General features: G+C 36.9%; 2 protein-coding genes and 1 long non-coding RNA gene across 3 annotated transcripts; all 3 read left to right on the top strand.

Moving 5' to 3' along the window:
* Positions 1-13,414: 13,414 nt before the first annotated feature.
* On the top strand, positions 13,415-22,525 carry LOC100373960 (uncharacterized). The gene is made up of 5 exons (XM_002733695.3): positions 13,415-13,462; positions 17,500-17,664; positions 20,804-20,896; positions 21,741-21,798; positions 22,383-22,525. The coding sequence occupies exons 2-5, from the start codon at positions 17,535-17,537 to the stop codon at positions 22,438-22,440; spliced, it is 339 nt and encodes a 112-aa protein (XP_002733741.1). The 5' UTR covers positions 13,415-13,462; positions 17,500-17,534; the 3' UTR covers positions 22,441-22,525.
* A 7,260-nt stretch (positions 22,526-29,785) lies between these two features.
* LOC144349981 (uncharacterized) lies at positions 29,786-34,854 on the top strand. The gene is made up of 3 exons (XR_013420118.2): positions 29,786-29,964; positions 33,684-33,866; positions 34,697-34,854. It is a non-coding gene; the product is annotated as an uncharacterized LOC144349981 (long non-coding RNA).
* Positions 34,855-55,445: 20,591 nt separating this feature from the next.
* Positions 55,446-56,243, top strand: LOC146734381 (uncharacterized). The gene has a single exon (XM_085508225.1). The coding sequence runs from the start codon at positions 55,446-55,448 to the stop codon at positions 56,241-56,243; it is 798 nt and encodes a 265-aa protein (XP_085364351.1).
* The last annotated feature ends 15,846 nt before the right edge of the window (positions 56,244-72,089 follow it).

Here is a 72,089-nt window from a genome sequence, read left to right as displayed (position 1 = left end):
AACATATTTAGAACATATTTAGTAAGATTGTCAGCATGGAACAATATTGTCGCGACCGGTAAATGCAACAGTATAATTTGCTGAGGTAAAATTAAAATACTAAATATTGCATAATTATTGGAATCATTATATTGTGGTGCAGTACCTAGATAACAATATTATGAACCTAATACAATATTATGTTAATTATATAAGATCAATATATGACAATCTATAAATAAAATTGACAATCTATTAACCTTCAACTATATCCTACATACGTATGCAAACATTTCACATTTTAAAAACTATGTTTGTTGCGTACATAAATATAAAGTGCTAGTGCATGTAACATTTTCGTTGCACCCTTGCACCTGTCTTGGGAAAAGCAGCAATGCACCCTGTATTCAATCTAACCAGTATTATAATGGACGCTTCACACCTAGTTGGAAAACTACCTTTACCCCATGGGACTCGTGATGGTCTTTAACATATATATAAGGGGCACAAATACCAACAAAGTGTAGAACTTAAAGGAGAAAACCTTGGAGGAAGGGTTACCCAGAAAAGAGTCAGTAAGTATAATTTTATTCTTTCAATACTAGATGCGTCGTTTCTACAAACATGTTTGATCAACCAGTGTATTTTGCATTCCATTTCAAATCTATTTTAGCGTAGAATTATTCGAAGTTTAAGGCATTTTCACAAGTTTTCCACTAGTGGTCACGCAAAGCAAATTATCTGGAATGTCAGTTCTATCATTCTATTAATATGTAAACAAGGTCAAACTCTTGTGTAAATTCTTTCTTGATGTTTGTATACAAGATATAGTTATTTATAACATATTATAGGACATTTATTATTTAAAAATGTCAAACAATATTCATAATTCTTGAAGTGGAACTTAGCATTACTTACTTGCTAAGTGTCTGCAAACTATTTTTTACTGTATTGTTAATAGGTGAAAATTTAATTTTATTTTATTTTATTTTATTTTATTTTATTTTATTTTATTTTATTTTATTTTATTTTATTTTATTTTTACATATGTATCATTGTAAAGTGGATACAAGTCCACTAAGCCTGAATACAAACGTGAACATATTATTCGATCTTATTAATAATTACAGCCAATAAATAAATTCAGCAATTATAAAAAATCTTGGGATCATTCAAACATTGTACGATTACTTCAATTTGGTCTGACGACTCAGGTTTCGCTTTTATCATCGTGATGTAATATGAGTATGCAAAACAATATTCACATGCGGGAGTGTGAGTGGTGTTTAGGCGTTACACTTGCTATAAAACCACATCGACGACGGCGCCACTATTCAGTACTCTAACACTTATGTTTCACCACGAGATTCGTTGTGTGCACCAATTTATAGTTAACACTGTAGTAGGAATATGTTGGTGAACCGACTTCAGACAAGTGTGCTTGAGTACGACAATGACTTTGACATTTCAAATGCTGAATTTAATAATCCAATTTGAATTCGGTAGCAATCAGTAAACGGGATTTAGTTCGAATCGTGTGAATATTAAGACCACATATAGGGCGCTGTCAAGTTATTTTTGCTGGTACAGAACATTGCTGTACTTTTCAAAGCTATTAAACGCATTTCAACACATTTGTAACAAATTATATTTGCTATATATAAAAAATATTGGGCCATCGGACGTATTAAATAAACAACTGATCAGAATTCATGTTCGTATCTAAAATTCAAAGACTTTCGACTGAAACTTAATCGTTTTGGTCGTTACATTTTTTACTCGGACACGCAAGATTAGTAATACTATATTTTGAAGGACACTAGTCGTTTTGATGATTAGACAGGTTTTTTTATTGCGATATCTCTGTATATCTGAAACATACACAGTTTTTCATTTCTAGGCTATTATCGACGATTTTTCGTCGCCGGAGTGATTTACATCACACATGTTGGTTCCCCGGAGGTCTCTTATAAATAACCTATCTAGCAGCTGTACTGAATTAATGATATTACCAACAAATCATAAAAGATTGGACAAGAAATCGGGTGTTTTTGACGTCGACGTTTTTTCGCTTGAAACCCAGGGGCGAAAAGACTCGACTTTCAAGGTCGTTGCGATCAGTTTTTTTTTTCGAGTTTGTCGTGAGTCTAAAAACATAGCAACGTTGTTTGTTAGTGAATATAGAACCAGTTCCAATAAAGGATTTTTCATATGCCAATCGAACAATTTTTGCAATTTCTTACAGAAACGTATCCTTGTATAAATAGTCGTCTACACTCCAACTCAGCGCGTTGTCATTTTTACATTTTGTACAAAAACACACGAATTCGACAACAATCACATAAGCTGTTTAAGGAATAGATGGGAAAAAACAGTTACCTCACTCATAAAGATTGATGATTCGATTGCAAGCAAGAATAGCTGTATTTATTGTTCATTTCGATGTATGTTTCTACACTTGCGATTCTCAAGTTTTATGTATAAAATCACAATACCTTTATTGACCACAACCTTCCATTTCTGGAGGTATGGGTAAAATAAAAAACATACAGAAAAATACACAGCAACAAAGTATTCTCTAAGATTGTACGATTGATAAAGGCAGTCGATCTTATTAATAATTACAGCCAATAAATAAATTTAGCAATTATAAAAAATCTTGGGATCATACAAACATATACATTGTACGATTACTTCAATTTCGTCTGAAGACTCAGGTTTTGCTTTTATCATCGTGATGTAATATGAGTATGCAAAACAATATTCACATGCGGGAGTGTGAGTGGTGTTTAGGCGTTACACTTGCTATAAAACCACATCGACGACGGCGCCACTATTCAGTACTCTAACACTTATGTTTCACCACGAGATTCGTTGTGTGCACCAATTTATAGTTAACACTGTAGTAGGAATATGTTGGTGAACCGACTTCAGACAAGTGTGCTTGAGTACGACAATGACTTTGACATTTCAAATGCTGAATTTAATAATCCAATTTGAATTCGGTAGCAATCAGTAAACGGGATTTAGTTCGAATCGTGTGTATATTAAGACCACATATAGGGCGCTGTCAAGTTATTTTTGCTATTACAGAACATTGCTGTACTTTTCAAAGCTTTTAAACGCATTTCAACACATTTATAACAAATTATATTTGCTATATATAAAAAAATATTGGGCCATCGGACGTATTAAATAAACAACTGATCAATCGTTTTGGTCCTTACATTTTTTACTCGGACACGCAAGGTTAGTAATACTATATTTTGAAGGACGCTAGTCGTTTTGATGATTAGACAGTGTTTTTGATTGCGATATCTCTGTATATCCGAAACATACATCGTTTTTCATTTCTAGGCTATTATCGACGATTTTTCGTCGCCGGAGTGATTTACATCACACATGTTGGTTCCCCGGGCGTCTCTTATAATTAACCTATCTAACAACTGTACTGAATTAATGATTTTACCAACAAATCATAGAAGATTGGACAAGAAATCGGTTGTTTTTGGCATCGACGTTTCTTCGCTTGAAACCCAGAGGCAACAAGGTCGTTGCGATCGGGCTTTTTTTTCGAGTTTGTCGTTAGTTAGTTTTTCCCTAAGTCATATAGTGACAAATATTCTTTTTTTACACTGGTGAAGCAACATTTTTTTTTAAATTCTGACTCCCCCCCCCCAATCAAATGGTTCAACCCTGATGAAGTTATATATATCTGCGTCTGCTAATCGCCTGGTGAATAAAATAGACAATCAAACTTACACTACACAGTTACAACCACCAGATCTAGAAACTATTTCAGAGTTTGACTAATAATAAACCATAACTATTAAGGCTTTCCCTTCGTGAATGCTTGCCGAATACACTCTGCCATAACAACAATAAATTCTGTATTCTACACATAATGAAGCTTTACGGAAATAATGTGTCCACCTTTATCTTATTAGACAAAATATTAGTTGTCTGAGTATTTATAAATTAAGTAACAGTTGTCAAGTCGATAGACTTTCAGTCTGGCTGTTGTCCAGTCATTTCGATATGCGAATATATCAGCTATTTCAAACGAAGGAAAGTGTAAAGGTTTTCTTGACATTAATCGCCGAGTAAAGTGGCAACTTGCTATAGTAAACAGTCTAGTTTACGGCAAAGATGGACTTGTCCGATCAGCTGAGGTGAAAACTTCCAATGGTCATATGTCCCGCCCTATTCATAAATTGTTCCCGCTAGAAATTGTATCGAAAGAATTGACATCCAGCGATGACACAACGCAACCCACTGCCACAGATGGTATCACTAACATGCATGATGAAATCAACATGTCTACCAGTGGAAGTGCAGATGATGACACACCATTGCCACAACGCAGATCACACCGTGACGCCGCAGCTGCCGCCAATGTCAGACTCAAAGATTTAATCTGAACTTTAGTGAAAATCACACTAGATCAGAAGTTTACAAGTTCAATTTGTGTTCCCCTGAACTTGAAAAAATGAACTAATAATTATTAGTGAACTCTTTTATCAATCGTTATTCGTTTATTCTCATATATATATATTATTCCTGAATGTGTACTTTTTCTCAAAGTCGGGAGAATGTCGGAGATTCATAATATATATTTGTATTCGTTTTATATTGCTATTATTATTATTATTACATGTCATTTCGCTATAGTTAATTCGTTTACCTTTCGCATGAAGGATTCCTCTGAGTAATTCTCGACCAATTAGAATCATTTAATTTCAGCCAATCATTTTACTCTGTATTGTATCTTTTTCTCCCGCGTACTTACATTTTGTATTTCCCGCTTACGTGTTTTCTCTCACGTTCGATACGCACCTATATAAAGGGCTAGTTTCGGAGTTTCGGGGCTCCTTATTCATGTGTTACATGTTTCTATGCCAATTTATCCAGCAATAAACCATACCGTGTTTTGCATCCACGTTGACTGTTTTATTCTGCCATCAAGTTCAACTGAAGCGTATTATTATACCCCACATAACCGTGACGTTTGTTCTACTCTTCAAAGTCTCTTCAAAATGTGAACATTTAACTCGTTTGCAAACTCAACAAGTTCAATAAGTTCAGCTTTATGAACATTGCTGCAAGTTATACCACGATTTGAAGAAATTTGCGGATTTGTTTGATTTTTCAATCCATTGCATAATATACGCATGTAAGAATACAGAACGTCAATAAAACAATTCCACTCAGGCTCGTCATCCGGGTATTTGGATGCGCCCTCTAACGGAACTAACAATTCGAAAATTAGGAATAGAGGGCGTTCTTTATTTCGATTTCGACTTGCCTGAATTATGGTCTCGCTGAATCAAATATTAGTATGCTTGTGATCAGCTGTTATTTCTTGCAAAGCGATGTCTGAGGGCTCACTTCAGTTACGAGTGATGTCACACTGGTGTGTGTCAGTAAGTGACTGAATAAGCTACGATGTTTGGAGGTATCAGGAAATTAAATTAGTTAGTCGCCTGCACTGCAGATACGTTTTTATTTATTCTCCGTTTAGGGCCACGGCTCATCGCACAAATAAAAAATCCCGGTTTTGAAAAATTACAAACAATTCTATTTTGAAACATCATGTGCAAAACACAAGGCAACGATTAGTCAATTATTTCTGGGTGATGTTGGATTTGTTAAAATGGATCTGACTTTTAAAACACTCTAAATTTTCCACATCATGAATTAAAGGTATGCTTTCTGGTCAGCTTTTTATGGAACGTAATATACGATGGCTCACTTCAAGTAAGACTGCTGTGAGGCTGGCGTATGTCACTAACTGAACTGACTACGATGTTTGTAGGTATCGGGGAAATTTAGTCACCTGCGTCTATGACTTTGTGTTGGAAAAAATAGTTTTGTTTTAGAGATTGTCGGATATTTTACCATTAGTTCATAAGGTAGAGACAAACTGTAGGCTGGTGAAATCTGTTAAAGCCACATCTCATTTCCAATGCTTTCATTACTGCACTTGTTGTACAATGACTTCATTTTTGCTCTAGTTGCATGTCCCTGACATGCATATTAATGAGATCTAATATGACCATCTAATATAACAGCCATATTTCTTATCAACTGACATTATCATGCAGCTGGTTGCATTTCCCTTTCTGCATCTGATATATAAGTCATAATAATGAGGTCACATGATCATATATGGTCGTCTTATTTATTAGTCATATTTCTTGTCTTATGCCATCATTATAACACTGATTGCATGTTCATATCTGTATCAGTGCACATGATCTTACAGTTATGCATATTAATGAGGTCACATGACCTTATATGGTCATCTGATTATCATATCATTTGATTCCAGCGTTATGGTACTGGATGCATGTTTCTGTCTGCATCAGTTCATTTTTTGAAGGCATGCATCTATAAATGGGAAAGTTGTTTTCATTCTTAACAAACTAGTGACCAACGCCACCAAATATCGAAGTATAGCGCCACCATCGACACGTAACACGTATTCTAATATAGTGTCACCAACTAAACGTCGCATGGGACCGCCATATAAATCCATATATGGGGGTTTCCATTTTCCATTGTTTCTTGTCTTGCCGTGACGAACTAGTAATTGTATTTATTGAGAATCGTTATACAGAATAAATGGCTGTTTTTCATTGAGGCATTGAAAATAAACACACAATACTAATTTAATACTATATGGTACTACGACGTCTATTTTTGAATATGATTGGCTAACAGTGTTTTGAATGTGTATTCATTTCAAAAGTATTGTAAAATATACCCCTAAACTTGTGAATGAATTGATCAGAACATAAATTATTTGCTCGAACTCCCTTCAAACTCAACTTTTTGTCATCCTTTGCAAAATAAATCTGCATATTATGTTTTTCGAAATATTTCATCATTTGGCTCAATGTTAAAATAGCAATTTTTGAAACTTACAGAAAATTTGCAAAATGTTATATTTTAGCGGAAAAAATCGTACTGTTCAAAAATTTGAACTTGATAATCGACTTGTTTTTGTCTTTTAAACTACAATTACGGGATATATTATTATATTACCAACCACATTGCATTCTCTAGAACAGACATTGATATTAAATACCGACGTTCATCCTGTTTAATCACAATTCCAAAAAACGAGAAATATTAACTGATTCATTGATAAATGTTTTTTTTATTATTATCATTAATCTTACTGGACTGATGTAATGGTAAGCGTATCCGTCCACCATCGAAAGAGTGTAGTATCAATTTCGATGCTGTCCCCCTCACCCTTCTCAGAACACTAGTAACCAAGCACAGTCAATCAGTCAGCACAGAACACTTCTAATTAAGAGAACTGCATCCTGTTGAATGTTTTGGTGGTGGGTGACGTAAAGCGAACCGTTCGCTACTCCGGACACAGTCCCAGGTGTACATAAATTAAAGACAGCAACATTGTCTGGCGCATTCTCAAAAACCGAGCTTTACAGAAGATCCGTATAAGATTACATGCTCTAATTTCCACGAAACTTCGATATATTAGTGAAAACAAGACAAATAAATGCAAATGTCTATATTCGAACTTTTTTCCATGATCAGTCACTTCATTGATTATTGCTTTATTTGTTACTTGGTTTATAGGTTTACAAGTAGAGCAACCCTTGCCCGACTAGGCGTGTAGAATTCCCAGAAGCTGAATCGATATTTTATGCTGAATATATGCCCCTACTTTCTGTTATTTTTATCCAATGAATTTATTTTAATGTCACGAAAAATTAATATACTAAGCAATTAAGGTAATTACTAATCATGTCAAAAGGATATATTACTGCATAATTAATGTTTTATTCAGTTACGCGTTGCAATTTTGAATTGCTAGGATCTACACTGTTGTTAAAACGAATTAAATCGAGTACTGCGGCCGCCAACCTTCACTCAGTCATTCATTTTAGTTATACTAGTTCAAACATTATATTGTGTTCTTTCCTGTAAAGTATTATTTTCAATTTCAGAAGGGAAGACGTTGTCTCATTATTATATTACTTATTAGTTTTAAACTGTATTGGGACAAGCAATATATTCAATATAGTCAATATTCTCAATTTCAAATACTGGAAATAATGTAAAGTAGTTGAAGCAAAATACCCACACGGAAGGAAAGATGTACTCCATAGTCTCGATAAACTGAATCAATAATGTGTATTAATTAGAGAAAAATACCGTCCCAGTTGTCTATTGATTTCCAGTGAGTCCGTGTCGTCAACTCGAATCTCAAGGTGGGTTTGGGTAAACGTCAGCTTTGCCGAATCGATATAATTGTAAGTTACAGCTTGGGGTCGTCGCCTGCACATGCGTCATGTCGCCAGTGTGTCATTGTTTACAAACAAGCGTCTACCCATGATTTTTTGCGTTTTTAGCGTATGTTGTAATCATCATTGCCAGAAATAGACAATAGAATCTGGTCAAGTAGGGATTTCCTGTCTATCCCATTGCAGTGACTATGATTACATGCAAAATTATTCAAGACAACGGATAATGTCATAGGCTTTAAAGGTCTATTGTTTAGCCTAATTGAGAGTCTATTGTTATGTTAAATAGTTCACAGCTTGGGGTTGGAAACAATAGTAAGTGAGGTTTTCTTTTGTCTCCCTTGTTCAGTGCCCACTTGTATTTTTTAGTTGATCATATCATGGAACTATAATATGAAGCCATGTAATAAATGGTGTTGGTTGCCAGAGAACGAGATACCCTTAGGTACACTCATATGATGGCATTGAAGACAGTTACCTGATATACACCTAATACAAAAATATGTGAACAGACTAATCTAGTAAATATCATTGTGGTCGTCAACGGCGATTGGTATGCAAATTACGTTTGTCTGACGCATTACAAAACAAAAGTCGAGAATGTCGTGGAACAATACACAACTCACGGACAGACAGTGTGCTGAAACCCCTCTTTTATAAAGAGGAAAAACGGCCGATACAATATATCGATCTTGTGGTCTGACCTTCAGCATCAAAAGCAGTATGGCGATAGTGGTTTGCGTTGGAAAGTGGGGTGATTAAACATTGAATAACGGACATAAAATAAATCTCGATTCAGGTTACTTCCTGTTGTTAATTGGATTAAAACAGTTATATTTGCTAACAATTGAATCGTACATCTGTGTAAAAAAATGCATGAATTTCAACTCTAATTTGGGCAGCAAATACTGCGTCTACAACTGCGTCAGCTGCGTCGCCGTGTTCATTGAATCAGAGATTATCTAGAACGAAGCAAACAAACTTGAACAGTCGCCTGCGTTACTGAATTTTCTTATTTGTAAAAATAGAGTCTGGCACACAAATACACATCGTCCATTGGTAATACACTGGGCCAGTGTAGCATTTATTATCATGTTTTATGGCAAGTTTGGCATTTAATGGTGGAGTTTTAATGGAAACATCTATAACACATCGAAAGATTGGAACGTCATCTGTCTATTACGAAGCACACATAAGAGAAAAAATTAAAAATATAAACTCAAAATTAAATTTTGTTTGAATATATATTTATGCAATGCATTCCCTATGGCACATTCTGTAATATTTATTTGACTGGGGAACACACTGGCCAGGAAGTCGGCCATCTTGTCCACTCATTTCTGGTGAGGCATCGTTTGGAACTCAATTCCCGCGCGTGCGCAGGTGACGACCCTCCTGCTTTAAAATATGACTGACCGTGAGTGGAGATTTTAATGTACGAGGATACCTCTAAGTATGCACGAAGAAAGTACAGCTGGAGTATAGACCGACGTGCAGCGAAGGTCGATGCGCGGCGTAGTACTGTCTGAGTTCATACTTTGAAGCATCCTCGTAATAAATTACGGCACGCTGTAACTTATTGCGTTATGGTGACAGATGTATAATAATATTATAATATGTTTCGAAGTAAAATACTCAGTCTTGATGAGCGTTGTTGGTCACACATGAGAAAAGCTACCTGATGTACATGCGTGCGCATCGCACGACAAGTGAAATGATGAATAACTGTGAAATAGTTTTTTCTAAAAAAAAACAAAAAAAACAGTTACTTGCAGTATTGAGAATATACCTGACATTTTCGCAATAAACAAGGCACAATATCGATATACAAACATACTATTAAACTTACTTCAGAAGAAAATTGTGAAGCTTTATGTATAAATTTCTCAGTGATACCATACCTCATGGATTAAATTTATACGAGTGGAAAATAATGTAATGTAATGTAATATATTAAAGTGGTATTTTCACCGTATACACATTTGATGATGGTCAATTTTGATGGAGTACGAGTATCTCAACATCATGTTTTCTTCTGAAAATTCAGCATATCTACATTTAACTATAAAAAGAAATTAAGTCAAATCGTGCTATTTTAGCAGTAGACGATCTGTCATTTCACACATATATCAATATAACGAGACGTTTCGAACAAAATATCATTTCTTAGTCATAGATATGAATAATAACTACTACCCTCTGAAAAACCATGATTTATCGATACCAAATATGAACTTCAAAAAATACTGCCATAAATTATCAACTATGCGGTTTTTTTTCTGGAAAAGTAAAAATGAAACATTACTACATAATATGGTTAGCCCTCCTCTGATGAAAATTACCGGACGAAGCACGCAGATAGATTGGAAAAGTTGGAATAGAAAAATGCACTCTGCAGAACCCATCTCTCTCTGTTTTTAAAACCAAGAACCAAAATACATATTCATATTTATAAAGGAATGTGCTGGATCCTTTTTATTAGATTCTTTGGGCCTATTGTCAAAAATATTAAAACAATATAATATGTTATAGATAATTACAAAGGAAGAGCATGGTCTTCTTCTAAAAAAGTAAATTATATAGGTAACATAATGTAAGAATTTTTATTTTCATGATATTGTATCATACAGTTCATTGGCAAATACATGTGACTATTTTTTTTTCTGAATAGGATTGTAAAAATAAAATACAATTAGATAAAATACAAAAAAACAAATTAAATACAAATAACATTCCATTAAAACATTTCACATTTGATACAGTAGGTCGCATTATTGTGTTCTCCCAAAAATCTTCAGTTTTACATTTGATTACACTGATTCAGTATTTTGACTTACAATTAGACAATAAATCATGTGTAAGAACTTTGGATATGAAAAGCAACGATATGTTTTTGTCAGAAGGCTTACGGAGAATGATGGTCAAGTCTACAAATACATTCCGTGCGATAATAGCAAACTTTTTTTAAAATGAAGTAGAAATGACTCCCATCACTTCACTTCAGCTTGTGAAGGTCAACACCTCGAGGCCATGTAACAGTAATACGTTGCACGAACTCTCCCAAAGGGCTTCATAAGAGTGTGACAAATTAAAGACGAGCAATATCGTGTTTCTGGGGAAAAGTCTTCATTCTGTCATGAATAAAGGTGGGTGTATGAATTTCTTAATACATTAATGGCAACGTATAAATTATTTACAGATTAATTTCCACAATTGTTTAAATAAATTATGGCAATATAAAAATACAAGTTCACACACAATAATTTATTGTCAATATACACACATCCACGTGTTTTATTATACAGCATTGTGTTGTCTTTTCTATCCAAACATACTACGTATTAATGAGGTATATTGATATATGAATTCTTTCACGAGAGCAGTTGACTTTCCTTTGCGTATATATGAAGTCATATACAGACGTGCATCTTTAAGTCGTTGCGTGACAACAGTTTTGAATTATTAACACACTAAACGACCTAAGTGACACCCAGTATGTCCCGGTAAAACACCACTTAATTTATTTATTTCCCGTAATCAGAAATTCTTATCAGCTATGGAGAACACACCCACGTATTTGATTTGGGGCTTCAGTGTCACAAAATAGTTTTGAGATATTCACACCTAAAATACAAAATAAAACTATGCAGATATTATCTCGTTTTAATGGTGGTTGACATTTCTCCCACAAAAGGTAATTACAAGGTTGATAAAACAAGATGAGGTTGTCAACCCCAATAAAGCTTCACAATTTTACAGAGTGTTTATGATATCACTACATGGTACGTTAAACTTTGTTACATTCAACAAAATTCCTTTCTCCGGCGGCTTCAATTACCTTTAAAGGAGGTATTTTAAAAATGCATGTGTATGTGTGACGACAGAACATAATCTACATATGTGCAATGACATACATCAACCTACATGTGGGTGATGGAAGACCATAGCATATCTAAAGACTTCTCTAATGTTCTGATTTCACACGCAGTGGGCGAAAGACTCCTGTCACATTGTACTTAAGATAATGTAAAAAAGTCTAAATTCATTTAAATTATTAATTGAAGATGTCACTTAGTGTAAATAATAAATGTTGTCTATGTATTTCACTTACTTAGTGCGAAATGATTTTGCCAAAACATATATTAAAACGCCTCTTTCCCCTGCGATATTGTTTAAATGGCGGCGGTAGTCGAACAGGTCGAATTTCGGTCTAATGAATACGCACTATAAACGCCGCATAGGGTATATGTACACGAAACGTCGCTTTGATGGGAATGATAACAGAACAAACAATGGAACATCCGAGCAGTTGATGCCCAGCAGAAAAGATGTCCACTGAAACACACTGAAATAATCTTCGCCGGAATTGATTTAATAATGTCTTCACTTTTTTAAACTTGAGAAGGAGATACGATATCTCACCTCACTCACAACAGGCCAGACAACCATCTTCTGCAGACTAAGTAGCATACACATCGCGCCTCATTGTACACGGATAATCATTGGTCAGGTTCAGTAATAAATCCCCAAAAAATAAAATTGGATGGCATAACCATTAGTTATGAATACTAGTATTCGGAAGAAATAGTTTTGCCGCTGGATCTTTCTTTTATTTGAAATACAAATGTATGTTTTTCTAAATTAAGTTATTCTGAATAAGTGGTTGGTCAAAATAGATGGATATTTTTACCAATTATTAATTAGAGAATGATTTGTTGATGGAGAATTATTTTGGCCTTGTCTAGTACTTTAAATTAAATTAAAGCAAGTTTATACGTAGCTCACGCCACGGGGCATCTGGGAGGTGTTCCGGGATACGCCCTCACAACACACATCTATGCCGTGGCGTTTACTACACTAACAGATCTTTGTTTCTGATTAAAATTGAATAATGTGCATTCTAGAATAGTTTTCATTCACACCAATAAATATTACAATAATGATGGTAAAGAGACTTTCTTGATGGAATTCTCCTTCCCTCGCGATTAGCAAATATACCCCCTTATCAAGTATTCCGCTTCTGCGTGTTCGAACAAGTGGGCTGTTGTCACCTAATTAGCTTAATAGATTATGGATTTATGCTACTGAAGAATGTGTTGAATATTCCTTAATGAAATGCAAATCCCTTGAGGTAGATACATAGGTTTATATGATCTCGCAGCCTTTAGCACTGTCAGAGCTGAGCTGCATTGACGGGTTAACAGGTGTGTATTTTCTCTCTATCGCTTTCTCTCATACGATTTTTCTTACAACAGCTAACTCCGATAAGTCACCAGATTTTTAAACTTGATAATACGTTTCAGAACATTTATTTTTGCATATATTTTTTTCATATTGCATGTCATCTTTAGTTTACGTGAGGTTAACTTTAATTTAATTTAAAACAAATTACTTTATAATTTCGTTGACGTTGAATGGAAATCTGGACAATGTGAAGTCTTGCCGTATCGATATGTATGTAAATAATAGCGAGTTCCTGACATTTTAGGGTCGTAATTCACAGGAAGCGCGAATATTAAAAATGTGTTGCTCAAAATTTCTGTTTTTGTTCACTTGAACCAAAGTAGAGTTATCTAAACTTTGCCAGGCTGCCAACAAAAATAAAACGAAAACACTACAAAATTATTTCTTCAAGTAGCGAGATAGTATTCATCAATTGCGCCGCATTTTTGTTAGATGCAGATGATACAATAACTACTCAATTATCTAGTGCCTAGTTAATTGAAATTCTTTCTACAAATTGAGATAACAGTGTACCGAACAACCCATGAGTTAATGACATTTGGCGTTATCGTCATATGTCATTTACTATTGGGAGAAATAAAAATGATAATATTTCTGTCAGGTGTGTCACATTGCTCTAATGATTTTCGAATAGTTTAAAAACGGTTTTTGTCGAAGTAACAAACACTCTGTAGAATAGATATCTGGTGTGTTAGTTGTAATTTCTTATAGACGACGACGATCGAAACGCTGGGAAAATAAAATGTGTTTTGTTTTGTATGTACTGATCATTTGAAGGATACCCCACAAAGAACGATAACCCCCTTCGATAATACTTACGTTGACTTTTATTGCCTTACAATTCAATTATGTAGACGATCCTTGAATCAAACGGGGATTTGACATATTTCTGGTTACAGTTTAATTTTGCCATTTAATGATTAAAAGGATACTTCTTTTTTAAATTAAACAACCAGAAATGAAGCGACAACGATCGAATCTTGTAGAGTTTAACTAATACTGCCGATTATATAGTACGTTCAAGCACCAAAATCTCTTTTTATAAAATGGTTGATTCTCGAATAACACAAATCAATACAGGGTAATATAATCCGAACGACAGGTTGTACATATGATGTATACTAATGCCGGGTTCTCACTATTATCAGGATAATATTAGTGGAACTAATCTCTCGGTATTTGCAGTTTCTATAGTTGTTAATATCACATTAAAGAACTAATAATTATAATAACAGTAGTAACAGTGTCAAAGCAGAAAATCATAAATACACTGTTATGAAATTTGAGCAATTTCTAATTCAAAATAGCCGCCGCATATGAAACTCGGGTGAGATTTTTATTTATTCAAAAACTTCGCGCAGCAAAGAACAAATCATTTGTCATGCCTTTTAAACTCTTCAGTCGTGTTTGACTTGGGTTGCGTGCGACGTACGAATACAACGATTGTTAAAACCATTAAAGCACGGTAGTCGTAGCGCTGCGCATGTGCGAGATATATGGGTCTCATATAAACAAAGATGGCGACTTTGACTGTTGCGCAGATCTACGAGTACGAACTGTGACGTTTCCAAGCTTTAAAAAAGTAATTTTCATGTTATTGGAAGGTATCGAAGGAGTCACCGGCGGTAATCAGTGCAAGTCGCGCCCAGGTCAAAATATTTGAAGAGCGCATTGGATTATGGGAAAATCAATGTTTATCAACACAAATGTGGCACATGCGCAACGCGACGACTACCGCGCTTTAACATTGGTTCACAGTTAAAACAGAGGATTGTCATGTGTGGCATTCAAAGTTTACAATGGATGCGCCTTCCTTGACACCCGTTATTTAGATTTATCGAAATTTATTTTGCCGGATTTCGACGTACCATCATGTAATAGTTTGTTCTAGATATTATGATGTTTTTGATCCTGGAAATAAAAAACACAAAACAGAAAACCTATCTAGTCATGCAACATTCAGAAACAGAAAGGTATACATTTTGGCGGAAGAATAAAATGCTTCATTCAGTAATAAAACTATGAGTAATACCAGTTCAATCAGCACCATTGTAATTGGTTAGAAGATTTAATTGCATGCGTATTCACCCAAGCAAAATAAGGGCAACTGGCGATTAAAAAATTCGAAGCATGTTAAATTTTCAAAATTTTACCAGCACTTTAAAACATAAATGCAATGCTGTTCCAAGTGTTCTAGAACTTGGGATTGGCAATACATATATATATATAATTGTTTAAAACATCAAGAAAATTATACGTTGTATACATAAAAGCAGAAAAAATATAACTGAACCGTTTTTTGAACAACTTGTATACAATTATCAGTTCATTGCCATGTTCATTTAGGTAATTCCTGATATCAAACATTGTTGTGTCATTGTGTGAAAACGTGTTTTCACTGTTAAGTGTGGATGAGTGTCAAGTCGTGTTACGCTGTGTTGTTTTATCTAATATGGCAGTCCAGTCTTTACTGAACACACATGACATGAGAAGTAATGGCCATCCTAATTCACACATTCAATGCCTTATTAATAAGTGTATCTGCTGAATATACATTACAAACATTAAGGTCAATAATATCTTTCAGCAATGTTAGTGTGCTAGTGTCCCTGAAAGGGGTGAAGTCTTTTCGTCTTATTTATTATGTCTGTGCTCAACAAATTATACCGTATCATTACTATCTACGTTGAATTTTGCATAATCAAACGTTGTAATATTCAACACGTTCGTTCGATCGTTTATTTTGATGAAAATATTGCGTTGTTGGAATGTATTTTATATTAAGCAACGTATGACGTATTAACATATAACAAACATCCACTAATTGGTTTCACAACTCAAACAAAACTATCAAATGTATACATTTGGTTGCTTTGTTAGAAGGAAAACGACAGACAACTCGTAGTAGGCTTGAAAAATAATTTTGTCTCCAGTTCGCTATCATGCTAACGTATATTTCAGTAACGTACATTATTTTCATCCATTTCATTTAATGTACACAATTGCCAACAAAATGTGTGTCGGCGTTGCCATTCTTTAGAATTGTTCTCCCTTTAAAATGGAAATATATGCGGTATGTATTTGCTATTTAAAAATATTATAATTGTAGGGTGATGTGCATTTAACCACAAAAATTGCACACCTAAATGGATCACTTTAAATTACGTTAGTGCCTGGAACAATTTCTTTAACACGCATTTATCATTCGCGATGCAATGATGGATAACCAAATTATGACTTGGGATATTAGCTATATTTATGGGTCGTGACGTATTATGACTTGGAATATTAGTCGAATTTATGAATGTTAAAGTCAGCAGACCGATACAATTATAAATATAATAAATATTTGCAATATTATAGTAAATTACTTCCATAAATTAGAAGGTAATATATTCGTTTCACGTGAATTTTTCAAGTTTCGTATTGTAATATTTTCTTCCCAAAAATTGTTAAACACAGTCACAGGATCGTGACGTATTATGACTTGGAATATTAGTCGAATTTATGGATGTTAAAGTCAGCAGACCGATACAATTATATAGGACAGCGACATCTCTATTAATAAAATAATAAATATTTGCAATATTATAGTAAATTACTTCCATAAATTAGAAGGTAATATATTCGTTTCACGTGAATTTTTCAAGTTTCGTATTGTAATATTTTCTTCCCAAAAATTGTTAAACACAGTTTTAACTACACTTCATCAAACTGAAATTGTATATTTGCATGACAAAGTTTATTTATTTATTATTTAATAGTGTTAATTGCTAGCATTAAAGCATAGTGTAGTCCAGTGTCAGAAATCGTCGACCACATTCATTGCACAACGTTTACACTGTGAACTTACGTTATAAATGTATTTGAAATACAATGCTACACTTGATTTATCAGTTACGACAATGCTACACTTGATTTATCAGTTACGACGTTGGTAATAGTGTCTTTACGTATTACATATCAAATAATATATGTACATCTCAATTGTTTTTAGAGTTTATACATTTTCTCCCGAAAGAAACTACCAATATGCAAACAACGCCGACTACCCTTATGGCAATGCTTCTAGTATTTACCGTAGTCGTGTGTACGTGTATCAGTGTGCCAATACATGGGCAAAGAAGACATCTAGATAGCGACAGATACACCAACAGTGAAGGTGAGTTGACTTCTAGAATATGGACACTTTTCATACTTATCTTTGTTATGCGAGCACATTGGATTCCCATTTATGTTTTAACCACACTCTTACTAGAAAACGAGGGAGCGAGATATATTTCAAAACTCAGCACCCTGCCAAAATCTGTCTGGGAAAGTACGGAACTGAAACGGCACGTTCCCAGTTTTTGCGTATCTCGGTCCACTGCTGTCGACTTTTGTCGATCGGAACGCATTCAGTGGTACGGAAACTGAAGCCAGAAAAAGTGGTGATTAAAATTGCTGGAACGTCAGAATGTAGTGCTTACTTCAGCACGAACTGAACGTTTTGCAGTGCATGGGTTTGGGCTGTAAAACCCTGTTTTGTGTACCAGTGGATTTGATCGTAACCCATAGACTTTTTGATTGACAAATTAATGGACTCGATGAAAGCGTCATAATCAGAAACATGGTGGAAAAAAATTAATACGGCGCCTACTGAGATATTTGGTATGATCACCATTGTTAGTTATGTTAGTAAAGAATTCGATAATTTTTTCGGCGACATGAGTGTTGTTAAATAGATTGATGTCATTATCAGTGACGAGTTTTTTTCTGTTATTAGTGGTTTCATTGCGAATTTCATTGATCACTTGCCATCTCTTATTGTTCTTGGCAGAGTTGAATTTATTAGGTATAGTAACGTAGTTTGGCCATTTTAAGCTGTTTACATAGAAGATTCCTATATTGCCTATAATTAGTGCGTATATGGTCATTATGTGGATTTGTTTATGGTTTTTTTGTAAAAATGATATATATTTGGTTTTGGTCAAATTTAGCAAACCCTATTGTTAGCATCCAAACTGTCAAATACGGGCTGCCAATAGACTTCGCCTTAATCGTACAAAATTCTTTCCAGTTGTAATTGTTAAAAAACATAAATTTCAGATACGTGATGTAGGTTTTTCATGGTGCCAAATACAGGACAGTGATCAGTAATGTCGTTTTCAATAACCCCACACTCAAGAAAGGAATCGAAGATATTATATAACATTGGTGATCAATGGTAGTATATGATGTGTCTATTATTCTGGCGTGAATGTTAAATAATTGAAGTTTCATGGACTCAGAAGTAGAATACATGATTTGCCCTTGGCTGGTCAAGACATTCCTCCGAAGTAATTAAGAATTTCATGTACGTTTGCGGTATTTAACACCTATGACTAACCTTTAGTTATTAACGGTGGTTTCCACAAGAATCGATTCACAGTGCATTGTATCTATGATTTCGAAAGACAGGAAGCTGTGTGTATATAATGCAACATCTTCTCCCTGTGAGTGTTGCTGATCGCTTGTAACTAGATTGTAGAGAGAAGAATTAGAAAAAGAATGCGACCATATTTCAAGACCACGTTTCTCAAAAATAAAACGTTTTGTTTTTGTAATATTTAAAATGAATATTAATTTATCGTAGTGTTTACCAAGAGATCGAATGTTAATGCATAAGAGAACACGGATAAAACGTTTGTTTTCTGAATGAACATTTCAACTTCATAAGACTTGCAGCTATGATGGATATAGCCAGTATTACTATTTATATGTGTATCAATTAAAGATGATGGTACAAAGCAATGAAAATATGAACACTAGTTACATTATGCAGAAATCTCCAATGCTGTTTTTGACAACTAATTTCCCAATCACCGACCATGTCAACTTCCACTCCTTGGATTTAAGTTATTTGTTTGCCATGTGGAATAGTTCCTTGTTTTCTTTTGTAATATTTTCAGTGAAGTGAGATTGGTACTGCAAGTTTCCTTTAGAATTTTTCTAGCATCGTACATTTAATTGCTTGTGCTCAGGGAAGTCAATAGGTGTGAGTCGCAGTGTGTGGCGACCTCCGCTACCTTGACTTCAATGTTATCAGTGTTCTCGACACTACGCATTTGAAAGATCTGAGTGTTCAGCTCAAAACAAATCACAAACATGTGTTTTGAGTTCTGACAGCTTGCTTGTAGAAATTGTACCCAAATTTAAATCCCATAGCTTCAATCTACGGGATTTGCTACAGTCATCGCAACGTATTTTGCATTTCTATTAGGTAGGAGACACAGGGCTATGCCAAGAACTACGGAGTCATTCTCTAATAAAACGAAATATTCAGAAGTATTTTTGTCAACTTAATATACGCCCTTCGATCAGTACCGAATAAGCGTGTTATGTTAATTGAAAGCCATCACTTGGAATTAAATATATTCGAGCAATCGTTTAAATGTATTATAGCGTCACATACTCAAATCTCTCAATGTCAGTAGTAGATGCTTATACTACCTCACCATGAACGCGTTATTGCAAGCTACGCTAGGGGTGTGGCCTCTCCTTTCAGCCACGAGTATGTTTCAGAAATGATGTGGATAAATAAATGTTATTATTCCCCGACGATTCATGTCTTTTAAAAAATATATTCCATTTTAACGAGATCAATTATGCAGTCATCGGCAATTCCATGTTGACATCGATAACTATCTTTTGTGAAACGTATCATGATTGATGGTTATTGACACTTATTCATTGTGTCGCGCTTCAATGTCAACACTCGTAAGCATTATAATCGAATATAATAATTTTCTAAAAACGCATTGTCTACCGCTTGGTAGATCAATACAACGATTACCATAGAAACCATCTATAGGAACGCGACCTCGTGTGAAGCAATTATTCTGATGGCATTCCACTGCGGTGCAATAAAACATACAACGTTTCCGACCGAGATTCGAAAGTAAACAGATACAGTCAGATATAAAATAATAATGCAATAAGTTATTCACATCAGCTTGTTTTGACACTTTAGACAGTACAGTAATAAAATAGTTGTCCACGTTACGTCATTGTCCTGTAATTGATGACTTGTGGTGCAGCATTGTCCTGCGTGTGTAAACACACACCACAGTCGCCGCGATGCGTTCTCATTGTTCGTATGGGTCCCATACAATGTAGTTCCTGCAACAGTGCGATTGAAATACGATTGCTCTGAGAAAATGTGATACATTTTATCGAGACAATATCATTCTCATCATTTTTTTCTCAAAACACGCATGACAATATGAGTCTTAAACACGTGTCAGTTCATATTGATCTTATTCCATATTTCGTCCAAACAGATGCCAGTAATGATGACGATCAGAATGAAAGTGGTGATGTAGAATACTTAGCAAAGCATTTATTAGAGAAAATTCAAGAGAATAAAGCAGAAGGTGAGAACACGCAACATTATATTCACCACGTGCGGCGCTAGAACGTTGTCTTGTAATATTATTAAGATCAATTGTGTTGGTATGCAATATGAAGTATATAAATTGCATTTTCAAAAAAAATCGTTTAATATCATTATGTTATTTTGGCTATTTGGCGCAGTTTATATATGTGGCAGAATATTGTTACTATTTAACTGAATTGACAAAGTATGTGCGACATATACCAATGAATTGATATAATATTTTATGTAAACAAATCTTTTTGTATGTCTGTCCTCCCGCCTGGGTGCGATTGGTCGCGCACCTCACGTGTATCTTAACAGTCAACTCTTGGAGTTTGTGAATGAGTATTGCTATTTGGGTTATCATTTACTCAAACCGGTTAAAGATAATACGAGTACTAGTAAACAGTTACGCGGAATTTATGCTAGGACACATTTTAGTAAGTCGCTTTGGTAACCGTTCTCCTGAAGTTAAGTGTCTACTATTACTTAGCTATAGCTCGAATTTGTATTATCTATGGTCAGATTTTACTAGAAAAATTTTCATCGAATTCGAGCAGCCGATAATAATGCATTCCGAATGTTATGTAACGTATCCCGCAATCTAGTATTAGTATTAGTCAAGTTAAGAAAGATGAGTTTTAGCTTTACTCATAGTATCCTGCAGAGTAATAATTCGGCCTTTAAGAATGTGTTAGGAAGTAATGTAGTATATTTCAAATTATCTATGAAGAGTATGTGGCGTTGAACGGTTTTATGTTCTTAAGTTATTGTAAGTTGGTTTGTTTTTATATTGGCTTGTCCTGAAATAAAGTTAATAATAATGATGACTTTATCCACAGACGACAAAAGAGGAAAAGTAAATAGAAGATATAAAGCCCTGCCCGATTCCGCTTTTGGGTAAGGATCTTTTCAATATAACGATGATGATGAATAAGGTGTTGTATTCACCATTCTGCCGAGTATTTAAGTTAACGTATTTGTCAAAAAATGCTTTATAAAATTGTTGAACGAATTCCAGAATTAGGGAAAAACATATGGAATGAATTTTGTTTTTGAACGGATTTGAAAATGTATTGCGATACTATATTATCGTTTAGATAAAATGGTTTGAAACTGTGTGACATTCGCTTTGCGCCTGTGTTAGCTATTTCCTGTCAAATACCATGTCACAGGAAAAGTTGACACGATGACGGAAAAGAACAGAACATTATTTGACGGGCAACAACTTTACGTTGCTCTGGCTGTCTGTGGCCATTTGAGTCTAATGAATGTTGCTTTTTTGTTAATCCGAACTTTCAGCAAATCGTGTTTTCATATTCATTCGATATTCCTGGTCATACAGTGTAGCGACGAGTAAGATAGGAGTCAGACAATACAATTTCAGGGAAAAGAAGTTCAATGGAGATCACTACAATGTGTCGGCAGTCTAGTCCAGAAGTGGGAGACAAAAAAAATAATTACATACTTCTTTTTTTTTTCAGGGTTCGTGCTTGGAATGAAGCGCGACCTCTACCGGACAGTGATTTTATGGTTATATAGCTGAGTAAAATGTGAATGATTAAAATTGAGCTTGATGTGGAATTGAATTAAATAACTTATGATAGTTCTAATTATAAATATATAACGTAAATGATTCCAGTGAAATGAAATCCCAATTAATTTTTTCATGCAGTTTATTCTGTGGAACCGGCATTTAAGAGAGAAATACACTAATGAAATAGTTCCTATATTATACAAATGACAACTAGATGATTACTAAATATGCTTCGCTGAATTTCATAAAACTATACATTTTTCATCATATAAAATGATACCACTCATATAAATATTTTAAAATTAAATTAATAAACAAATATTATAACATATGCCCGATTTGGATACATTACGTGGAACATAGATCAAATTGCTGGAAGGTACCACTTTCACCTATTTAGTTAAACATACCTAAACTAGACTCAACTCAATAACTGTTTAAAAGTTACAGCTGCGAAATCTATGAATAAATAAACTGCATGCTAAGTAGAAACAGTCGGTAACACTGTTTTGTTTTAGAAGCATATTCATAATAATAAACGCTACAATGATTTAAGCTTAATGTATGTCCACTTCGAGGTGGCGCTCACACTGCACTAAGTACTTTCACATTATTCACAAAACATGTAATCATATCTGTAAATAAAGCTATGTTTTAAAGAATAAGATAATTGGTGTGCGGCTCGTTCATTCATGTATTAAACGGAACGGACTGAATAGCAATGTAGGATTATTATCGAATAGAAACTTGGAATCTAGTAGATGTTGAATACGTTTATGATAAGCTTTATTTAAAAGAATAATACTTTGGTGCTGGGAATTTCTAGAGTTACACCGGAATGAAAAACATGAGTTATTTGTTTACTATGTCATCGGGGTAGCAGATACATAATCCTACAACATGGTTAAACAAGACGCATTTTAGAATTACTTGTAGTCTGTTGCGATTCCGATGAAAAATTCGTGAAAAATAAATATATATTGCGTAAACGAGGGGTGAACGCGAAAGTCATGTTACAGCGAAATCCCAACAGACTTGCCATCGGTGTAAGCGCCCTCAAGCAAGTCTAGACGCATTTTATGACGACTCGCTTCAAGATATGTGCCCTCGCCCGGTAATCTTTCACAAATAGATCCCACCATGCCGGTATATTGACGACCTGTTAAGGCGTCATGCCACAATTACAATTTGAAGTAGCAGGATTTAAAGTGTACTGTAAAATACTTTATTTTCGCTTGGATTTAATTTTCGCTATTTTCACTGAAGGGATGATTCAGTGAAAATAAAATCCAGCGAATATATTTTTTTTTCCTATATTTCAACTCATCAAAAATTAGTGAAAATAAATTCCATACAAAACACCTAAAAAAGTATTTTCAGCGAAAATTTATTCCAGCTAAAATAAAGTATTCTACAGTAATTGGATCGGCTTCGTTTCTTTTCTTTTTTTTTCTTGTAACCAGAATATTAAGCCAAGGCGCCGGAATAAGATAAATGGAAGCAGTTCTATAGAAAAAATCAACTCTGGCAACCAAATAATTAACAAAACTAAAACCATTGGGATACTGGCACACATAATAAATTGTGTTAAATAATTGGTTCTCTACAGTAGTGGAGATCACATTAAATATGTAAGCTATTGAGAAAACACTGTATCGAAATCCCAGGGAACACTCATACACAACTTTCGGTCAATATACCTGTATTTGTCTACACAGCAAATTGAACTTGGAAATATAACTAGGACAGGAAAATTCTAACAATTTATTGTAAATGGGGTCACTGGACACATAGAGCCGGGAACAGCCACTGGTGGCGCTGTATAGTTTCATAATCTTTAGTGGCTCGCAATTCTCGGGCGGACATCCGGACATTTTCACCGCCTGGCAACCATCACGGTGAAAACAAAGGTCGAAAACTCCCAGAAAACAGTACTTTGTGATGGTTGTTGAGACTTTTCTGAACAATGTAACAAGATTACCCCTGCGTGTGCAGCGTATATACATTTGGTTGTTCGGGATTACTTCAACTTTTGTGCTGTTTTCTTGAATTTAGCTATTTTCACCGGTATGTGGTACAGTGGTAAGCGTCTTAGCAACGTGGAACGTCTTGTGGTGTAGCTCCGCCCCGAGGATAGTAGACTTATAGTATAAAGAGATGACCAGTCAAGTATGGTAGAAATCGTTGAGTTAAGGTCCAACATGTGTGATTCATAATACATGTTTCTATTAATAATCGCACTTTAAAATAATATTCATTGTGTACGCAGTGCGCATGTCTCAGGTTGTTCTCATCGATGCTATCACGGCTACATGTTGCACGTTCTATTGTGTTATTGAAGTTGACAAACGCTTACTCTCAACGACGTTGAATTGTATGCACTCGTAATACGCGTTTGTTCATGTTGCTTCAATCATGTTTAGTACCAGTTATTCGAATCAATGTCACCTATTACCCAACTCGTGATATAACTTTCGCCACAGTGCAGACTACTATGTAATGAACGTGCATTTAACTCTTACAAACATTTTATTGTGGAGGCACATGTTGTAAACTTGATTTTGTGAAGTCAGTGTTTTTTACGCAGAGACATTGGTCTATGAAAACTCGTATAGGACAGGTGAAGCCAGTTGTCCTACTTGCATGAAGTTCAACTGTAACGTTATTCGAGTCTGTACCTGGTCAACTGTTGTAATATATTTCATTACTAATAAATGGCTTAATAGCATCCACACGATTTGCTGACAATGGATGGTCCAATACCAACAATATGCTCCACCGCCTACAGGCAGCATACCCACTGCCACTTCGGTGCAATATAATGTACATTAAGGATATGCACAACAGCAATGTCAGAGTCAGCCAACACCCACGTTATATCACCAGTCAAAGCCATATTCCATCATGCTCAGGACAATATCTGCAACCACCTTTAATTTTAGTACAACAATAAGAAGCCTGTAGTGCTAAACACACGTGTTGAACCACGTAATATCTCCGTGTTTAGTGGTCAGCTCGATGGAAAGATATTCATAGAATAGTACGGTAGTAGTATTGAATGCCTGGCAGAAAATGGAGATCGGTTACTTACACTTGACCAAATCGATGATTAACGGTTGACCTGCTCAACTGGTTCGTAACCAGTCTTGTGATTGGTTCTTGAACAATTCTGAACAGGCCACTCCTCCAACTGTACTGTGCGTTCGGGCCAACCATTAATTATTTATAAATGGAGTCAATTTGTATAGTTTTCTTTATTTATCCTGCAGATATAGGTAATATATAGGTAAGGCTTGCGTGAAATTTGAAAAAAACAACTAATATTCTTCAATCTGTCATTTTTTTATAGATTTTATTTTTCATTCACGTTTGACAAATAAACTGCCAACAGACTCTGGTGTATCGGAAGTTGATTGCTCAACAGAGGTGTGAGGTACTTTGTTAAGTGAGGCACGCTGGTGACAAGAGGTGGACACGTGTTGAATTGCCTTGTCCATGTCTAGTGCAAAAATTAACAATGAATGATCGCTTCATTTGGAAGTCAGTCAGTCAGAAAGCCATCTAACAACTGGAGGCACTGCAATGCATTCGCGTGGTGAAGACAATGGGTAAATACACTTGACTACAAGTGGGTCATCTTGGAAATAGTTAACGTATTGGGGTAATGTCCTCAATGTTAATCTTTTAGATGGATACGTTCCATGAGAGAGACGGGTATGACTTACATCAGCGCATTTTGACAGGACCGTGTGTCATCGGTGACAATCCATATTTTATCTGAGCATCTGAGAAGTGGCAAGTACGATTCGATAATAACGCCGCTTTGGCAAGACAAAAACAATCGCAAAGATCATCTGACCATTGAGTTTTATCTTGGAATTCTAGTCCAATTGTTTGTCTTCCTGTGGGCAACAAAAGATGCAAACCTTGGTAGGACTCATGCTAAGACGTTATATGCACCTATAAAAGTATTCGCACCATACTACAGATCGTCTGCCAGTTCGGCGATGTTACCATCCTCAAGAAGATCAACGAGTATATGCAACACACTATCTCTTCCAAGCTGTCTAAGACCCTGGCATTCCCGTGGCTGAACGCACTGTCATGAATTTGTTTTTGCGTATCTGTTGACCGACTTAATTAGCTGATTATTAGCGAATTGCTGTGTTATGTCTGTCATCGTTCAGGCCTATTTGAAGTTTTGGACGGAACTTGGCTCAGTGATTTGGAACTAATTACGAAATAACCGTAGCTATTCGGATTAATTCTGACAGTTGGTATTCGTAGTTATTAATGTAGTGAACAATTAATCAAAAGATATGACGTATTCAGTGCTTAGTGTGATTGGCTTTATGATTGAAGGTTACGCCCTAGAGTCTTTTACTGTTTTGTAATTGGTTAGAGTTTTGAAAATGAATAAAGAGAGTTTTGAGTTGGTCTTGAAGAGTACTCCACGATAGACGCAGTCGGAGTCTAGAGCAATCCTGGAGAGCCTTGGGGCGAGTGTTGACGCAGTCTAAGAGAGTCTTGGGCCAGCTTTGCGATAGTTTTGCGGATATTTCCCCAGGGCGCTGTGTCTTATAGAGTGCTCCACAGACCGACTAAGACGAGAGTTGAAATGTATTTCGTTGTGTGTGTCTTATTTGACTGTGAAGCTTAAGTGACTTTCCCGATCCCATACCTCAAGGGGACGAGATATAGAGACGAGACGAGATTCCCCTGACAAGTGTGGAGAACCCCTCAGAGAGAATTACTCCCTGATACGACATAGACTTAGACACAGTTGAATGGGGTTGCTATACCACAATATTACTGTGACCTGTGCAAAAAGGGAATCTGGTAGAAATTTGGCGAAATGTGCTGTCCATGTCTGCATGAGGGCAGGTTGTGGCTTGCTGTAGCGGCCAACGTCTGTAAAGGCGGTGGCGAGGCAGAATTCACCATCTGGCTTTTTACTTAGAATGAAGGGTTTACATATTCCATGTTTACATGAACATTTTCTGGGTGAGCAAAAACGCTGAGCCCTTCAAGTTTATCACACTTTTGCTGCAACTCTGTTAACTTGTCGTGCAAGTACTGAGGGATACGGCCCTTGTGCTGTGGTGGTTGAACGGGACCCATGTTGACAACTGTTTGAAATGGATCAGAAACGCCCTTGTATCTTTTGATTACAGTGTTAAAAGCATCATCATAGTCATGGTGAAATGTAGCAAGGTTTGTCACCGGGTTAATTTTAACCAAATTTAAATAGTTTTTTTCTGAAAGAGCTGACTTTCGCCGCGATATTACCTGAGATGTAGTGACATGAAACATGTTCATTGCATTTCTAAGATTGTGGCATGCCAGACTGGTTGAAATCCGGATTTTACCAGATATAAGAAATGTGCCGATGTCCTTTACATTTAGAGATGAAAAACGAATATATGAGTCATCTTTATTCAATCAGAAATGGTTATAAAATTCACGATCATGTCTGAACGACGTTAAAACACACCGACGTTAAATGCAAAATCGTTGGTTCAATTAGTTTCAACTATCGTTTTTTAAACATAATGAAAATACTTTCGCCCTACTTTTGTTAAAAGAAGGGTAACGGGGTACACTATTCTAAGGTTATCAACGCTCTCCGTTAAATGTCCGATTAATGTACTCTCTGTGATATAATCGTCATGAGTTATGATGAAGATTTGGACAAAACGACAGATGTGGCAGATATTCCCGGTTTTAATCTAGTTGAAATATGTGAAAATGAATTATTTGAAAAACAAGATGTGTTCATTTTCGAGGACGACTTTAATAACTGCATCTAGGGTCGATAAACATTATATATATATATGAAATAGTAGTTCACAATTGTAATTCTTAATTAATAATTGATCAAATTTATACTTGACGTAAATAATTCAATCATCTCAGAATATTACTAATTGTTTACAACAGTATAATTTACTTTATCAAGAGAAGCGGTAAAATATGCCTTTATAGTTCTCACAACTTGTTTGCTGGGTGATCGTGACCAAATCATTCACGTAATGTGGAGAATGGGGTTATTGCGGGACTAAATTCCATCCGATTTTGATGGATAACAGATCTCCGTGGTTTCGTCCTGACGTTTGTGACGTGTGGAAGTTAATTTCACAAGAAATGCCATGTATCTAGAACACTGAATACGCTTCTGTCTCATCACATGTTCTTGGACTTTTAAAAACCGTTCTAGAATGTGTCATAAGTCATTGTTGTATCAGATCACGTGATATCAATGACGAAACACTGACTGTGTTTAGAAGAACGTGAAGAAAGGCATCGACATGTAATCTTGGGTCGGTTTGTATATCTCAGAAGATTCTATATATATAGATGCACAGAAAGATGTATTTTCATGCGTAGGATATGCATTGTCAGCGCCTGGAACGACAGACAAGTGACAGCCCAGTGAAATTACCTTATATAGACTACAAATGTCAAATTATACATTTCATTAATACAATGGCGATATCATCAATATTTGTGTTTTTTTTATATAATGCTATACATCCTCATAATTCCATTCTAAATTTTCAATTTTGACGAGATTCATTGGCTCATCAATCACCCACGAGTATTCTTTTCAATGTATATGAGTTGCAAGCCTTGGCCACGAAGTAATTGCACGGAAAATAACAATATTGATAGTATTTTAGGAACTGCAATCACATGGAGTGTATCTTTCATTTTATTTATAATTTCATCCGTGGTTTTTCTGTACTCGTAATCTAATTACTTTGCTATAAACACAAGGGATTGTAGATCATGGAATTTTATTAATTTTGAAATATTCCAAGTAGGTTCTTATAGACTGCCATGTAATTATAAGAAACATTAGGCAGGTCTTTATTTCCTAGGTAGAGAAACATAGATAGGAATTTCTTTACTGTTAAGCTTGTACGTTTTTGAATTACAGGAGGTATATTAATACGCGGATTTAAGGTAAGGCCAGGCGCAAGACCATCTCTTTCCGCACTGTCACCAGGCTGTCAATTTCAAAACACATTCAAAGCTTTGTAACGTGTGTAGAAAACCTTTACAGGTTATGTTTCATTTAATCCAGTACTAAATATCACGTACTTGAATATAATTGTGATTTGGTTCCAATAAACAACGAGTATTCACATTACCTCTATGGCTATGACCTCTATGTAATGAACTAATAGCTTCATTTGCCAAGAGAAAACACACGTTTTCACTTGTTTAACTGACGTAGCTACGCCAAGGACGTGATGCATATTGTTTGCATGCTTGGATACCACACCTGCCTTTAGTACCCAGGGACATACATCCGGGAACTTCTAATTCGCCTAATGAGACATTGAATTGAAAAGTCGACTAAAGGTTGCTACAGGAGAACGACGTCTTCTCTGCAGTGTGTACCTCTTAGAACAGGGCTTAAGAAATCATGGGTCGCAACCTTATTGGTATGGCGCTTATTTTCCTAACCGTAACGGTGTTATTTGTGGACGCCAAAAGGACGAAATCGGGCAAGTCAAATAAAGGTAGGTTAAATTTGTGGGAAATGTTGTTTTGTGTAGGGATTGACTGTGGGAGTAATGGAAGGTTTTAGAAAAACTGTTGTTGTTTTTCTTAATTATGTTCCGAGCTAAGTTATGTTTATTATGTTTATTATATTATGTAAAAAATATTTCCGCTCATTACAACATTATATAAACTTCCATGTCAATAACAAGTTATGTCTATATGTTATTTTGAAAATCGTATTGTTAAACCTAGAAAAACATCATCTCGTGGCGGAGATGACAATTAAATGCTACATATAGAAATGAGTGTGTAGAAATAAACTTGCCGGCCAGTAGTTAATTAATAAGAAATTATTACAGCTTAAAAGATAAATTGACAACGCACAATTAACGTAGTCAATTAACACTTGATTAATTAAAGGTTGTTGAAACCGCTTATTTGATATGAAGGTCGTTGGAGAAAATAAACAGAAGTAACTGATACATGTATTTGTGAAAATTCTAAAGAGCTATAAACATGCTACAGTTTATGCGGTCCTACGATGTACTAAGCAGTGTTTTGTATATTTATATAAATGAGTCGTCCAGTATTGTGTTTGAAAAGTTCATCTACAAAGCACTACACAATCATCTCAGTCAAGAAAACTATCAATACTAGTGAATATGGGTTTATATGAAAGGTCGTTCTACCGCTACTAATCTTGTTGAATACATGCATGACAACGTAAGCTTGTCACAGTGTTCTATATTTGCCGACGATGCAATAATTATTACTGTTCCACTTTCCATAACGTACGTGAGTGGTGTAAAACGTAAAACATAACGTACGTGAGTGGTGTAAAACGTAAAACATAACGTACGTGAGTGGTGTAAAACGTAAAACATAACGTACATGAGTGGTGTAAAACTTAAAACATAACGTACGTGAGTGGTGTAAAACGTAAAACATAACGTACGCGAGAGGTGTAAAACGTTAAACATAACGTACGTGAGTGGTGTAAAACGTAAAACATAACGTACGTGAGTGGTGTAAAACGTTAAACATAACGTACGTGAGTGGTGTAAAACGTAAAACATAACGTACGTGAGTGGTGTAAAACGTAAAACATAACGTACGTGAGTGGTGTAAAACGTAAAACATAACGTACGTGAGAGGTGTAAAACGTTAAACATAACGTACGTGAGTGGTGTAAAACGTAAAACATAACGTACGTGAGTGGTGTAAAACATAACGTACGTGCGTGGTGTAAAACGTAAAACATAACGTACGTGAGAGGTGTAAAACGTTAAACATAACGTACATGAGTCGTGTAAAACGTAAAACATAACGTACGTGAGTGGTGTAAAACATAAAACATAATGTACGTGAGTGGTGTAAAACGTAAAACATAACGTACGTGAGTGGTGTAAAACGTAAAACATAACGTACGTGAGTGGTGTAAAACATAAAACATAACGTACGTGAGTGGTGTAAAACGTAAAACATAACGTAAAAGTTTGTTTCAAAGTTAAATCAGAAGATATTATAAGCTTTACTACGTAACGTACGACAAGTACAGACATGGCGGCAATACAATTCAATGTGTTTTCCTAGTTAAACACGTCAGCGTCATTCTCACACAGTTATAAATAACCATTGTAGCCTCATAAAAAATAATAAAAAACTGACATTCTTATTTAGATTATACTCATCAAAAGATCTGTGTATGGTTGAAATAGTTGATTAGTTGGTGATGCTGCAATAAATATTGTCTGCAAAACAATGTTATTTTTTTTTATAAATTTCGTTTTAAGAAAAGTGAAAACTCGGATTTCTCAAAAAACAACTGATTTCTAATGTTTCCTAATGACATGACAAAAATTCGTCTTTCTGTCACCGTTTAGACTATGTATTGTCATGTTTCTTGAATATGAAATAATAATTATTAGTTTGCTTTCCAGTCATTCAAATTTGCGAAATGACCATTTTTGTCTATACTGGATATAGTTCTTATTCGTCCAGTAAAGCTTCTACATATATAGTATAGTCTTAAAGGTTAGTAGACTGCATGATCAATAAATGAAATTAAATAAGGATTGGCGAAGTACCTAAGTGCAACGATAGCAATCGCATTGATAACAACACGCTCAGCCATTTATTATTTACCTAAATGATTCTTCAGTGTATAATAGGTGACGGCACCGTTGTCCTTACTTATATTATCTTCAACAGCATGATGGATTGTTCCCTGTAGGATTATGATGTATTTTCAAACTCCGATGAGATAGTAATTTGTGTTAAGATGTGATGATTTGCTTCCCATATCTGACACCATGATTAAGCTCAAAATTTGCGTTATTGCTAAAAGATTGTCGTGTCACCTTTTCCATGTTATACCGAGTTATAGTGCTAAATTGGATCAAATGTACTTCGCATCCAGTTAGTGTTTGGTCAGAATAATGTGTATATAACGGACAGTATTATCTGAAAGTATAAAGGCGTTGCACCATGTCGAATTCAATACGGATTCCATACGACGAATGAACGTCAAACTAAATAATATAAAAAATGTGCTTAATTCATCAAGCAAATATTTTATGTAACAATAGGAATAGCTGAAACCGCAGTACATGGTAGATGTCATAGCTAAAACCAATATAGACGTCATAGCTAAAACCAATATTGATGTCATAGCTAAAACCAATATAGATGTCATAGCTAAAACTGATGATATTACATCAATTATCATACGTTGAACCGGATATAACACATTTAACTTTACAATACATCTAGGTAAAATAAATAGTCAATTATACGAGTTCTCGTCGATGGCCAAAAAGTCATAACTTTATATTTGTGTATTGGTTGATTATATGTCATCACTGCTATGATTGATAGATTCATCTTTAAGGTAAAGTGACAATTAATATGATATGCATCTCTTTTGTGATTGTGCCATCAAGGGATTTCAATGCAATTTTCTTCAATTTTAATCTGATGTAAAACAATGATTGATAACCTAGTGTAATTATGTTTTCCATCTTAAATTCGTTTTCATAGCGCACATATGCAAGGCCGGGAACCAGCATCAAATGTTCTCGCGGCGCCAATAAATGCGCAGTCGACATAAAAGGCGGTTTTCTTTACTTATTTGAAAGTGAAATCATTACAATTTAATTGTGTGTGTATACAGGCGCAAATGATGATTCTGTTTTAAATTCATATTTTGTATGAAATGACGTGACATCACGCTGCATGTTTTGATGGCTGGTTTACGAAGGCAAAATAGAAAATCAGACTAAAAATTGAAGACTGGGAATTTGTATCAACTGTCAACGTAAGAAATCCGGAAACCGGCTATAATATTATATTATATTGTGCATTTATAATGATGAGAAACCATTCACACTTATATCTAAAAACATTATAACTGGGACATCACCATCTATTGTTCAAGTAAACTATAGTGTTCAAACCACCTTCTTATTAATATTTAAAAATTGTGTGTTTAATTTTTATAAATTGTATTTCATGTAAAACTGAATCAAAATTTAATATTGAGCAATTACCATAATTACATGATGTTTAATTGAATATGAAAACAATAGTTCGCCGATAAGGGTTACTAGCTATTAAATAACTATTTCGCTCACACTGCATTGAATTAGTCCGTTATTCCAACTTATTTATTTTATATGGTAGTTAATACACAGCTATCATCACTTGGTGTATAGAAATCATGTTTTTCTACTTTCAGGAAAAATATGGAGAACCGATAACCGATGCGGAGTGTTGTATCCGCTTCAGAATGGACTTCCCTCTGCTTGTAACCCGTATGGACCGGCGCCATGCTGCTCGGAAGCCATGTGGTGCGGTAGTTCAAGTTCGCACTGTGACTGTAGACAGTGCATTGACTTCAGAAAGGTTTTCAAGATTAAACGTATGTTGTAACATCATTAAAAATTCAATATATTTTATCCTTTCTTGCATGGGCATCTGAGTCGTGTTTTACAATATACATTAGTTCAATTAATATGCTCGTCTGTGTGTTTGTGTGGAATGGTATTAGGTAATTTGTTTGCCAGATTTTACACGTCGGCAGAATTTGGCATACATATTTTTTCATCTTTGCATTGTTTTAGGCGCCCTGTTTAACAGTTATTTACTGCGCGTTGGTGTACTTGTTTAAAAGCTATTAAAATTCACCATTCACTCATCCTACTTTCTGTGCCTTGGAAAACTGCAATTATGTCACTAACACTTCACTGTATTTTTACGTGTTAAGCGTGACTAAGGACAATTCTTGGGGGCTCATTAAAGCGAAGCTCGCTATCTACATTGCATCTCATTATATTTAAACCAACAGACGCTTTATCTTCAAGTCTCAGACTTCACTGACCTCACTGAATTAAGGAATTGTCATGGCACAGAGAATGTGAGCGGCCCTTACAAATAGGAAGTTTTGTTCATCATTTGCGATTTATCCAATCTCGATCATGTGACTAAACTCGGACAAATACCACATTAGAATTGTAGATGACTCGTTACGTTACCAAATAAAATAATGGATTAGTATAGATTGCCTTATTTACTTTCACAAATATGGCTGTGACCACACAACAATATATAGTCAATCATTATTGTACATTTCTGCACACGTGGTATGACATAAATATACATTGTCATGCCACCCAACTATATGTGCGACGATCAGATACTGTTTGATAAGTTTGATTTGATACCAATAATAGAATATATGTTTTATTTCAGAATAATCGTGTTATCCAAAATGCGGTTTTCTCCTAAAGGATCAAGTTATTTAAACTCATGTCTCGCATATAGATACTGAAACAATGTGATTCGGTCCTGAAATAACCATATCGAACGTAGTGTAATAAACCAATAAAATATATCTGTATAAAAACATATATTTTCGGTTTTGTGCTTTTCGTGAATTTAATTTGTATGTTGATGTCAAAATATAGTCATAATTCAATTCACATGTCATGTAGCTGTACCTTAGATATGGATGACCGACGGGATCATTGAAAATGAGTGTCATGAGCCCCCTGACTTCTCCGTCACTGTGTTCACTGTCGCAAATACCATGGTTACAGAGCAAGGAAACAGTGACACAATGCCAAGAGGCAATGGAACACTATTCGACGGACAATAACAAGTAACGTTACTCTCGCTTCTATCAACATCTCTGTGGCCATTGTCTAATGCCTAGCAGTATATTTGTCTTGGTCCCATTTACTAGTTATGAGAATAGTATCATAATGATAGAATAAGAATAGTTATTAACATCAATCATAATAAATGTTTACCGTATCTATTTAGCAGAGTGCATTGTTTGTTCGATTTAATGATTCACGACCAAGGTCATAAAAATCAATGAGTGTTATAATATGTTTACATTACGAAGCTGAAATTATACACAATTTTCTGAACAAACAATTATAATCCGACACTGTTATATAGATACGATAGAATATTTGATATAAGAAATATGTACCCATAACAATAGCGGCATATTAATATTCTTATTACATACTTACAAAAATACAAATATATGTTCACTTAGTCCTATGTGATGATAGAAATTTTATTCTAATCCAAACAATTTCGATTCGTCAATTGTGCCAGTCAGACTTTTATACCCACAGTGCTTTGAGTCAAAGTAACCGATTATATGATCGCATATCATTAATGTTCGTGGAAGTCCCTATATTGAGTGATATTTTAGTTACTAGTGAGTTGATGCTATAATATGGAATTATGTGTTTATCTCTCAAAATCATACATAAATACACTGATTTGGTTATCGGAGAAATATAAAACGATTCCACAGGACATAATTGGGATAGCATTGTTATCACACACTGACGTGCGGGTGCTTTCAGGCGTTATTTACTGATATTTTCATACTGGCATACTGTGCACTATTAATCATTATAAATGATCACTATTAATATTCATGGTTTTTATGGTGTCATAGCTTTTCATCACCACAAGATTATTCGCAAATGAACTCATTTTAACAATAATCTTACAAATTTAAATAAATTTGTTTACTTATCATGAGAATGATTTATAACATCCATAATAAATCCCCACAACGTTATATTGGATCCGCTGAAGAGCCTAGACGCAATAATGGGTTCGACTTCGCCTCAGATATGATATTATCGTAGATTCTTCTTCTTCTCATTCTATAGGACACTATGGGGGATTCATTATTGTTGTTGTAAATAATTTTTGAATTAAACAAAAAATAAACACTCGAGTCGAATAATAATGCATTGAAAATCTATTCGTTATATTACGTATTATAACATGCTTGATCTTAATCTAGCTATCTTACTGGTTGGAATAGAGTTGTATATGCGACATTAAAATACCTGCATCCAAAACTAAATAAACTGTTTATCGTGATTGTGGATGTAACATCAACTGATCAGAACTGGTAATCCTGACACAAAATACCAATGCGAATTATGATTTTGCGAAATATTCCCCGTAATGTATAGGGCGTTCTTTCCTGCATACAGTACACTTGGTGTCATCGACGCTTTAGTCGTTGCCTGTCTTCTGTTTCGTAAATCGGCGTAAATGCAGAACACCCCCCTTTTACTTAGTCTTTCCTCGCAACAAGTAACAAGCTGTAATGTACTAGAACCATCTTATGCCCATTTTGTCTCTGTCTATTTACGCGTATGTTACATGTACTGCGTTTAAATATATATATAAATATATATAAAGTGCATGTGAATTATATTAAGCGTATTAAATGGCGTGACAATGTATTATACAAATACAATCTTAAATCCACCGGACAAGAGAAAATAATCAACTGTAGATATTTATACGAAAGACGAACAAGTTCAAAAACAAACAAACACAAACATAAGCACGCGCACGCACGCACGCACGCACTCACACGCGCGCGCACACACACACAAACACACACACACACACAAACAAACAAACAAACAAACAAAAAATAAAAAACTGACAATGATTCAAAAAAAAATCGACAAAAATGGTGCGTGCGATAGTAGACAATCCAAACAAATTGAAAATTCACAGTTAGCTATTTTGTCATAAATATTATTTTAATGAGTACACTCGAGTATTTGATTACGGATATAAAACTTCCCAGGTAAAGTAGCATAACCCCAAGTATCTTTACAACCATTAAGTATATACGAGTTCTGATTTATCATTTCAGATTTGACAGTGTTCATTTCCAACTAGCCTACAGAGGGTTTATGCAAATAACGGGACATCCGATAATGGTATGAAAAAATACAGAGATAAGAATTTATGACAACCAGTGATGACATACAATTTCAAGTCACCCATGTGTAATGAAAGATTACAATTATGTCACAAGTCAAACTGAATCATATAACTCACTGTAATGCAATCTAATGAGCACGGTTAAATTCTTGGATAGAAATGAAGACAAAGGTTTCGGTGACATTTCAAATCACGTATTCGTATAATTCTCGGTTATCCCATGATTGTATTAATACACTTATGACGATACCACATATTGCAGGAATATACTAGTAGTAACACAAGTAACAACCATGCACACACCTGAATACAAGGAGCGCTACGTCGAGATAGAGGATTAGATGCTGGGTGAGTGTAAAACCTAACACGTTATCTTCGTGTGAGTATCCAATGATGTGAATTAATCCAAGCGTATAATTTATTACCTGAATTTAATTTTTAAAATTGTAATAACGCAAATCTTCGTACTCTGCACTAATATAGTTCACAAGTAGGGCATACTAATGAAGGACCCGACACGGTCCAATCAACTTCCCGTTTTCATTACCTTTATATGGATGTTTTTCTTTTTTGGTTTTGTTTTTTGGATGAGTGGAATCTAAGTTCAATAAAATTATTTAAATTTTTTAGATGTATTTATTCCAATAAAATGTCAAACGGAGTAAAAGTCACTACTGTTTGTGATATGATCTGCGTGTAATCAACGTCGGTATTCACATTGGCTGGAATTTTCTATTACGCTCAAAAATCTTAAAGTCCACGGCTATCGCGAATGTATGGTGGATTTCTAGTGAATAACGGGATTAAATTTAACAAGCTCCTATCCAGCATTTTATTTGGAGGATTCGGCAGGTAAAGAAAAACTACAGTAATTACTAATCTGAATAAAATAACGATAGCTCACAGAAATATGGGGTAAATACATAAAATCATAGACAATAGTTATGTGTTAAATCAAAGCTTTAAAATAAGAGAATATCAAAGAATAAATTAGTTACTTCTACGCCAAATCAAAGAAAAAATACATTGAATCAAGCAGATGATGATAAACACTTGAACTGTTAAAGTAATTGGATGGTGAATTTGTAACTGTGTTTGTATTTATAGTCAGGATAATATTTGTTTGAGTTTCACTCCATACTCTATAAGCTGAGAAAGAGGTTCTCATATAACACGAATCAAAATAACATTGGACAGGGTTATATTCTTCACCCAACACTGGTTATTGACAGTGCCAAGATTATTTTCATCGTCCCTCACATATTGTCAATGATAAGTAATCCAAGGCTGACTTCCCTCACACTTTAAATTGCAAAAGTTATTTTCATTCACAAAATCATTGCGAACAGTTAACGAACAATGTTCTTTGTAATGTCATTGTCGTACAAATGCCTTTGACACAACAAATCTCAATACTGCTTCATAAAATGAACATATTTTATATCAGACATCGTTCTTAGCTTAACAAATTTGTTCCCGTTAATGTCGTGGGTTCATTACATGAGCGCGTATTCAATGCAAAGAAAAAAAAACAAAGACAATATTTCGTGTCAAAATCTGTATACAATTAATCCTTTTTAGTACTAGTCAACAGTGTTCAACGTTTTGGTTCACTGTCAGCATATTATTTTGTTAGAAAAACTATGAACATAAAAAAACATTTGTTTAAAAAAAATACTAAAAAATACCTCTAGACATCAAATACTAGTAATACCCTATAAAACGTTATGCGTATTGAGATTTATTATTTCCATATGACATTTTATTCATCATTTTACTCCCACCATATTTTTAAATACTTTATTCATTCTTGCAGCATACTATATCAAATATGTAAAAGCAGACAATATTTACACTTCTGTGAAGCGTTCTACATTAATCCAATTGTAATTCATCTGTAATAAAATACCATGAGGTGTAACACAAAGATCAGTCTTAGATTATATGTTTTTTATTTATAATAGCCATCTACTTAACATCACTGACAAGTTTACATTGTTTGCATATAACTTACGATAGAGGGCGTGCTATTTGGGTGTGACTATTGGCAATTGTATAAAGCGCTACAGTCGTCGCGCAGCCAATGTTGGAATGTTGTGGAAACAAACGATGTATAATGTAAGGCACATGTAAAGTGAGCACACACCATTAACACGAATTGAACTGCATTTCCTGTTAAATTCTGTGTACCATTTCTATGATTTTATTTGGTAACTCAGATTATGTCTCCGGGGGATGTCGGCAAGGACATTAAGTAGTATAAAATATCCTGTCCTGTAAATGCATAAACGTGAGTTTAATCAGTTATCGTAACAACCCACACCTAATAAAATCAATAGAGACCGCTGCAAATAACAAAGCAGTACACTACTGCATACGCTGGCTCTATCACTTACACTTCCTCATGTTTCATAACGGTAACAATAACATCATACCTTCAGTTTAAGATAACTTCCAGTTCCCTTCTTTCCTCAGAACATATAAAAGACATCATTCAGTCCAAGTTGTTGCTTCTTTAATGAATATACTCCCGACAGTATAATTCTGTTTTGAATGAGCATCTGTACTTAATTACTAAGTAGCAAACTACATTATTTTTCAATACTTGTTTTCATATTGTAATAATGAAATTTCTACATAATAGTTAAATAGTAATGTATTAAAAACTTGGAGGAGCTCCTTTAATTTATACGCAAAATTGCACAGGTGTGTGGTAATCACAGAGAACTAACGCCTGTCTAGAACTACGTCATCCATCCGTCATCTTACTAACTCCAGGATGGATCATAACAACCTGCATGTTTATTTCCATCTGCTGTTTTTGTTGAAAATATTAAAATAAATAACTTTATCGCTACATGCACAGTATGTCTGCCTACATGGTGACCTGTAAGTATTGTGTCTATCAAAGATGCATACTGTAGACGGAACACAAACGTGCCCTGTATATGAACACTTATATAGTCGGATGTTTTAGGTTGAAAAATTGCTACAAAATAAAAGCAGTTTAGAAGAAAAGTGTTGTAGTATAGTATACATAAGCACTAAAGAAACATGCATAGTGGGTGTTTTAGATTGATATGTTGCATATGTGTTTGTTTTGTCGAGTATTTCAAAGTAAAACAATTTCGAAGAAAAGTTTAGTTACTTTTATGAACTTGTGTACATGTCGTATATATTGACGAATTACATAGTAATCTTAGGTTAACACTGCTGGGACGACTGTCACACCTGTCTACTACCTACATATCATGTTTTCACAATCGTAGTTGATACTTAACACCTGACCATGGGGTTCATCTGCCTCACCCCATTGCCAGTCTTTTGTTCAATGTTATGTTTTAATTATCACTCTCATACTTATAGTAATCCTCTTTCTGCATTACACATTCAGTCCTTTGTTTCATTGCCATGCTTTGTGTTTAAGTACACATTCCATAATCTGCATTCTTGGTAACCATTCATATTTTGTATATTCCATAATCCTCTCATCCCCAACCAATCAATTCCCTGCATCTTGGTTATTTAACCACTAGACCAAGCATTCACTCATGTCACACGCAACGTAATATTACCGTAATTGGTATAGTACAGGTGTGATGGTTTAAATACCAAAATGACAACAGTAACAGAAAGACTTCCCTGTCGGCGATGATATCATGCGAACACGGAGCCAACAGATGGGGTTTCAACTGGTACTGGTATTATTATACTCTGCAAACATCAAGTACAATAACGCGGTAAAACTCCACTACTCCAATAACTAGATACTAGTACTTAAACTCCAATACAATTCAACGAGATCTCCGATCTGAACTCAGTACTGAACAACTCCTCTATATATACCCACACTGTCTATAAATAGACCATTACATCAGCATACATAATGAGTCTGGAACTTTCTACCAATTTCTAGAATGTTCCATTACCTTCTATTCAGTCATATCACACTTGCTTCATTGCTTGCTGTCAAACGATTTTTTTCCTCACAAACTTTGAAAGTTGACCATCTTCATTCATCATGCCAGCACAGAAGAAACGTGGAAGCAAACTCCTGCACGGTTTTCTCAAGACCAACAACCACCCCTACTTCGAAAAAACAGCGTGAAGCCACGAAGACTAGTAACCAACTCGCCGACAAAAATTCAACACCAAACCCCGCCACTATGACTAGTCCGCTACAAATCGTCTTGCTGTCACCAGCCTCCACAACGAGCCAACAATAAGCTGATAACTATGTCAGGGGTAAATTCTCTTCCTCTGTGTTCTCCACACTTGTCAGGGGGGAAACTCGTCTCGTCTCTCTATCTCGTCCCCTTGAGGTACGGGATCGGGAAAGTCACTTATACTTTACAGTCAAATAAGACACACACAACGAAATACGTTTCAGCTCTCGTCTTAGTCGGTCAATCGAGCACTCTATAAGACACTGCGCCCTGGGGAAAAAATCCGCAAGACTATCGCAAGGCTGACCCAAGACTCTCTTAGACTGCGTCAACACTCGCCCCAAGGCTCTCCAGGACTGGACTCTCTCAAGGCTCGCCCCAGGACTCTACTCTTGACTGCCCAGGACTGCGTCTATCGTGTTGTACTCGTCAAGACCAACTCAAAACTCTCTTTATTCAGTTTCAAAACTCTAACCAATTACAAAACAGTAAAAAGACTCTAGGGCGTAACCTTCAATCATAAAGCCAATCACACTAAGTACTGAATACGTCATATCTTTTGATTAATCATTCACTACATTAATAACTATGGATACCAACTGTCAGAATCGCGATGGTTATCTGGTAATTAGTTCCAAATCACTGAGCCAAGTTCCGTCCAAAACTTCAAATAGGCCTAAACGATGACAGACATAACACAGCAATTCGCTAATAATCAGCTAATTAAGTCGGTCAACAGATACACAAAAACAAATTCATGACAACTAATTCGCATTGACGCAACCAACTACTCAGCAAACATATGATCATTTCAATCAACCACAACTCATTTCAGCAAACCAACCAGTCGTTCAACCACAACTCATTGCAGCAAACCAACCAGTCATTCAACCACAACTCATTGCAGCAAACCAACCAGTCGTTCAACCACAACTCATTGCAGCAAACCAACCAGTCATTCAACCACAACTCATTGCAGCAAACCAACCTGTCATTCAACCACAACTCATTGCAGCAAACCAACCAGTCGTTCAACCACAACTCATTGCAGCAAACCAACCAGTCGTTCAATCACAACTCATTGCAGCAAACCAACCGAACGATCAACCACAACTCATTGCAGCAAACCAACCAGTCATTCAACCGCAACTCATTGCAGCAAACCAACAATCTTCAAACCAACAACACATTTACGCACAGTACAACCACCCAGCTGTCCAACCCACGCTATTGGGACAACAAGCACACGCTACAGGGCAAGTCAGCAACATTGCTCCACCGACACTATTGGAAGTTCCTGCAGACGTCCCTCGGATGCACCTACAAATGCCGTAAGTCGATTCATCAACGCTCAATGCTCGCGCCATTCGCGGTAAATTCATAGATTTATCAGATTTATCCCAACTCAGGCTTGACACTTACAACCCAACCAAAGCGTAAACCAATCGACGAATTTGAAAAAGGCTTGATTGTTTCTTGAGTTATGCAGCGTATGTGTCTTCCTGCTTTCCTGGTCAAACTGTACCTCTGTTCAACTATCAACGCTTCTTCGCAAGAAAAGCAAAACGATTCGAACCAGTTGCGTGGATCGCCTATGATCGAGCTTTTCGTCTGAACGCCTCAAGATTTCACGGCCAAATAAATTGGAGTTACGTTAATAACGAACTTGACTACGAATGCTTTCAGAACTCTGGTCACTTAATCTGTCAGAAATGCTTCACTTGCGGCAAACATGGTCACCAACAAAAAGATTTCTTCAAAAATAAACAGCGTTCTGATCCCTCCACATGGACCAGCGGCCTGGCTCGTGTTACCAGTTTACAGAGAGGTCAAAATTAAACGACAATATAAGTTCCTCTCAAAATAGACTAGTATGGGTACAATTTACCAGGGGTACGTCCGCCAGATGCCCAGTCGGTCTCAGCCACACACAAGCCTCACAACATACGACAAACTGAGACACAGGGTGATATATATCGCTTCAACAAATGTATTATATTTTACACAATAACGAATGCACTGCCCAAGTATACACTGGCAGAGAATAACAAGATTCCTCAATTATAATAGAGGGCGCACTAACAATTGGGTATAGTCAACGCTAGGAAATAGCAATGTTAGACCATGCGAGATTTCAAAATTTTAAGGGAGCATGAATAAAATCAGTACAAATTGAGATACTTTGCGAGTACCAATTACAAATGATAATACGTCAAAATATGAGGAGCAAAACCCTATGTAATTTACGAAAATCGGTTCAAATGGTCAGCAATTAGCAGTGTGATATAATTACAATAAATGCTAAACCGTATTAATCGCCCAGGCCTACAGCCATGGTAACGCACTACAAAGATATTAGCTAAAGTGATAACAAACCAATAATCGATCAATGACTAGGGTCACAGTATTGATCAGCTTGAATATTATACAAGATAAATGTAATAACTCATTACAATAGTATCGTGGGATAATACAGGGAGAGTTCAATCAGTGTTCTGATTATAGAAGGCTCACTGACGCTTCACTTTAGTGTTCTAAACGACGTAGTAGTGATTTTTGTGTCACAGTTAGAGACAAGTACAGTTGACAACTAATAGAGGAAGAACAAAACTATCACGTTAAACCATGGGACCCTGCAGGTAGGCCGGTCACACCGGTTACGAATCCCCCTACCAATCCCACAGCAGAAATAAAACACACAACATTTACTAAAAAATACTACTGTACACGGCAGAACTTTATTATAAAATATAGGCAAGGACATTTATTGCGTTGGTTAACTGTTGAAATCTATGTGGCTTTTTAGCCATTCCTTCGATGCTCACTTGAAGCAATGGTACTACAGTACCTTAACTTGATGTGCGGTGGAGCTTGGCTCTGGCCACCCCACGAAGCAAACTTGACGCTAGGTACAAAAGCACCCATGTATCTTCTCAAAGGACGCCACCCGACCCAAGAGTGCCACAAGGAAATCAAACAAAAACAGGTAGCACCGACAATAGAATGGAGACAGATTCAGAAACAATAGTGTAGTTTACAACCATCGCGGCAGCACAGTGCTTTGTTTACTGCCCATGCATTGTCGAGTTTTTGTAGTTTGCCACTGAATTCACAAAAGTCGAATTCCATCCGGAGGCGTGCCTGAATAAGCCCAATAAAAATTTGTAAGGGGTTGAAACATCCTTCATTTTTAAGTTTTTTGCGGCCTGACAGGTGGATTGCACGTTTTGCACCCGTCGCCGTAAAAATAAATAGACACTGTGCCTCACTCAATGTAAATGCACATGATTTAGGTGGAGGAAGCATAACAAACCACCATGGAGGGATATCATTATGAGCGTGGGTTAGCTTAACAGTTATATTTTTGAAACGGATCAGAAGGTCAGATATACCGTGGCAGTCAAAAAAGATATGCTACAAGGAATCCATTTCTTCACATAACGGGCACGCTCTGCTAGTCGGTAGTCCAGCATTAAAGAGGAACCCCGCTGTGGTATATGCACCGTGCATAACACGCCATTGTAGGTCACCATTAAGCTTGGTAACAGGCGGATCGTAGTCTGAATTGGAACATCAAGAATATCCATCCATGGACTGTCCACGCGCTCTGGATGCTCAGAAGCAAAGCGAACGTTAATGATATATTTGTAAATAACCCCCTTTTCCAACTTGTATAATGGCAACATCAGCTGATCCGAAAAATAGAGATCAAAGATGTAATTTGATCGGTCATAAACAAGTGGTTGTTCAACGGTGAGAAGAGAGTTGATTTTAGTCATTAACGATGGGGGTAGTGCATCATGAATGGTTTTTAATTTAGTGTTTAATATCCGTTGTGAGTGTATATTAATTATATCTGAGTAATCCCGACCTACACGCCAGGCTTTAGTATGTCCCTCGATAAGATCAACCACTTTGGTAATGCCTGCCTCCACAAACTGATCAAAAAAAACGGATCTTGGTTAATTATTAAAGATCGGTTCACTGAATACATTTATTTTCGTTGTCGATCATGTCCCTGTGATGTTTATCCAAGCTTGCCAAAAGTGAAGAGTTTCACTATAGTATAGGGGCAAAGACTCAAGAGATGTAGTTATGTTGGTTACAAGCAGTTGTTTAGTGTACCCAAGATTACCAACTTTGCTAAAGTGGTAGTTAGTGAATTTAAAACAGGGATGTTCACAGTCAGAGTAGAGGTAGCGCTGTAGATATTGAATTCGCATTGCGAAGATACGCGAATCAATGTGAACAATATTCTGCCCACCCCTCTCCAAAGGAAGGTAGAGAACGTCTGCAGGTAGCCAATGGCGCCCCTGCCAGAAAAAATCATTCATTAGACTTTGGATGTATTCGACAGTACCGTGAGGAGGGGAAAGACTGTTAAGGCAATATGTAAGTCGCCCCTGCCAGAAAAAATCATTCATTAGACTTTGGATGTATTCGACAGTACCGTGAGGAGTGGAAAGACTGTTAAGGCAATATGTAAGTTGGGATGCAAGAATATGATTAATAACGATGGTGCGCCCTCTATATAACATACCTTGGGCAAAGTGAGACCAGTGATCAAGTTTAGATTCGATCTTTTGAACGATCTCAGTCCAGTTTTTGTTAACAAATGCCTCGTCATTCCCAAGGTATACCCCCAACAGTTTAAGGCCAGAATTATTCCATTTAATTTGCAATGGTGAGTCCACACGATTACGCCACGCCCCCAATCCTTTCGATTTTTCTATGTTGATACGAGCATTTGTAGCACGTTCGTAAGTATTAATCCATTTAGCAAGTTCATTAAAATCCTCATTTCGTGTTATAAAGCATTCTAAATCATCGCAGTAAGCTGTCAATTTAGTATTATAGCTATTGGCATTAGGGATTTTAATCCCCTGCATATCGCTCTTGCGAATTTTATCCAGTAGAGGTTCAATGGCCAACACATAAAGCTGGGCAGACAGTGCACACCCCTGCCTGATACCCCTTGACAGAACAATGGGTGCCGTGAGTGTATCATTAATACGGATTAAGGACTGAGGGTAGTTGTAAATCAAATTTATATAAGAAATAAAACGTTCCCCAAAACCCAAAGCTGACAACATTTTTTTAAGATAATCATGATGCACTCTATCAAAAGCTTTCTCTTGATCAATTGCTACAATACCAAGCGGAGAATTAGTAGAATTTGCAAAATCAATACTGTCACGAAGCAGGTGTATATTGTCATGGATATGGCGGTTAGGTACGCAGCAAGTCTGATCCAGATGGACGACACTATCAATGACATTGCGCAGGCGCAGTGACAGGCATTTAGTGTAGATCTTGTAATCACTGCAAAGCAAGCTTACTGGGCGCCAATTTTTTACATTAGTGGTGTCCCCCTTTTTGGGAAGCAACGTGATTACAGCACGAGTACAAGACAATGGAAAGTTACCATCACTTATTGACTGGCTGATGACATCAAAAATATCTCTTCCTAACACTGGCCACATTGTTTTATAAAATTCATTAGGCAGCCCGTCTATGCCTGGAGTGCGCCCTCTTGGGAGCACTTTAACAGTGTTGGTTAGCTCTTCAAATGCAATTTCAGTGTCAAGGTCAGCCCGGTCGCTGTTGCTGACCTGGGGCAAATCTTTCAAAATGTTATCTTGAGCCTCGTTATCAATACTTTGCTGGGTATACAAGTTTTTGTAAAATGTATTTACAATTTCACAGATTTCCCGTGGACAATCAGTGAGGCTACCATTCGGGCGCTGGATCTGTGATATTGTTTTTCTTTTACCTTTTTGTTTTTCAAGATTAAAGAAAAAGGAGTTAAAAATGTCGCTTTCATTACGGTGTTGGCTGCGCGAACGTAAAGCAGCACCCCTCGATTCAGTACGTATCAGTTGCATGAGTAAGTTCTATTTTTTCAGTACATGTCTGATTAAGTGTATTGTCTCTATTAATTTGACTTTGCATATATTTAATGTGATTTTCAGTTTCCCGTTTAAGTTGCTTATGTTTTGAGTGCTTGTACTGAGAGTACTGTTGCGTTAGTAATTTGATTTTGTGCTTTCCAATATCCCACCACTGTTGGATTGTATTATAAGTCATACGTTGCGCTCGCCAGTTACCCCAGAACTCAGTGATTAGATTAACATAATCCTCATCATCGAGCACATCACAATTCATGCACCATACAGGATTACAGTTAAGCTGCTTCTGTAGTAATTCAATACACACTGCAGAATGATCTGAAAATGCCGCTGCTGAGTTATGGATGGATATTTTACGAATGCTGTTGATCATGTGTTTACTGGTGTAAAACCGGTCCAGTCTGACAAGTGTATTCCCTCTCCCCCATGTGAAATGACTAGTGTTACCATACTTTTGCCGCCATGCGTCTACCAACTTAAAACGCCGTAAAATATTCTCAAGAATAGAGGCCGTACGAGGATGTGGTTCAACGCCCCCATTACGGTCAATACCAGGTGAAATTGTACAGTTGAAATCTCCCCCTATCACCACAGGGTCATTGCTCAATGTATTCATGTATCGCTTTAATGATTCAAAGCATTGGAGGCCCTCCATAGCTGTGGCAGGTGCATATACATTAATGATGTGCAGTCGTTTGTTGTCAAGTTTAACACGTGTGTGTAATATGTGACCGGGTATTACACTATTAACATTTAAAATCTCAACAATAGAATTTGGAGCAAAAAGGGTGGATACGCCGCCGCAGTTAGATGTACCGTGCGAAAATGCACACTTCCCACGCCATACTACACGCCATACTACACGCCAGCTATGTTCCTCATGTCTTAGAGTGTGCGTTTCCTGAAGCAGATATACGTTACAGTGAAATTCCCTTTTCAAGTACTCAAAAACTTGATACCTTTTAAGTGAATCGCGGCCCCCGCTCATGTTGAGGGTTACAGCAGATATGGATGACGCCATGGATATAAGCGAAGTACAAAGTAATAACCAGGGGAAACTGATCTTCATTTCAGATAATAAGAAATACACACCCAATAGTCAGTTAAACACTGGCACGGCCAGTTCGACGTACGTGTTTCTTTATTTTATTCACAAGTTTTAATATTCGGGCTTTCTGTGACGTAGTGAGATGATGTGTTGAGCGATAATGTGTAAGTTGTTTTGAAAGTGTGTTTAAATTAGGACAAAAATCATAGCAATTATCAATAAGTGTCTTTGAGTGCATAGTAGATTTCAGAAATTTTTTAATAGCGTCATCAGTTATGTGTTGTCCAGAATCTGTTGTATTTGACATATTTTACATCTCGGAAAAGCCTGACAACTTCGAGATGTCCGACGCAACCGACTCAAGGTCATCATTGCTGTTTGACTCAGTGTGATTATCGTCTGATGTAGCTGAAAACAGAGGTGGCTGTTTGAAACTGAACGTAGGAGGGCCTGGGGCGTGAAGAAAAGGTCCTGTGACGGAGGAAAACTGTCCTCAATAGAGGAAATGGCTGGTACACAAGGCTTGTCCACAATAACGTTAGCAAAAACATGTGGCGGCGCTGTATCTGTATCAGCGCCCGCAGAGGTGGAAAGAGGACGGGGGTGGTTAGCCACCGCCTGAGCATAAGAAGTGGGAGGGGATTGTCATAGTAATGCATGTTAAGCATTTATATTTATATGAATATTCATGATAAGCAAACACCCGGATCATTGTATTTCGCACATGCGCAATTGTACTTGCTTCTTGTCGTGTTGTTGTTAAATAAAGCAGTTGCGTAAACATGGTGTCAGAATAAACCCGATTTCCACAACAAAATGGAAAAGTTCAAGCCTCCCGAGCCGCTAATCCTGGAAGAAAATTTGGCAGAGAATTGGCGAAGATGGAAACAAAGGTTCGACATTTTTATGAAAGCCAGTAAATCTGACCAGGAGGACGAAACCCTTTGGATTAAACTCAGCAAATGAAGTATTCCAGAAAAAATGCAACAAGCATTTGAGGGTATAGATGGTGTTGATGTCATTTTCGATGACATATTGATCAATGCCAAAGATGATGAGAAGCATGATATGCGCGTCATGATATGATATGAGGCGATAATAAACATGCCAAAACCAGAAGACAGACAAGGAGTCATGAGACTGCTTGGAATGGTGACTTACCTCAACAAATACATACAAAACATGTCTACAATTACTAAGCTAATACGTGTTCTACTTGAGAAAAAAACTGAATGGCACTGGAGACATGATCAAGACAAAGCTCTAGATGAAATAAAGAGAATACTGACTAGTGAACCGGTGTTAAAGTACAATGATGTTACTAAACCTGTTACAATATCTGCTGATGCATCATAGAGAGGATTTGGTGCAGTAATAATAGAAGATGGTCACCCAATTGCCTATGCATCCAGAGCAATGACAACTACACAACAGAATTATGCACAGATCGAAAAAGAGGCACTTGCAGTTGTATTTGGATGTGAAAAATTCCATCAGTACATATACGGGAAAGAAATTGACATAGAAAGTGATCATAAGCCACTAGAAGCTATATTAAAGAAACCAATTGGCAATGCCCCACCAAGAATTCAGAGATTTAAGCTGAGATTACAGAAGTACCAATACAACGTGTACTATAAACCAGGCAAATATATGTACATACCAGATACGCTATCCAGGGCATATCTCAACAAATGTGATGCAAATGACGACTTGGAGATAGAAACCCAAGTTCACATTGTGACACAAAGCTTGTCCTTGACACCTGAACAACGTCAAAGGTATCAGAAAGCAACAAAGAATGACAAGTCACTACAGACACTTAAAGAAACAGGAATGGTTGGCCTAATAGTAAGCAGGACATTCCATACAACATAGCAGAATACTGGAATTGTAGAGACGAGATAAGTGAGGCCGATGGACTAATTTTTAAAGGTGAGAAATTGATAATCCCTTGTGAACTAAGAAGTGACACACTCAAGAAACTACATGAAAGTCATATGGGAGCCGAGAAGACTCGCAAACGAGCCAGAGATGTAATATTTTGGTCAGGAATGTCTTCTGCGATAACTGACATGGTGTCAAAATGTAGTACATGTCTGAAGTATCGACCAAAGAATCAAAAGGAACCTTGATACCCTATGAAGTCCCAGAAAGACCATGGCAGAAGGTAGGAACTGATTTGTTTACATTAAATGGTAAAGACTACCTTACAACTGTAGACTATGACTCAAAATGGGTAGAGGTACAGTTATTAAATGACAGTACTGTGTCTGAGAAATCATAACGCAGCTGAAATCAAGCTTTGCTAAATACGGTACTCCAGAAGAAGTAGTGTCTGACAATGGACCACAGTATGCAAGCTACAAATTTCGGAAATTTGCAAATGACTGGGGATTCAAACACACAACGTCCAGTCCACGATACCCTCAATCCAATGGCATGGCAGAAAAAACAGTTGGAACAGTAAACGCATTACTAAAGAAAGCAATGGATACTGGTAATGATCCATACTTAGCACTACAAGAATACAGAACAACGCCAATTTCTGGTGTGGATTATTCTCCAGCTCAGCTCATGATGAATAGACGACTGAGAACCAAGATACCAACATCACACCGCCTCCTACAACCAAAGGTGATACCACAAGTACCTGAAATGCTGAAAGATAGACAAGCATTGCAAAAAAATTATATGACAAAAGTGCAAAGCCACTACCAAACATAAATACAGGTGACACAGTCAGAATGAAAGTCGGAAGGAATTGGGAACCTGCATTAGTAGTTGAAAGAGCTAATACACCACGTTCATATGTTGTGTCTACGCCAAATGGACAGACATCGTCAAAATCGTCGTGACCTTATGAAAACAATGGAACCACCACCTGAAATCAATGTGCCATACCAAGACGACACCAACTCAGAAACACCAGACATATCGCCAACCAAGCAGTTGTCCACGGCACCACCACCATCAACTGCTAAGCAAGAATATAGAACAGCATCCGGAAGACTTGTAAAGAAGCCAGCAAGATTCAGTAATGAATAGAATATTTGATAGCCTAATTAGATGAACATCAAGTCACTGTGGAAGAGCAAAATAATCTCTGGGCTTGATGTGTGGAGACAATAGTCTACTTGTTCTCCATTTAGTGTTTATTAATTGAGTTAAATTTATAGATGTGTTTGTTATTATTTCAGTTGATTGTTACAATAGACAAGTATCATATAACATACTCAACATTTCAGAATGTCACATACAAGTGATCAAAGTTATTATACAGCTATAACATTATCATCAACATTTATCGAATCTATACATAAATTCAACAATTGACTCGAAGTCCAGACTGTATGAACTTATCATCCAACTAAAAAGGGGAGATGTCATAGTAATGCATGTTAAGCATTTATATTTCAAATATGAATATTCATGATAAGCAAATACCCGGATCAATGTATTTCGCACATGCGCAATTGTACTTGCTTCTTGTTGTGTTTTTGTTAAATAAAGCAGTCGCGTAAACAGGGATGAAGGAGGAGTTCGTACCTTCTCTTCAACAGAGGAAATAGTAGGCGATTCATTGGAGTGCAACATGCATACCTTTTGTCTTTTGTTAGGATGAATTCCACCTTTTTTGACGCTTTCGTTTTTTTCAGAATTCGTTTGAGTAATATCGTTTTTATCACTACATTCTTCGGTTATATCATCATATTCTATAACATTGTTGACACTTGGAGGCATTTCGGATGATATATTATTATTTGCAACACTGTTTTCTTGTTCATTTTAATTACGAGTATTTTGATCTGTATTGTTGTTTGTATTCTCACTATCAGGTTCGGGGACATTGTTAATTTGGTTTACGTTATTGTGTACACCTGGGCAGTTTCTGCAGGTGTGAACTTTTATACTGCAATTAAAACATACCATTTCATCCGTAAAAACATATATGTTGTACGTGTGCCCCTCAAATTGGGATTACACCGCTGATTGTAACATTATTGGTGTAAACGTGAACCTGCCTTCTAAATGACTGAACGTGTTTGAGTGCTGGATTTTTACATCCAAGAGGGATCGTACGTATTGTACTCACAACACGTCCATAACCTGACAGCGATCTCAACAAAAAATGATTTAGTAAAAAAGGGGGAACATTGGACAAAATAAGTTTAGTTGAGGGGCGGACAAGGGTTCCACGGCAATAAATTGACCCCCCACAGTAATCCCCGATGTTGTGAGTTGGTCAGCCAGTTAAACACAGGACAAGAAAATGACAACTGACCAGTTCATCCTTGAAGCAGCAATGATGTTTTCTGGACCGACCTCCTCCGCTATAATTTCTACGTACGTTTGTAATGGAACCCTTTCCAGATTCTCACATTTGACAGCATGGTTGCATGTCAACGCACTTGTAGTTGAATGACGTGGCATGTTTTGAGCGGCGGCCATCTTGCTCGCCGCTCACCACCCAAAAGTGAAACTAAAAATGAACCAAGATAGCAGTAATCCGCTGGAAAATTAAAGCAAAATATATACAGAAAGCTATACTCAATATTTACAAAGGTGTTCGTGCCCGGTAGACACCACATGTACTCCAAAACAGTCGCAACAGCTAGTCGAATACAGAGCCGATCGCACATACTTAGTGACAGACATCGGAAACAGCAATCGGTTGTTAGGCGAGAATAGGTTGCTTGTGATTAACAAAGAACAGGACGTCAGTTCAATGATTTACGAGACAAGTTCAATCAATCGCACAACACGTTAGCGTAGCATGGAGGCGGCCATGTTTAGCTCTCCTCGCAATGCATTTTCGTCTATGACTCTCCCGCATGGAGTCACCAATCTCGCCTTTTTGTCTTCTCCGCGGAGTGCTCCCGGCACAAGTAAATAGTTCTCAAATAAAAATAATGAATCTGAAGTACCATCCACACAGCTATTATAATAAAATACTGTTTCGCTTTAATTAATAGAACAATAGTCGGCTTATGCTTTATAACCTACAATAAGTGAACACTATTTAAACTGAATGCCACGCAAAATACGGCGGATTACCACAACTATTATTTGCGTATAATGCGCCGGCAATCACTTTCAGCCAATCACCACCGGCAACACCACAACACCAGCCGTAAACTCATCAAAACAATTATGGTATCACACGCATGCCCGAACTTGCAGGGATTACAATAATAATAATAATAATAATAATAATAATAATAATAATAATAATAATAATAATAATAATAATAATAACTTTATTACACTACTAAAAACCTTCAGAGGGTTTTTTGTATGGTAAGGAACATAAATACAAAGAAATAAAAAACATACAATACATAAGAGATAAAATAAAATGTTAGTAAAATAAAAGAAAAAATAAATTAATTACTTTCTGTGGTTTTAAAAATGGTGCCCTTTAAGTATTTTGCTAAGGCTATAAATAATTCTCCATAATCTTTTTAAATATGGAACTCACATCCATTGTGTAAATATTTATTGCACACACTTTTTCTTTGTTCTATATAGCCAGTACAAAATAGCAGGAAATGTTTTTCATCTCCTAATGCTTTAGTGTTACATTTATTACAGTGTCTATTTGCTAATTCTATTTTGGGCTTGTTCTTCTATCTAATTCTATTTCTAAGTTGTGGTCACTCAGACGGAATTTTGAAAGCATTTTCCTGAGGCTGAAATTTGAAATGTTTTGCAAATAATTTTCCATATTATAACTTACTTTGAATAGTTTGTATGTTCTCAGTTTTGTTCCCCTATATCATTGGTTTCACTGAAATTTAGAGGGCGCTGCCCGGCCCATGTCAAAATGGCCGCCTACATCAATGCAGCGTTTGGTATTCTAGAGATCACGTTGCACAATTTCATCGAAAGCAAGGTAACCAGTTTTTTTCGTGGAACAATCAACTCAACAAATCTACAGCACAGCCATTTCGCCGGAATGGTAAAACCTATTGAATTTGTGAATTCCCTTTTTCCTACGACATCGCCCGATCAAGAGGTTTATGAACGCGAACTTCATAATCATCATAATAAACAATTCACAGCGTCCGTTATTTTAGACATTTCCAGAGGTGCAGACTTGGGTTTTTCAGGAAGCCAACATGCTCGTTCAACAAAAAACGCAAAGTCAGCCTACACGAATCCACAAATCATTACATACTCCATCATTAAGGAAATTGGTGTAGGACATTTATAGGTCCATTTATTCAACCTCCTTTTCCCAACTTCATTGTCAACTCCTTGGGGTTGCGACCAAAGAAATATGGGGGTCATCGAATTTTAATTGACTTATCTCAACCAATTTCTGACAGCATCAATGACAACATTTGCAAAGACGATTTCTCGCTCCATTACTCGACAGTCGACGATGCCGTCAGCATGATTAATCAATTTGGATCCGGTACCCAGCTTGCTAAAGTTGACATACAACACGCATTCCGCTTTTGTCCTGTCAGACTTGAAGATTGGCATCTCCTTGGTTATGAATGGAATGGATACTATTTCTTCGATCATGTTTCACCATTTGAACTTAGGTCAGCACTCTCTCTCTTCAACCAGATTGCTGAGGCAATCAATTGGATCATTTGCAATCGATCTAACAATAATAACAGTTTCCATTACTTAGACGACTACCTCATCGCAGGACCACCTAATTCTGACATTTGCAATACCAGTTTACAGACAATGTTATCTGTTTGTAAAGATCTCGGCGTTCCCATTGCACCGGATAAACTTGAGGGTCCTTCAACATTACTCACATTCCTAGTAATTGAATTAGACACCACTAAAATGGTACTCCGTTTGCCAGACGACAAGTTACGTGAAATTACCGAAACTTTGAAAAATGGTCCTTGATAACATCGTTGCACGAAACGCGAACTACTGTTAATGGCGAGTGGTTCTCTCTGTCATGGTCCTCCATTTAAGCCAGCACCAAGCCCGACCTCCCAATCTTCCTCGCTTGTTCAATTTTGGGGAGTTTGTGGCATGGAAAGAGGGTTATATTTCACTGTGACAATGAAAGTATTGTCAACATTTGGCGTAAAGGATCCTCGCGTTTTCTTCTCATCATGGCTCTTGTTCGAGCTGTTTTCTTCAAAGCTGCCAAAGTAAATTTCCATTTCATGGTCACCCACATCAGTGGAATTAATAAAAGCATTGCCGTGACTAATAATAACTTTATCTCGTTTGCAGTTACAGAGATTTTGTTCATAGGTACCACAAGCAACAAAATACCCAGTCAACACAAGGGACTACATCAACCAACTCCAACATCTGTTGCCATAGCTAACCTCAAAGAAAAATCCACATACTACGCCCATCACTCTCTGGCCGTCACGACACGGCGCACATATGCTGCAGGTCAGTCTCGAAATTGTAAGTTTTGTCTCGCGCATGACATTCCGAGACTACCTATCACTAAACACTCTGCGACATTATTCGTTACACATCTTGCATCGATTGGGATAGTCTACAACACCACACAACTGTACCTGACTGCCACCCTCGACATGCACATCGAAGCAGGACATGTCAATGATATATCTAACTGGAACACTCTACACCGCACCTTACAAGGAATCAAGCGATATCACAGCGTGGCTACCCGCCAACGACTTCCTGTTTCTATTGGAATACTTCGGAAACTGAAAAACGCCCTCCGTGCATCTCGTTCACTTCACCCTATCGATCAACTTATGATGTGGTCAGCATTTACCATCGCGTTTTTCGGTTTCCTTAGAGTCAGTAAATTCACTGCCTCCTCTCCACCATATTACGACACAGCTACAACCCTACTCTACCCAGATACACATTTCAAAATCATGTATGTCACGTGCTTGCGCGATAGAAAGTTTACCGACCAATAGAAAGCGCTTGGAGCTTTAAATTTCTGATGTCTTCGGCTTCATTTCTGCCGATATATGTTGCAGATTTTTGTTGCAGTCTTGCAGTGACATCGTGAGCTTTGAGGTATAACACCTACTCTTCTATCATACTAAACAGTGGTGACAATACTATTACCACGCTCGATGAAGGCCGGTAAATAATGATTTACCATTTCCAGTGTGACTAAAAACGAACACATCCGAGGTATTTAATTCACTGCGTGTCTCGATTTCTGGTTATACTTATAGGTTGGTAAGACTACTTGACATAAAACTATTTTCTGAAGATAATGTCATGACCATATAATCATGCTTTGAATTACCGCACCTTTGCATATATACCATAATGTTTACTTACGAGTCCCCAGACTTCTCACTCAATTTTGTTAATACTGATTGCATAGCGTTAGATGCAATAATCTATAAATGTCCTATCAATAAACTATTTAATGTGACATGTCCCTGAAAACACTCAGTGTTTTATTTTGAAAAAAAAACTATTTTTTGTGCTCACAATGTGCTTAATCTTCACCAAAAAGTGTTCTAATAACTCCCAAAACACTTTTCTAAAAATCTTAAAAAAACACTACTGTTTTTATAGAAAATATCGATTTTTTAGTTTATACAGAGTGCTTTCAAGATTTACAGTGTAGTGATATAATAGTCGGAGGTCATCCCACACCTACCTGAGGTTAAACCGTAACTTATTGGGCTATAACAAGTACAGTGGGTTAAATATTAACTTATTGAGCTGTAACAAGTACATTAGGTAAAATATTAGCTAGCGGTACAGTGCTGAGTACATAGTCCTTCTATCTGTGAGCTGTACAACGTCTGTCTTTCTTTCGGCTTACAACGTATCTTGCAACAAGGAAATGGCGGAAGGCGGTATGTAATTCCTTGCATTTTCCACTCAGAACTATTGCAGTGAGTGCGTGCGTGCGTGCGTGAGTCAGTCAGTCAGTCAGTCAGTCAGTCAGTCAGTCTTGAGCAAGCGTATCGGGTGCTTGTGTGATTGATTACATGACAGATCATTATATGTGTCGTGTTGGTGTATACTATTAATTACACTTTATTAATTCAATTTAATATGCTTAAATAACTTATGGTTATTGCCATGCTAAAAGTAAAACTATTTTAGAGGCGGTGGTTATATGAACTCGGAGTGACACGTTTAACAGCCAATTCACTTCAAGTATGTCTTGTTATAACACCAAAGTCCAAAGCATATACAATTGATTAGGCAATGCAAATGTCACTTATGAGTTACCTAATGTGTATTTAGGTGACCGCCGCGGTCCTTGCCAACGGACTCAAATTTATACCAACCCCACCTAAGCCAACCTATCACACTTTGCTCAGATACATGTCTATGCTATCTAGGAGAATGCGTATCAAATATTTAATGCGCAATAAACAATCTCAACAACATCGTGAAAAACGACACACCAAACGACGAAGAATTACTTTCCATTTTAACTAAATTGTATAATGAAAGTAATAACGTCGAACATGCTAAAAACTAAATAAATCGAACGATTCGGTCAAGTACTCTTCCGACTGATGAATGGTTCAACAAAGAACCCGAAACAACACCATCACACTAGTGAATAATCCAATTACGGATAAATTTGAGTGCTGTATCGACATAGGCTTTCATCGTATTCAGTTTCGTATTTTAATATTATTTCCGTGTTTACTTCTATTGGGATCACACCTGAAATATTTTAACACGGAATGATACATCTATTACGTATTCAGTTAGCTAATGCAATACTGTCCTCCGTCGGTGAGATGTTCGTCAATCCACCACCCCAATCGATACAAAACGATTATTGTATAGACGTCCCAACCCAGTGTATTTTCAGATTTGTGTCAAACAATGTATATTATTCATTTATTAGGTAATCAGAGGCCAAGTTCATTTGCAGAACATGAGGTGTTGCGCCGTGTGACGATTCCTTCAATGTCAATAACGAAAGGTCATGTTCGTCAACAACATTCGATGTCATATCACAATAAGGGTATGTATCGGTAATATAGGCGAATTATAAGTTTCCTGATTGACAGTGATAAAAAAATAAAATATATAATATCATATGATATCTATTACTTACAATATTCAGAATAAGTTTACTCTCTACACATGTTCTTTTTCTGTCATAGTATGTTGCTGCAACTAGTCTATAAAATAATAAATATCTATGTTTCTCAATAGGTGTTATATACGGTAGGCCTTTGTTGACATGTGACGTGCAGTACGGAGGATTGTCTACTTACACAGTTTCCACGGTCGACACTGTAATGCGTTCGTTCAGAGAATCTGTGGCTCCTATTCTTGAAAGTTTGAAAATGCTTGACACTAGTACAATCATTCATATACGACAGTTGTCAACATTGATATTCAATCAACCAGCGGGCTTGCGTGGCTATGTTGTGCAGTATCTCAGTGACTCCGACATTTGTGAAATCATAAATGGCATATTGTATTACGAAATGCTAAAACCTGGGCTAGGCAACATAGACTGGAACGTTATTTCGACTTTATTTCTTATACTGAAACATCTAACATGGCAGAGTGAAGGCAGTGAAATTCTAATCGCGGGGCTATTTTCTATAGATATTTTTCAAGTCACACAATATATGTTGAATTCAGAAGATATTGTGGACGCTTATGAAAAAGACATGGTAATGGCAATATAATAATTATACGGTAGACACAAATGGTCGCCGACGATTCTTTGAGATTGAGGATCCTTTTGACTATTTCTTTTCACTAATGTAACCATTATATTGAAAATAACTGTGTGCTTATTCGCTCTCAACAAAATCTCGACGGCCATTTTTGTATAATGTTTAATTTGTTTTCTGTTTTTATTCATGCTTTTGGTAAAACTAGCTTTTTTGCCGATAAATAACCCATGCAACCTTTATTATAGATGTACAAGGAGATTGTGATAAACATACTGCAGACTATTTTGAATTGTCTACCACATTTACAGCCTGTGTTAGAAACAAACGACTTGATTAAAGAAGCTACGAATCATTACACGATGTCACCTATTGATGAAATTCGCGTATTGGCTGGGAAGGTCCACTTCTCTGTAGATCTACGCAGAAAACCAAACCACAAATTGTTGACAAATGGGTTCGAGACACAAAGACAAAAGACGATGATGTATGAACCATCGAAAAACGAAGAGATTGGCGAAGTTCTTGCTAATAACCTCAATTTAATGTAAGTTCGTAGTAGTTAAATGCAATTAAACGAGTCGCGCATCGTTGGGGTAACGAGATACTCTGATCGCTTCAAACTCCGCCCACATGGCCGAATAAATAATATAAATGAAATACATATCTTTATTGTTAACTGTTTTACTCTTTACTACTTTTTATTACAGCGTCGAAAATAAAAAAATGTGTTCCATGCTTGTAAAAAAGCAACATGACGAGCTGTGGGATCAATTACGTGTTACGTTATTTGGCCTGTCTTTATATAGTGAAAGACAGATTCCATTTATAGATACTATATGTGCAGCAAATATTGTGGCCTCATTAACTTCCATTTTATCGATGACGTACATACAGCGCTTTGGACACTCAAAATCGGAGGTACAAAAACATTTGTAATTTCTTTTTTCAGAATTTTTATTTGTATCTTCATTTTCATTTCATTTAATAAGGTAAACGTAGTACAATGTATGAAAAGTGCATCCAGTTCAACATTCGAAAATATAACCAAATCTCATCTTACGATATTTCTTTTAGAGGGTCGTCTATACTTTGGAGAAAACTTTACACGTGCTTCTGAACATTGCTCGATCCAAACGCAGAGATCGGTACATAGCAGGTATTGATGACCTCATAGAAAAAGTTAGCAAATTCGTTGAGTCTGAGGTCATCGAAATATCAAGCAAGGCGTTGATGCTTCTGGCTTACTTCATGGAAATGAATCCACCGAAACATATAGCTGTACATCTGAGGTCGTCACACTTGGAGAACATCGAGACGGTGGCGGCAGTGTCCAATACACTGGATGTAGATTCTGAAGGCAAGTTATTTGCCAACTTGTTAGTTGAAACGGGGATTGCGAAGTTCCTATGTGACAAGCTTGGTGAACTGTGTTCCCGACAACCCGACCTTAGCCGGTCGAAGGAATGGGAAATTATTATCGATTCTATGTTCCCCTGTTTATTGATGAGCACGACATTTTGTCACGAAGTATCTAATCACGGCTTACCGAAAATACTGAAATTATTATTGAGCTGTTCAACATTGCAAGACGATATCATCAATTCCGTAAGTTAAGCATATTTTATATTACAAGTTATTATACCGTTTTATTCTTGTTTTTTTTTTATTAATTACTCATTTGTCTTTTGCAGAAAAGACGTTTCTTCCTGGAGAAAGTGTTCGCTATTGTAGCCTTTCTTGTCCGAGGAGGGTTTGTTGAAGAATTTAGTAATAGTATGTTTCTGGATGTAGTAACCAAATTTGCATCCGTGATACCAAAGATGAAAAATTATAAGGTTATTTCTTGGGCAATTATTGTTTTCATATTTCTTAACCAAAATCACAAAATAACAAGTGTCCCAAACCTTTTGCCAAATAATGAGTTTGAAATATTTCATTCAGTAATTACGGAATATTTAAGATTTTTCGATACTGATTCGGATAGGTCTTGTCTGACTAATTATGTAAGAGAGACCAACACGCTAAATCATGTACGTCGTCATTTCGAAATGTTGTTTAACGAGAGGCAAGTATCGCGAGAACTGGTAGATATGGTTATGGTGATTGACGCATCTATCGACTGTACGCACCCGTCATCAGTGCGCACATTTTTGGATATGTTGGTGATTATTTTGAAGGAAAAGAGTATCATTGACCAATATCCATCTTCGGTGAGTATTTCATAAACCTGTTTACATGACCATTTGATTTGGTTCGAACAATATTTTATCTTAAAGTAATTATTGAATACAGTCCATGAAATAGTAAGTTACCCCACCTACCCACAGACAGTGTTTTACTGCTATTTTGAGTAATGTTAAGTCTCATAACAAAGATTTCATTAAAATAAGAAACCAAGCTTTTATTATCATGCCTTCATGTTCTGATTTGTGGGGAATCTGACTACATTACTTAATGTTACCGCACCTCCATATTGGTAAATATCACCATGTTTTGTGTTTAATAACTGTGATAATGCAAATTAGTTTAATAATGTATATGTGATGACATAATTTTGAGTAACATGTTGTAAGTTTATTGTGCGATCATCACATATCCAGTATTAATTAATTTAAATCATCACATTGATATCACCTATATATATAACCTACCTGTACATTGCAAATCAACAATGGTTCAAATTCTTATTTCAATTGAATTTGTTATCACACTTGAATTTATTAAAGATGTATGATAATGCAGTCATGGTCGATCTGGGAGGTATGATCAACTACGTGCACACGAACTAATCTCATTACGTATTGACAGTTATATAAATAATGACCTCACCTTATTTGTATGTTTTAGGACATTGACAGATTGTTGGTGCAGAATTGTTTATGTGCATTACTAAGTATTGTTACCAGAGTAGACGGTGACGTCATACTTAGTTACGACACCATAATTACACAGATAGCGTTACATCTAATTGATGATTCAATGCACATCCTACCAAATGAGTTGTCGATATGCTGGGCGATAATATCCTGCATATGGAGGAGAAATAACAGTTGGCCAGTAGAGAGTAATATCACTGCTGACCTACTAATTGATGCGTTGCTAGAACGAAAAAACCTTGAAGCCGTAGTTAATGTGTGGTGGCCACACTGCAGTACTAAAGATGACCGAAAGACTCTTTGGGAAACCGTGTTAGATATGTGTGGTGTCGAGAAGCTTGCGCAAAATCTATGGTCATCAGTCAAGGGTAGAATTCGAAACCAAATCATATGTGAGGCGGAGGTACTAGATTCAAAACTTGTGAGCGTGTTGGAAGCAGTGCAGTGTTTTTCATCGATTAATAAGGCATTCTGTTTGACACTATTAGACGATAGCGACTTCTACACTTTTGTTGAAGACATACTCCGATCAGAGAATGATAAAAATCTTCAACTGTCAAAGAACAATATGGTAAATCATAAGATTAAATATACTTGACGATATAGTTAACATGTAATTAGCGAATGAATTGACACTTAAATTGCAGTGAACGGTAGTTATGCTACTTTAATGTTTTATTGATAATGCCAACAAGAAACTAATTGTGTTATTTGTACTCTTTATCTAGGTGATACACTTCCTAGCATCAACACTTCTGTGCTTTTTCTTCAATTATTCAGCACACGTCTCTTTAGGCCCAACACTCCTCTATATTCTGGAGAAATGGTTGCACTGCACAGATTTACAATTGCAATTTATAACCGTATGTGTTCTGAGTCGGGCGAAGACACTACAACAGAACGTGACGGCCTTCCACACAATGAAGTTGAAGGAAGCATTGAGGATGGCAGTCGATCAACTCGATTACCATCTGGCCCACAAAGAAAGATCCATGTTTGACCGGCATCAATTTCTACTGTTAGATATCATAATGTGTCTTAACATGATGGCATGTGATGACAATAAACGGTCGATTATATTTTGGGAGCTTGGTCTTACACGTATCGTTGATATCATAGAGAAAGCACACACGTCAGGAACTGCATACAAGAATGCGGTGTGTCTTTTACTCTGGAAACTGGCTCAACACGTAAATATTAGAGACATTTTAAGAAGTAGCAAGCATGTTACGAACAGCCTAAATAGGTTGGAGCGAATTGTATCTTTGAACGATGATGGTAGCTACAGTGGATTAATGTATGAACTCCTTGGTAAATTACCTTCCAGCAAACTGAAAGGTAAATTTACAATAACTAATTACACATCATTTAAAACAAATTCAATATTTATAGTTCTATGTTTTAGCAGGTTATTAGTAAACGCAAAAAAAGTTGATTAGCCAGTATATCATTCCAATTACTCTATATTCCACACTATTACTATATACAACTTTTATCACAAATCTTTAGAAACAGTAATAGTATGTGTATGAGCAGATGTGTCAAATAGTGTGAGACACGTGACATTGAAGCACAACTTGTGCCACTACATCACCCGTTCCTTGAATACGTTCATCATGCATGTGGCCATGTCATATCTAATAACAGGTGCTAATTTGGCTATAACACATTGTATGCATGCACACATTATCATCACATATTGTTTGTTGACAGAAAAGTATGACATTGCTTTGGTGGCTGTCAAAGAAGAAGAAGTTTTCATGACTGATCTGGATATTGATTTAACCAAAGAAGGTTATCGTGTTGCAACAACCAAAAGCTCGATGACATTTGCCGATATGGCTGATGTAGCACAAGTTTCCGACAATGTTGTGTTTATCCTCGGAGACATGGGTGACTGTGAGACGAAACTTAGATCAGGTATGTTCTCTATTCCAAAACTCTATTCTTTAATTTATCAAGATATGTTACTCGTTCACTATGATTCATATGTATCAAGCATTGAATATAAATGATGTCAATATGTGAATATTGACAGATCAATATAATTTGCTCCTCAGTGTACAATCTATCATACAGACTCAATAAACCACATTTAAAGATCCTTACAGCAAGTTATGGAGATGTTGGCTGGAAAGGTATAGACATTTCACAGGAAAGATGCTTGAACATATATAACATCGAAGAAGTCTTAGAGAGGAAGATGAAAACAGTCAAGTTTATAAAAGCAAGATTACCTAAGGCAAATTTGACCTTAGTGAGTTGAATACATCATTTTATTGTATTTTATAGTATAATATTTTATAAGAGAATGAAATTCAGTGTGCGAAATTCAGTGTGTGTACGATGAAGATCTTATTTCTTATAACATTATTGCATATGTTCTATTTAGAAAACCAAAATGGTATCGCCCAATTGAAGCTGGCAAACATATGTAACACCCGCTTTTGAAATATTTGAAATAACTAGACAAAACCACAGGCTTTACAGTGGTGATTTTGTGATCATTTGGGCAGTCGTCTGACGTTATCACGAATCGCGAAAGGGTTGTATACTTTTTAGTTACAAATTATTGTAAGTTTGCGATCACTCAAATTCTAAAGATTATTAAACTATGTTACTCTCTCCCATTTAATGTTTACTATACACAATGATTGAAGTCTATACTTATATTGACATCTCGAATATATGGGTAAACGTATATGGCATGTATTTTAAATAGGAGTCACAAAAGGAGGAGTTGTCAATGCCCTGCAAAGCAACACAGGGTTGCTTGACCCATGTAGCCGGGAACAGCCACTAGTGGCGCTGTATACAATCAAAACCTATTAAAGTTTGCCGTAGCTCATTTAGATTTACGTGTAAGTTGTTAAATTTGGTGACCAGCATGGAATGATAGAAAGCGTTTACAGTCTTCAAATAACCACAATAGACAGAGTGGGGGTCAAGAACGGATGTACGTGATACCGGCGTTTCATACTAAATGTTTTCTATTAATAATGTCACTGCCATTAATATTTATGAGATATGTCTACGTCATAAACTCGTTAAAGGGCTCTTTTTTCCGTATTCCACAACGCATGTGTTGCTCTATTTCAAAATTCAACATTTTTTTTCTGTTATTTTCTATATCCAAGCTTTAGAGAACCATATTGAGTAACAGACATTATATTTAAGTGTGTGAGTGTGTGTAACTATTCCCTGGTCCCTTTATCACACATAGTGTTCCCTGTTATATTAATAAATATATTAAATATACGTTCATTATATACTGACATTACATTTAAATCGTACTTTATTGTAGGTACCTGATGCCGATGATGTAATATCATCCATAATATCACAATTTCAATCCAGCATCACACGTGTTGGAGAAGTTTTCTCAAAGGATAATTTTGTAGGTAGTATGTTCGATGATGTTGGTGGTTATTTGAAGTTGCCCCAGAATGATGTAGTTCTGTTCATACCCCCTGGTGCAATCGAGAAAGGAACAAGTCAGCACGTCTACTGTTATACCAAAGAATATACTTGTGGAGCAATACATGCCAATAAGGTTGTACTGACTCCAGTTGTCCATTGTGGTCCAGATGGAGCCACATTCAAGAATGAAGTCGTGTTGTCGTTTCCCCATGCTGCAGTGGATGAAGAGGCCTGGAACTTTAATGCTGTCAACAAATCTGTTGGTGGTACTTGGACAGAACTGTCAGAAGAAGTACTATTTGTGAATGAAACACATGTGTTTCTGTTTTTGAATCATTTCACTGGTTACGCAGCAGAAGGTGAAGCAAGGGAAGGTGCTTCTGCTGAGCAGCGTGTCTTCATTGCTGTTAAAGGGGAGTTCAAAAGAGATAACTTCATTCAAGTAAAGGTTGGAGGATGGCGTAATACAGAGGTGAATATCGCCTTGTTTCTATTGTTCTATATCCGGAACTATATAGAGAATATTGGGGAGTATACACTTTGATTTCATGACATGTAGTACACAGAATGCATAAGTTAATAACTACACTACTAAGCATACATTGATACATGTTAAGATTAATCCTGAATGTAGATACCCTGACGACTGTATTCAGAAATATATAGCAACTGATATACTTTTTAAACATAATATATTTCCATCAATATGCTAGCGTAAAATTTTTGTTGCCATTGACCCGACTCTTATTGACATTGTATAATTTTAGGAGTGTGATGAGACGAGTACATGGCAGGAATGGCAGCCTGTACATGTGAATGCAGAAGATACATATTTTTCACTCAAGGTGGTGGATTTATTGGAAGGATGGAAGCACTTGGGTAGTAAGGTAACTGTATAATTGTAATCCTACAAACAAATTCTTCTTTCTAAACTAATTGATATTCTTATAATGGGGATATTTCGTATTCGGGTAACCCAGTTAATGCAGGATATTCAAATTTCTGTAATGTATGTAAATAGTGTGATTGTGTATCTGATCTTTGTGTATCTGATCGTGTTCCCAGGATATTAATGTCAAGCTGGCTGCTCTTGGGTCAAGTAAAGATATACATGCTAACTATACTTACATGTACAACCCCGATACAGGAGGTCAAGGCGATACACCTTCAACTTTCTTCTGCACGGTCATTATGACTTTGGAAAAGTCACAACATGAAAAAAAAATAGAATTGCTGCTCTTAAAGGATACAGACGAGGTATACACTTGATTTTAATAATTGTTTCCATCTAAGATCTTATGTCATTATACTACGTTGTTTCACGGTACACTCAGTTGTTGTTTCACATTGAAATCTACAATCTATGTTTTTTTCAGACGCCCAAAAAAACAAATGGAGCAGCTACGTTTGCGAGCATGGATATTAATGACTTGTTTGTGGAAAAGAATCCAAACTGGCATCCACACGATACCAAGGTCAGCCCTAACCTGTGGACGAAACTCTGCGCAAACTTGGATGTGGTAAGTCCGTGTGATTGGCGATTTGTGGCAAGTGAGATGGGATTATTGCCAAGATATATATCGTACTTGGAAAAGAACGCCACGTGTCCTGGTCCAACGGGTAGAATTCTTGACTTGTACTTCACAAATGCGGTGCACAAAAAGAAACCACTACTAGACGCGTTACGTGAACTTGCAGATATGTGCCACAAAGTCGGTAATTATGAAGCATGTGATGATGTTAGGGAATACATTTGGGCTACAAGGCCCGAACGTGATGGCGCTGCCATTGAATCAAATGCATTAAATGAAGGCGGAGATGATGCAGTAGAAATCAATGGTGATAACAAAGACAATCCCGAGACAAGAAATTACAATGAACCACTACGTAATTCAGTACTGACTGAGAGAAGAGTAATGAATAGGAACCGCATTCCTGAAGAAAATGATGAAAACATTCGTTGAAAAACTATATACAATAGAAGATTGGCTTTTATTCTCCATGCTCTGCTTCCAAAAACTGGGACAATATTGCAACATTAAAAATGCAAATTTCATTTCACCCCCCCCCCCACGTTGCGATCTTATACTGTCCTTCATTTGGGATGTGATGTACTAAGCGTCATTATTGCATATATCATACACAGTAGTGATAGTGTGAACAATTACTAACTTTTGTTTTACACTAAATGTGGCGTCATGCACGACAAACGTCATCAAGCTTTTTGTGCACGAACAGTGTGCAGCGAATGTCGTCTGACGGTTTTATTCAGACTGAATTACAATTGGTGTAATAATAATAATAACTCATAGTAATGACCATTGAAAGTTTATTTAATAACCATTGCTAAAAATCGCAATATTTCTGCCGATCTCGAAAACCAATAGCAGCTGTAATGTAAGTGCGCTTCACGTCACTTATTAGCATAATTTAGTATATACATAAGCGAAGCTCTATTAGATATCGATTTTAAGTACTAGGTCATTTAAAAACAGGTTATCGTCTGATATCACTTTCTTGTTATGTTGGTTGATTATCGCGGCGTTACGGGCTGTATTATACATTTATTTTTTCAAAAAATTATAAAACGGTTACTTTAGACCTTGATACATCATCCCAGAGTGTGTCTGACGGTGTATAATTATATTTCTACTACTGTCGTCTTCTGTACCAATGATTTTCTTGTAGTATTTTTTGATCTAGTTACGATGATTTATAAAACAAAGCTTATAGTCTTTGGTAAATTACAATACGTATTTATTTTATTATCACGTGTGCGCCAGCTGACTGTGATCTCGTTCAACTGACTTCCTCCCAACTGACTGTGACTACTGTGTGACGGCTATCTCGTTCAACTGACTTCCCCCAACGGACTGTGACTACTGTGTGACGGCTATCTCGTTCAACTGACATCCTCCCAACTGACTGTGACTACTGTGTGACGACTATCTCGTTCAACTGACCCTCTCCCAACTGGCTGTGACTACTGTGTTACGGCTATCTCATTCAATTTACTTCCTTCTAATGTACTTTGACTACTGTGCGACGGTTAACTCGTTCAACTGACTGTGACTACTGTGTGACGGCTATCTCGTTCAACTGACATCCTCCCAACTGACTGTGACTACTGTGTGACGGCTATCTCGTTCAACTGACATCCTCCCAACTGACTGTGACTACTGTGTGACGGCTATCTCGTTCAACTGACTTCCTCCCAACTGACTGTGACTACTGTGTGACGGCTATCTCGTTCAACTGACATCCTCCCAACTGACTGTGACTACTGTGTGATGGCTATCTCGTTCAACTGACATCCTCCCAACTGACTGTGACTACTGTGTGACGGCTATCTCGTTCAACTGACTTCCCCCAACTGACTGTGACTACTGTGTGACGGCTATCTCGTTCAACTGACTTCCCCCAACGGACTGTGACTACTGTGTGACGGCTATCTCGTTCAACTGACTTCCTCCCAACTGACTGTGACTACTGTGTGACGGCTATCTTGGTCAAATGACTTCCTCTCAACTGACTGTGACTACTGTGTGACGGCTATCTCGTTCAACTGACTTCCTCCCAACTGACTGTGACTACTGTGTGACGGCTATCTTGGTCAAATGACTTCCTCTCAACTGACTGTGACTACTGTGTGACGGCTATCTCGTTCAACTGACTTTCTCTCAACTGACTGTGACTACTGTGTGACGGCTATCTCGTTCAACTGACTTCCCCCAACTGACTGTGACTACTGTGTGACGGCTATCTTGGTCAACTGACTTCGTCCGAAATGACTGTGACTACTGTGTGACGGCTATCTTGGTCAACTGACTTCGTCCGAAATGACTGTGACTACTGTGTTATGGCTATCTTGGTCAAATGACTTCCTCTCAACTGACTGTGACTACTGTGTGACGGCTATCTTGGTCAACTGACTTCATCCGAAATGACTGTGACTACTGTGTTACGGCTATCTTGGTCAAATGACTTCGTCCGAAATGACTGTGACTACTGTGTGACGGCTATCTCGTTCAACTGACTTCCTCCCAACTGACTGTGACTACTGTGTGACGGCTATCTTGGTCAAATGACTTCCTCCCAACTGACTGTGACTACTGTGTGACGGTTATCTCGTTCAACTGACTTCCCCTAACTGACTGTGACTACTGTGTGACGGCTATCTTGGTCAACTGACTTCGTCCGAAATGACTTTGACTACTGTGTGACGGCTATCTTGGTCAACTGACTTCGTCCGAAATGACTGTGACTACTGTGTTACGGCTATCTTGGTCAAATGACTTCCTCTCAACTGACTGTGACTACTGTGTGACGGCTATCTTGGTCAAATGACTTCGTCCGAAATGACTGTGACTACTGTGTGACGGCTATCTTGGTCAACTGACTTCGTCCGAAATGACTGTGACTACTGTGTTATGGCTATCTTCGTCAAATGACTTCGTCCGAAATGACTGTGACTACTGTGTGACGGCTATCTTGGTCAACTGACTTCGTCCGAAATGACTGTGACTACTGTGTTACGGCTATCTTGGTCAAATGACTTCCTCTCAACTGACTGTGACTACAGTGAGACGGCTATCTTGTTCAACTGACTTTCTCCCAACTGACTGTGACTACTGTGTGACGGCTATCTCGTTCAACTGACTTCCCCCAACTGACTGTGACTACTGTGTGACGGCTTTCTAATTCAACTGACTTCCTCCCAACTGGCAATGACTACTGTGTGATGGCTATCTCGTTCAACTGACTTTCTCCCAACTGACTGTGACTACTGTGTGACGGCTATCTCGTTCAACTGACTTTCTCCCAACTGACTGTGACTACTGTGTGACAGCTTTCTCGTTCAACTGACTTCCTCCCAACTGACTGTGACTACTGTGTGACACCTATCTTGGTCAACTGACTTCGTCCGAAATGACTGCGACTACTGTGTGATGGCTATCTCGTTCAACTGACTTCCTCCCAACTGACTGTGACTACTGTGTGACGACTATCTCGTTCAACTGACTTCATCCCAACTGACTGTGACTACTGTGTGACGACTATCTCGTTCAACTGACTTCATCCCAACTGACTGTGACTACTGTGTGACGACTATCTCGTTCAACTGACCCTCTCGCAACTGGCTGTGACTACTGTGTTACGGCTATCTCATTCAACATACTTCCTCCTAATGTACTTTGACTACTGTGTGACGGTTAACTCGTTCAACTGACTGTGACTACTGTTAGACGGCTATCTCGTTCAACTGACACCTTCCCAACTGACTGTGACTACTGTGTGACGGCTATCTCGTTCAACTGACATCCTCCCAACTGACTGTGACTACTGTGTGACGACAATCTCGTTCAACTGACCCTCTCCCAACTGGCTGTGACTACTGTGTTACGGCTATCTCATTCAATTTACTTCCTTCTAATGTACTTTGACTACTGTGCGATGGTTAACTCGTTCAACTGACTGTGACTACTGTGTGACGGCTATCTCGTTCAACTGACATCCTCCCAACTGACTGTGACTACTGTGTGACGGCTATCTCGTTCAACTGACATCCTCCCAACTGACTGTGACTACTGTGTGACGGCTATCTCGTTCAACTGACTTCCTCCCAACTGACTGGGACTACTGTGTGACGGCTATCTCGTTCAACTGACATCCTCCCAACTGACTGTGACTACTGTGTGATGGCTATCTCGTTCAACTGACATCCTCCCAACTGACTGTGACTACTGTGTGACGGCTATCTCGTTCAACTGACTTCTCCCAACTGACTGTGACTACTGTGTGACGGCTATCTCGTTCAACTGACTTCCCCCAACGGACTGTGACTACTGTGTGACGGCTATCTCGTTCAACTGACTACCTCCCAACTGACTGTGACTACTGTGTGACGGCTATCTTGGTCAAATGACTTCCTCTCAACTGACTGTGACTACTGTGTGACGGCTATCTCGTTCAACTGACTTTCTCTCAACTGACTGTGACTACTGTGTGACGGCTATCTCGTTCAACTGACTTCCCCCAACTGACTGTGACTACTGTGTGACGGCTTTCTTGGTCAACTGACTTCGTCCGAAATGACTGTGACTACTGTGTGACGGCTATCTTGGTCAACTGACTTCGTCCGAAATGACTGTGACTACTGTGTTACGGCTATCTTGGTCAAATGACTTCCTCTCAACTGACTGTGACTACTGTGTGACGGCTATCTTGGTCAACTGACTTCATCTGAAATGACTGTGACTACTGTGTTACGGCTATCTTGGTCAACTGACTTCGTCCGAAATGACTGTGACTACTGTGTTACGGCTATCTTGGTCAAATGACTTCCTCTCAACTGACTGTGACTACTGTGTGACGGCTATCTTGGTCAACTGACTTCATCCGAAATGACTGTGACTACTGTGTTACGGCTATCTTGGTCAAATGACTTCGTCCGAAATTACTGCGACTACTGTGTGACGGCTATCTCGTTAAACTGACTTCCTCCCAACTGACTGTGACTACTGTGTGACGGCTATCTTGGTCAAATGACTTCCTCCCAACTGACTGTGACTACTGTGTGACGGCTATCTCGTTCAACTGACTTCCCCCAACTGACTGTGACTACTGTGTGACGGCTATCTTGGTCAACTGACTTCGTCCGAAATGACTTTGACTACTGTGTGACGGCTATCTTGGTCAACTGACTTCGTCCGAAATGACTGTGACTACTGTGTTACGGCTATCTTGGTCAAATGACTTCCTCTCAACTGACTGTGACTACTGTGTGACGGCTATCTTGGTCAACTGACTTCATCCGAAATGACTGTGACTACTGTGT

The sequence above is a fragment of the Saccoglossus kowalevskii genome, chromosome 14, assembly GCF_978046115.1.
Source record: "Saccoglossus kowalevskii chromosome 14, keSacKowa6.1, whole genome shotgun sequence".
Lineage (NCBI taxonomy): Eukaryota > Metazoa > Hemichordata > Enteropneusta > Harrimaniidae > Saccoglossus > Saccoglossus kowalevskii.
This window is presented reverse-complemented; position numbering and strand designations above follow the sequence as displayed.

What these genes read in the sequence shown, in the direction of transcription:
- LOC100373960 (XM_002733695.3), top strand. Translation starts at nt 17,535, where the DNA reads ATGCAAACAACGCCGACTACCCTTATGGCAATGCTTCTAGTATTTACC. An exon ending in CAGATACACCAACAGTGAAG is followed by an intron (nt 17,665 to 20,803) that starts GTGAGTTGACTT and finishes TCGTCCAAACAG; the next exon opens with ATGCCAGTAATGATGACGAT. An exon ending in CTGCCCGATTCCGCTTTTGG is followed by an intron (nt 21,799 to 22,382) that starts GTAAGGATCTTT and finishes TTTTTTTTTCAG; the next exon opens with GGTTCGTGCTTGGAATGAAG.
- LOC146734381 (XM_085508225.1), top strand. Translation starts at nt 55,446, where the DNA reads ATGGCTCTTGTTCGAGCTGTTTTCTTCAAAGCTGCCAAAGTAAATTTC.